This window comes from Macaca fascicularis, chromosome X (genome assembly GCF_037993035.2).
Source record: "Macaca fascicularis isolate 582-1 chromosome X, T2T-MFA8v1.1".
NCBI classification, from domain to species: domain Eukaryota; kingdom Metazoa; phylum Chordata; class Mammalia; order Primates; family Cercopithecidae; genus Macaca; species Macaca fascicularis.
The window spans coordinates 39307550-39379638 of NC_088395.1; the positions used below are offsets into that span (position 1 = coordinate 39307550).

General features: G+C 43.3%; 1 long non-coding RNA gene across 1 annotated transcript; it reads right to left on the bottom strand.

Annotated features, from left to right (window-relative positions):
* Window positions 1-18170: 18170 nt before the first annotated feature.
* Window positions 18171-43117, bottom strand: LOC135969186 (uncharacterized). Its single transcript, XR_010584300.1, has 6 exons — window positions 42957-43117; window positions 29128-29324; window positions 26917-27037; window positions 26542-26745; window positions 18400-18478; window positions 18171-18310 (listed from the first exon to the last, which is right to left on the bottom strand). It is a non-coding gene; the product is annotated as an uncharacterized lncRNA (long non-coding RNA).
* Between the last annotated feature and the right edge of the window lie 28972 nt (window positions 43118-72089).

Consider the following 72089-nt stretch of genomic DNA (forward strand, 5'->3'; position numbering starts at 1 on the left):
CTATCAAAATACCACCATGATTCTTCACAGAATTAGAAAAAAACAACTCTAAAATTCATATGGAACCAAAAAAGAGCCCACATAACCAAAGCAACACTAAGCAAAAAGAACAAATTTGGAGGCATCACACTACCTGATTTCCAACTATACTATAAGGCCATAGTCACCAAAACAGCATGGTACTGGTATAAAAATAGGCACATAGAGCAACGGAACAGAATAGAGAATCCAGAAATAAATCCAAATACTTACAGCCAACTGCTCTTAGACAAAGCAAACAAAAACTCAAAGTGCGGAAAGGGCACCCTTTTCAACAAATGGTGCTGGGATAATTGGCTAGCCACCTGTAGGAGAATGAAACTGGATCCTTATCTCTCAACTTATACAAAAATCAACTCAAGATGGATTAAGGGCTTAAACCTAAGACCTGAAACTACAGAAATTCTAGAAGATACTATTGGAAAAACCCTGCTAGACATTAGCTTAGGCAAGGATTTCATGACGAAGAACCCAAAAGCAAATGCAATAAAAATAAAGATAAGTAACTGGTACCTAATTAAACTAAAGAGCTTTTGCACAGCAAAATGAACAGTCAGCAGAGTAAACCACAACCCACAGAGTGGGAGATAATTTTCACAATCTATACATCTGGTAAAGGACTCATATCCAGAATCTACAACGAACTCAAACAAATCAGTAAGAAAAAAACAAACACTTCCATCAAAAAGTGGGCTAAGGATATGAATAGACAATTCTCTAAAGAAGGTATATAAATGGCCAACAAACATATGAAAAAAATGCTCAACATCACTAACGATCAGGGAAATGCAAATCAAAACCTCAAAACCATAATGTGATACCACCTAACTGCTGCAAGAACGGCCATAATAAAAAACTAAAATAAAATAAACAGTAGATGTTGGTGTGGATTCAGTGAACAGGGAACACTTCTACACTGCTGGTGAGAATGTAAACTAGTACACCCACTATGGAAAACAGTGTGGAGATTCCTTAAAGAATTAAAGTAGAATTACTATTTGATCCAGCAATCCCACTACTGGGTATCTACACAGAGCAAAAGATGTCATTACTCAAAAAAAGATACTTGTATATGCATGTTTGTAGCAGCACAATTCACAATCGCAAAATTGTGGAACCAACCCAAATGCCCATCGATCAACTAGTGGATAAAGAAACTGTGGTATAGACAATGGAATACTACATAGCCATAAAAAGGAATGAATTAACAGCATGTGCAGTAATCTGGATGAGATTGGAGACTATTATTCTAAGTGAGGTAACTCAGGAATGGAAAACCAAACATCGTATGTTCTCACTGATATGTGGGAGCTAAGCTATGAGGACCCAAAGGCATATGAATGATACAATGGACTTCAGGGACTTGGTGGAAAGAGTGAGAGAGGGGCGAGGGATAAAAGACTACAAATATGTTGCAGTGTATACTGCTTGGGTGATAGATGCACCAGAATCTCGAAAATCATCACTAAAGAACTTACTCATGTAACCAAATACACCTGTACCCCAGTAACTTATGGAAAAAATAAAAATAAATAAACATCTAAATATAAACAAAGAACAAAGGAAGAAAAAGAAAGTATCAAGGTCATCATCCCTTCCCTAGGATTTCTGTTAGATCTATGGATTGATCTCATCCTATTCCATTGAGTCAATCATGACATCCAGGAGACTTATCTCTCTTTGTGCAGTATGGGCTTTTGACACAATCAAGTTTATTTTTATTTTTACATGAATATGTTCTTTAGTGGTGATTTCTGAGAGTTCAGTGCACCCATCACCCAAGCAGTATACACTGTACCCAGTGTGTAGTCTTTTATCCCTCACCTGCCTCCCACCCTTTCCCTTGAGTTCCCAAAGTCCATTGTATCATTCTTATGCCTTTGCATCCTCATAGCTCAGCTCCACTTATGAGTGAGAACATACAATGTTTGATTTTCCATTCCTGAGTTACTTCACTTAGAATAATGGTCTCCAGTTCCACCCAAGTTGCTGCAAATGCCATTACTTCATTCCTTTTCATGGCTGAATAGTATTCCATGGTACATATATTCAACATTTTCTTTATACACTCATTGATTGATGGGCATTTGGGCTGATTTCATATGTTTGCAATTGCGAATTGTGCTGCTATAAACATGCATGTGCAAGTATCTTTTTTTTGTATAATGGCTTCTTTTCTTCTGGGTAGATACCCAGGAGTGGGATTGCTGGATCAAATGGTAGATCTACATTTAGTTCTTTAAGGAATCTCCACACTGTTTTCCATGGTGGTTGTACTAGTTCACATTCTCACCAACAATGTAAAAGTGTTTCCTTTTCAACACATCCATGCCAACATCTACTATTTTTTTATTATGGCCATTCTTGCAGCAGTAAGGTGGTATCTCATTGTGGTTTTGATTTGCATTTCCCTAATAAGTAGTGATATTCAGCATGTTTTCATCTGTTTGTTGGCCATTTGTATATCTTCTTTTGAGAATTGTCTATTCATGTCCTTATCCCAATTTTTGCTGGGATTATCTGGTTTTTTCTTTTGATTTGTTTGAGTTCCTTGTGGATTCTGGACACTAGTCCTTTGGTGGAAATATAGATTGCGAAGATTTTCTCCAAGTCTGTGGGTTGTCTATTTACTCTGCTAATTATTTCTTTTGCTGTGCAGAAGCTTGTTAGTTTAATTAAGTCCCATCTGTTTATCTTTGTTGCATTTGCTTTTGCGTTCTTGGTCATGAAGTTGTTGCCTAAGCCAATGTCTGGAAGGGTTTTCCCAGTGTTATCTTCTAGAATTTTTATGGTTTCAGGTTTTGGATTTAAGTCTTTGATCCATCTTGAGTTGATTTTTGTATAAGGTGAGAGATGAGGATCCAGTTTCATTCTTCTACATATGGCTTGCCAATTATCTCAACACCATTTGTTGAAAAGGGTGTCCTTTCCCCACTTTAAGTTTTTGTTTGCTTTGTTGAAGATCTGTTGGGAATAAACATCTGGCTTTATTTTCGTGTTCTTTATTCTGTTCAATTAGTCTATATGCCTATTTTTATACCAGTACCATGCTGTTTTGGTTACTACGGCCTTATAGTATAAAGTTGGGTATTGTGATGCCTCTAGATTTGTTCTTTTTGCTTAGTCTTGCTTTGACTGTGCAGGCTCTTTTTTGTTCCATATGAATTTTAGGATTTTTTTTTTTTAGTTCTGTGAAAAATGATGGTGGTATTTTGATGGGAATTGCATTGAATTTGTAGATTGTTTTTGGCGTTATGGTCATTTTCAACATATTGATTCTACCCATCCATGAGCATGGGATGTGTTTCCATTTGTTTGTGTCATCTATGATTTCTTTCAGCAGTGCTTTGCAGTTCTCTTGTACAGGTCTTTCACCTATTTGGTTAGGTATAATCCTAAGTATTTTATTTTATTTTTTGCACCTGTTATAAAACAGGTCGAGTTCTTGATTTGATTCTGAGCTTGGTCACTGTTGTTTTATAACAGGGCTACTGATTTGTGTACATTAATTTTGTATCCTGAAACTTTGCTGAATTCATTTACCAGTTCTAGGAGCTTTTTGGATGAGTCTTTTGGGTTTTCTAGGTAATGATCATGTATGTCATCAGCAAAGTGATAGTTTGACTTCCTCTTTACCAATTTGGATGCCGTTTATTTCTTTCTCAGGTCTGGTTGCTTTGGCTAGGACTTCCAGTACTATCTTGAATAGAAGTGGGGAAAATGGGCATCCTTATCTTGTTCCAGTTCTCAGGAGGATTGTTTTCAACTTTTCCCCATTCAGTGTAATGTTGGTTGTGGCTTTTATTACCTTAAGGTATGTCCCTTCTATGCCAGTTTTGCTGAGGGTTTTAATCATAAAGTGATGCTGGATTTTGTCAAATGCTTTTTCTCCATCTATTGAGATCATCATGTGATTTTCATTTTTAATTCTGTTGATGTGGTGTATTACATTTTATTGACTTGCCTATGTTAAACCATCCGTACATCCCTTGTATAAAACCCACTCGATCATGGTGCATTATCTTTTTGATATGCTGTCGGATTTGGTTAGCTAGTATTTTGTTGAGAAATTTTGCATCTATGTTCATCAGGAATATTGGTCTGTAGTTTGCTTTTTTTGTTATGTCTTTTCCTAGTTTTGGTATTACAGTGATACTGGCTTCATAGAATGGTTTAGGGGAAATTCCCTATTTCTCCATCTTTTGGAATAGTGTCAATAGGATTGGTACCAATTCTTCTGTGAATGTCTGATAAAATACAGCTGTGAACCCATCTGGTCCTGGACTTTTTTTGTTGGTACCTTTTAAATTACCGTTTCAATCTTGCTGCCTGTTATTGATCTGTTAAGAGTTTCTATTTTTTTCTGGTTTAACCTGGGAAGAAATAGATTGTTGTTTATTAGGTTAAATAGGTTTTATATTTTGAGGAATTTATCCAACTCCTTTAGGTTTTCTAGTTTATTCATGTAAAGGTGTTCATAGTAGACTTGAATGATCTTTTGTATTTCTGTGAATATCTCCAGTTTCAGCTCTAATTGAGCTTATTTGGATCTTTTCTCTTCTTTTCTTGGTTAATCTTGCCAATGGTCTATCAATTTTATTTATCTTTTCAAAGAACCAGCTTTTTGTTTAATTTATCTTTTGTATCTCTTTTGTTTCAATTTCATTTAGTTCTGCACGGAGCTTGGTTGTTTCTTTCTTCTGCTGGGTTTGGATTTGGTTTGTTCTTGTTTCTCTCATTCCTTGAGGTATGACCTTAGATTGTCTATTTGTGCTCTTTTAGATTTTTTGATGTAAGCATTTAATGCTATGAACTTTCCTCCTAGCACTGCTTTTGCTGTATCCCAGAGGTTTTGGTAGGTTGTGTCACTGTTATCGTTCAGTTCAAATATTTTTTAAATTTCCATCTTGATTTCATCGCTGATGCAATGATCATTCATGAGCAGGTTATTTAATTTTCATGTATTTGCATGGTTTTGAGGATTCCTTTTGAAGTTTATTTCCAATTTTATTCCACTATGGTCTGAGAGAGTACTTCGTATAATTTTAATTTTCTTAAATTTGTTGAGGCTTCTTTTGTAGTCTGTCATGTGGTCTATCTTGGAGTATGTTCCATGTGCTGATGAATAGAATATTTATTCTGCAGTTGTTGGGTAGAATGTTCAGTAAATATCTGTTAAGTCCATTTGTTCTACAGTATATTTTAAGTCCATTATTTCTTTGTTGACTTTCTGTCTTGATGACGTGTCTAGTGCTGTTAGTGGCATATTGAAGTCCCCCACTATTATTGTGTTGCTGTGTATCTCATTTCTTAGGTCTAGTAGTAACTGTTTTATAAATTTGGGAGCTCCAGTGCTAGGTGCATATATATTTAGGATTGTGATATTTTCCTGTTGAACTAGTCCTTTTATGATTATATAATACCCATATTTTCCTGTTAGGCTAGTCCTTTTATCATTGTATAATGTCCCTCTTGTTCTTTTTTAACTGCTGTTGGCTTAAAATTTGTGTTGTCTGATATAAGAATAGCTACTCCTGCTTGCTTTTGTTGTCTATTTGCATGGAATATCTCTTTCTGCCCCTTTTCCTTAAGTATGTTGGACACGATCAAGTTTAAATGTGAATCTTGCACCAGCATTCACTTGCCATGTAACCTTGAATAAATTCTCAAGTTATCAACCTCCCAAATTTCTGTGTTCCTATCTGTAGGAAAGGATAATAGAGCCATCTTCACAAGGTGGCTGTGGGAACCAAATGAGACATTAAAAAGAATAGTCATAGTAAGGGCTCAGTAAATAGTAGAGTTGCTGTTTTGTTTTGTGGTGATGAGGGCTCTGCTACCTTTGAACAATCAAAGAACCAAAAAAAAATCAGGAAAGAGAATAAAGGGAAAAATTGTCACACAACTTAAATCACCTGATGTGTTTAATAAAACTAAAAATTGTGTAGCACATCACAGTACAGACACAGATACCATCTCTCGCTCTGTGAAGTAGACTTCATGGGAACTCCTTTCACAGACAAGGAAACTGAGGCATAGGCATGAAAATGGTTTTCACAAGGTCCCACAGCTGATTAGTGATGAAGTTAGGACTACAAACTGGGTCTCGTCTCTCCTAAACCTATGTTCTTCCCACTGTGTTGATGAAGAAAATGCAAAGTAAGGAACTGCCAAAGATTCTAGCACAGTCCAAGAGACAATTGTAAGGTCTAAACCAGGCAGCTGGGGCCAGTGGGGGCAAGAAACATGGACATAATGATTTTCCTGGGAACAAAACTTCAGTACGTTACAAAGGAGAGAGCCAAGGGAAAAGGTAAGTTTTAATTCCCAGGGAGGAAAGAAAATTAAGTGGAGTCTCTGTGTGTGTGTGTGTGTGTGTGTGTGTGTGTGTGTGTGTGTGTGTGTAGAGAAAGAAAGAGAAAGAGAGAAAAAGAGAGAGAGAGAGAGGGAAGGAGAGAAAAAAGCGAGAATATAAATGTGTGTGTCTGTCACCAGCTGGGTTTCCTGGGAAGCAAACTTTGAGGCTGAGGTTAGTGTGCAGGATGTGGATTAAGGAGGGACCTTGGGATCAACATCTGGGAAATGAGAGGAAGGAAGCTGGAATGGCCAGACAGAGCTCACCAGCTGCTGGGAAGCAGGGTAAACCCCATGGGGAGCTGTGGAGCTAGAATGGTCCTTCCAAGACAGGTCAAGATGGCCAAGCCTTTACAGTTTTGTAGAAATCACCCACTGGATATGAGCTTCCCCAAGAAGGTGCAAGGTTCTTTCTGCCACTGAGGCCAGCCTGGAAAGGGCTGACAGCTGAGAGTGTCCACTGATGACACTCCCAGCAGCTGGGAAACAAGTCCTTCCTTGATGGTGCATCTGAATATGTTGTCAGTGTGTTTACCAAAATTCATCCGTGTGAGTGTTTGTGTCTGTGTGAGTGTACTTGTATGGTGTGCGTGTGTGTGATCTCTGCCCTCCCAGTTGAAACTGGGCTTCTGCACTGAGTGCCCATGCAAGCCATTGGCCCTCCAATAATGTTGTCTCTGCCAGTGTGGGCAGGGTCTGGGTGGCAAGGCAACTGTGAGCACCAAGCCTGCCCACGGAAGAACTGCCAGACACAGGCCCAGAGCCACACACTGGCAGCTGGCAGGGCAGGGACCCTGTGTCATGATCTGAGAACAAACTGTGCAGGGAGGCCAAGCATAGACACAGAAACAGGAGAAGATGCTCTGCCAGAGAGCAGCTCAGGGATCATGAAACTCTGAGAGGGCAGAGAGAAGAAAGCGAGAGAGATAGACACATATACACACATACCCACAGAGACAGGGAGAGGCATGCGGAGACATCCACACAGAAAGAGGGAACAAAACCATGTGAGTCAGACAGGATCAAAGAGAGACAGAGAAAAAACAGACAGACAGACAGACAGACACACACACACACACACACACACACACATAGAGAGAGAGAAAACAAACACTAAGAGAAAGAGAAAAAAACAGGCAGAGAGAGACAGACATGACAGAGACAGAGACGGAGCAAGACATATGAAGAACAAATAGAGAAACACAGAGGAGCAAAGACAGACAGACAGACAGAACAGAGAGACAGACATGACAAAGAACGACAGAGAGGGAGACAGGCAGAGACCTAGAAACAGACAAGGAGACAGAAAGAGAGGCTGAGAGAGACAGAGGTTGAACTTGGGAGTCCAGACAGTAAAAGAAGCTCGATAATGGTAAAGAAGAAATGGGTTTCCTTCAGAACCGCTCTTCAAATCCAAACATTTTCTTTAGAAATTACCCTGATTCTTTATCATCGGATCCCAGAAACTATAGTAACTTACTCCAGACAGAACAGTGAAAACAAACTCTCACCTAGGCTCCCAAGGCAAAGAGAGGGAAAGCTTTGGTGGGAAAGAGAGAGCTCCCGGGCCCAGTCTCATTGGAAAATTGGGTTCCATTGAGCCCCACAGGGAGTGGGGCTGAATTCCTTCCCTCCAGCTCCCTTCCCAGAGGCCCCCTCTCATGCACAGTCTCCCCTGGCCCCTTTCACAGAATGCTCACCCGTACGTTGAAACCACTAGCATTAATGTAGGCTGAGCTGCAGAGAGTCTCCAAGTCAGTGAGGGCCAAGACCTGGAGCCAGTCTGGCATTGGCAAGTACAGGGACAAAGCCGAACTGTGGAACCCTCTCAGCGGCACATGATTAGAAAAGGGGACACCTGCTCCAGCAAATGGCTTGAAGAGGCTAACAGGAACATAGCAGGGTAAAGAGGTGGAGAGAGAACACCAGCAGGCCAAAACCAGATATCACCAGCTGGGAGAGAAGCCAGACAAGGAGAAGCCCAAGAAGATGCCTTTGGGCATGGAGGGATGGGGGCAGGAATCTCAAACATAGAAAATCACCAACTATAAATGCAGTGCCACTGTGCTGATGACATGCTGGAGGAACTCCTGCAGCTCCTAAGAAGCAAGGGAGAAAGTTTGGCTGCTCTCTGCAACCAGGCTGGGCTGGATCAAGCCAGACACAATAGTTGGAGATGAATCTGGGGGTGGTGTACCCCCCAGGACATACCTGCTCTCTTCCTGGGAGCAAGGGATTCTGTGTAGCCTCAGCCTACCAGGGAGAGGAGTTGAAGATAGGGGTCTCCTGCCCTGTATCTGAGGACAAACTAGTCCTTGGGGTGTCAGGAGCAGAGGAGAAGAGAGGAGGCTTTGCAATCCAGAAGGATCGGTGTCCTGTCCTTCCCAGAGGCACATGTAGACCCTCTTTACATCTAGGTTTCCAAACTTCCTTAGCACACATTATCTTTATTCTTCTCCTTTTGCTAGTTTATGTCTTCTGTGTCAGATTTAAGCATCCTCTCCCCTAGTGGATGAAAGCTATCTCCCTCTGCCCCGGTATGAATGTAGGTGCAAGATAGGTTCCTGAGAAGTTACACATGGCATCCTAATTTAAATGCCAGACAATCAATGCTTAACAGAACTGAGTGGTGAATTTCTTAAAGCACAGAATTCCTTTCTCATTTATCTTTTATTATAAGCTGGATCTTGATTCACTACTGTAAAATTACTAAAATTGAAGTATACCTGTATGCCTTCGAAACCAGTGCTTCTCAAATTTTAATGTACATGTGAGTCACTTGGGGATCTTGTTAAAATGCAAAGCCTCATTCAGTAGGTCTGCGCAGGGCTTGAGATTCTGAATTTCCAACCAGTTCCCAAGTGATGCTGATGCTGCTGGTCCATAAACCACACTCTGAGTAGCAAGGGCCTAACCCACTACAGTTAATTGTGAAACATGGCCTGAGAGCACCAGGCTTTATTCCCAGATGCCTGTCTCCTTAACATGTTTGCAAATGCAAGGGTCTTCCACAGGCTGGAGCATGCAGTAGATGAGAAGAGCGTGTTTGACATTTGTTTCAAGGAGGCATCATGGTGTAACAGACACAAGGGCCTTTGGATCCAAACAAACTTGATCTCTAATTCCTCCTCCACTGTGTGCAAACTACATAGCTTTGTTTAAAGTCACTTAAATTTCTGGCTTCCAGATGTCTCATTTGTAGAGTGGAGGTATTATATGTTGCCAAAATGTGGGGGAGAATTCAAAGTAAGGAATATGCAGGTGAGTCCAGCTGAGTCCATGACCCTTTCCTAACCCCTCCCATTCTCACCTTCTTCTAAACACCAGTTCTTATAATCTGAAATTTTTGTCAATCAATTATATTTGGACTGCCATGTGCTGCCTTTAAACATTATCGTCTTTTTGTAAATTTTTACTTCTCCTTGTGTTCTCCTCAACTGGAATATGAGCTTGTCTTCAAGTTCTTAAATATAGTGCCTTGAATTTCACTGTTGATCACTAAATACAAGTTAAATGGATGGAAAGATGGATGGATGAATGGATGGATAGATGGATGGATGGATGCATGGATGGATGGATGGATGGATGGATGGATTGATTGATGGATGAATGGAGTAAGTCATACACATGTGATGGTATCTGCTTCAACCACTGCATGAAGCATGAAGCTTGGTGGATGTTGCAATCCCTCCCTCAATCTCCCTGAAGCCATCAGTCCCCGCTACCAAATCAAGAAGAGAGATGCTGAGCAAGTTACAGACAAGTGGCCCATTGGAGAGTGAGAGGACAGTTAACTTTAGAAAGCCCAAGATCTCAACCAAGGGTGGCCACATTATTCAGGGCTTTTTTTTTCTAGAAATGTAGACCAAGATCCAGTTCTTCCATCCTGATGGAAATGAGAGGGTCCCAATTATTCCCAGCTCCTGTGAAGAGCAGGAACTGGGGTTGCTCAGGCCACCTCATGGCAAGTACAAATCATGGGACTGCCACTGTACAGAAGAGGCTAGGGCCTACTTTGCATGTTTGGAAAGCAAAGTATCTAGCTATACTCGTTACAAACTGCTGTGAAAAGACCCACTAGAAAAATTAAGAAACTTACTCTTTATCCCACAAGTACCCTAGGATAATGCCTTTCAGAGGTTCATTACTTCTACTAGAGACCTGCACTTCATTTTTAAAGATTAGGGGCTGAGCTGACTGTGAAATCTGCCCTTGTTAACCACACCAATCCACTCTTCCTAGCAGCAGAAGAGATTCCTTTCAGATCTCTATTCAATGAGTATCCATCCAGACCTACTAAAAAAGAACAAATTTGCTTCAAGAGCCTTAGATAAACGATGCTCTTATTCACTCAAAACACAAGTATGTCCTCAGAATGAGGATTCAAGACAATATTTATCAACTTGCCAAGTACATCTTCTGGCTTTTTTGAAATTACTAATTGTTATGCCATTACATTTGCTTTCTTTGATATGTGTCTGATATCCTTGGCTTTGTAGAAAAGTCCAGACTTACGTGTGACAAAAAGGGTTCTGGAGAATGGTTGACCTCTGGGGGTCCCATCCCATTTCTGTGGACTCCTCTATAGCTGTTTTAGGCTAGATCTTTCCCTGCTCCTCCCCAAGGAGAGGTCCTCAGCTTTTCCTCCATCTCTTAGATGAAGGGAGAGGGCCAAATGATGGCTTGGCTCCCTTCCAGTTCTCTGAGTTCATGCATTAAGAGGCTGTTTTTAATTCAAACACCCAGCAAGTTTATTCTCCTGCATATCTTGAGGCTGCAGTATAAGAAAGATATCCCAGAGTAGGAGCCGACAGGAAATTTGAAAGCAAAGAACAGAGCCACTGGTTTAAGAAGTCATGGCACAAATGAATCAAAATGAACCTTAAAGATCTCTAGGGCCACTGGACTCCTTCATGTTATAAACAAGAAAACTAGAAAGAACTAAAAGTGGTCCCATTTTTTCTTCTTGTTTAAAAGAGATTATTGTACAGCACTTGCTAAAAAAATTCCAATTATACAGTATGTGGTTGTTGTATTTAAAGAAAGTTCATCTTAGTGTTTCATCTCAGTTGTCATCTGTGGCAGGCTGTTACATTTTCCTCGCCTCCTTCCCCAATGAACCATGTCTCGTAGTACTGATTTCTTTATGAAGTCCCCTCTCACAATGACTTTGAGATTGACCCTGTGACTAGTTTTGGCCAATGGGACACTAGCAAGCATGAAGCAAGTCAAGGCTTAATCATCACTTGCACATTAGGGCTTGTCCTCTTGTACACTCAGTTTTTGAGTACTACCTCTCAGAACCCAGCTACCATGCTAGGAGAAGCCCAAGACACATGAGGAGGACACGTGGCAGAGCACTAAGGCTCTCAACCACAACCCTGACAGAGCTTCCAGCAAAAAACCAGCACCAACTTGTCAGCCACATGAGTGAGCCATCTTGAAAGTGGATCCTCCACCCCAGGTTGAGCCACTTCAGTGGATGCCACATGGAGCAGAGATGAGCCTTCTTCAATGCACTTGGCTAATGTATAGGGTGGTAGATAACTAAGACACCTTGTTTATGCTCAGAGGAGTCTGGTCCAACTCCCTGGGTCTGAAAGAATTCCTAAGGGGAGTCTCCATACTGCCTCATGGGGTTTCTTCTGGGGATTCAGTTGAGTGTCTTCAATCCCATTGTGGTGGGCCAGGAGAACTGCTAAATAGCTTTCAAATTCCACCTTTGCAGTAATGCAGTAATAATGGTTAGTTTGGTTCTCTGTATGTGTGTCTTTGTGAATATAAGTTTGTTTTCTTTCCCAAGATAAATATATTTTTGCATAGACAAATAAGTGCTGGTGAGATAGAAAGAGCTGATTTAGGGAAAGATTCTATAGTTTGCTTGCTTATCAGGTGCTTATGAGGTTTGAATGCATCAAGGTCCCAAACCTAAAGGTTAATGTTTTGACACTGAAAATCCATCAGTCAGGGGGTGAGGACGAGAGGACAGTTTGCATTAATTATTAGTCTGGCTCTTAATTTGAATCAATGAAAATGCCAGAATGACAGAGGTGTTTGGACTGAATAATAATTAGCAAGACTGACATGGGCCTAAACAAAGAGTTGCAGAAGAGGACAGTGTCTGCTAGCAGGCCATGGGCTGAGAAGGCAAGGCTGGGGCCTCATTGGAAAGAAAAGTAAGAGTCTTACCCAGAGACCCCTGGCCTTTTCCAGAGTCATCTGGGGAGGCTGAGAGGTGAAGAGGAGGCCTGCAGGACAGGGCAGGGCAGGGCCAAGCTGTTGCTCTGCAAGTCTGGGCTGTGGAAGGTTGCAGTCTCTAGAGCATTCTTAGCATCACTGAGCTTTTGAATCTAACTATTGTTACTCTTTGGGAAATAGGTCAAGTTGTGTATGCTTTCTTGTATATAAACACAGCCTCACTGTGGGACCAGGGATGTCCTCCTGGACCTTAAATATCAGCTGTCCCAAGGAAGCCTTTTAATATGCAAGTGAGTGAAGTGAAGCTGAGAGACTGGGGAGGGCTTGGTCAAAGTCACACGGCTGGGAAAGACAGAAGTAGTAGGACACCCAGGTCTTCTCACTCCCCTAACCCCAGTTGTCCTTTTGCCAGGCCCTAGTGTTTGGTAGCTTTGTATAAATTAATTATCCTGATGTATTTCTATCCTCTGACTGTGGGCAGGACACCAACCAGTTAGATATTTCCCTGGTAGGAAAGAGGAGAGGACAATTTGGGAGAGATAGATGTTGGTTGCTTGGGTGAGACAGGACTTACTAATAGGTGGAAGGAGTAGCTAGCTAATTCCCAGGATTTGCAAGAACCCAGGTGCTTCTGCTCTGAAAACTTGTCTTAAATTCCACTAGGAAATAGTATATTTGGATTAAATATTTCTACCTTTCTATGGTCCTTTAAACTATGTAAATGCCCCTGAAGGAGACAGTATGAAAGTAGTTCATTTACATCTTAGCATGAATTAACACAATCAACCCCTCTACTCCTTTAAGAGACAGATATTGAGCACCTTCTTTTCTCCAGACCCTGGGACTCCAAAGTGAAGTCTGTGCCTTGAAAAGCTCATGATCTCTTAGGGGAGATAGACATATGATGGCCATACCAGAACTGGCCTTTGTTGAGCATCTTCTCTGCTCTGGGCACTGGATTTAAAAAAATAAAAATCAGTTTTAACTAACTCTCCCTCTTCACGGTATTATCTCCAGGTACATAATTCAGTACTGCAATAGACTGAATATCTGTGTCCCCATGAAATTTATATGTTGAAATCTAACCCCCAAGGTGATTGTATTTAAGAGGTGGGGGCTTTAGGAGATGATTGGATCATGAGAACAGAACCCTCATTAATGGAAGTGTGCCCTTATAAAAGAGGTCTAAGAGATCTTCCTCATCCCTTCCACCATGTGAAGACACAGTGAGAAGATACGATCTATGCACCAGGAAGCAAGCCCTCACCAGACACACCTGCCAGTGCCCTGATCTAGGACTTCCCAGATTCTAGAACTCTGGGAAATCAATTTTTGTTGTTTGTAAGCCACCCAGTCTATGGAACTTTATTATAGCAACCCACTGAGACTAAGACAAACATCTTCCCAAAGCCACATAGCTAGTGAGTGGCTAGAATTCAGAGCCAGACCTGTCTGATTCCCAAGCCTGAGTGTTTTCTACCACCTCACACAGTGGCTCAAAGCCTCACTAAGATTTGCACCAGCTGTGTTGGAAGGAGAGCTTCTGGAAAGAGCAAGTCCAGTTGCTTGAACTTCAAAGCCACTGGACAGGTAAGGGTAAGGGGATAGAGTGAGGGCATCTGGCCTCTGGGGAAAGAATATTATAGACAGAGGGGAAAGCCTGGGCAAAGGCATAGAAGGAGGAAAGCATGCTTTATTTTCAGGAAACTACAAGTAGTTCCTCATGACTGAAGCCAAGAGCATAAGGAAAATCTGCCCAGAAAACTAAGCTAGGCAGGCAGGCAGGAACCAGCTCTCCCAGGGTAATACTAACAAAAATCTAGATTTTTGTCCTGAGACTGGGGGAAGTCTTTGGCAAAGTTAAGTGGAAGAGTGCTTAAAAGATATAACTTTAAAGGAAACAACAGATACTGGGGTGTACTTGAGGAGGGAGGATGGGAGGATGGAGAGGAGCAGAAAAGATAATTATTGGGTACTGAGATTAATACCTGGGTGATATAATAATATGTACGACAAACCCCCATCCATGACCTGTGTTTATCTATGTAACGAATCTTCACGTGTACCCCTAAGCCTAAAATAAATTTTTTTTACTAATTCCAAAAATTAAAAATATATATATATATATATATATATATATATATATATACATATATATATATATATATATATAGAGAGAGAGAGAGAGAGAGAGAGAGAGAGAGAGAGAGAGATAGCTTTGAAGTCCAGGACTTCTAGAGCCCAGTGCCTAAGAATGTAGGTCTTGATATCAGATCTGGGGTCTCTCCTGCTTCACAACTATAGAAGGAGTTAGTTGTTCTCTTTCCCACTGGAATCTAAGCTCTCTGAGGTCAGTGACTGATATGGTTTGCATCTGTGTCCCCACCCAAATCTCATGTGCAATTGTAATCCCCAGTGTTGGAAGTGGGGCCTGGTGGGAGGTGATTGGATCATGGGGGCAGTTTCTAAGTTTAGCACCATCCTCCTAGTGCTGTTCTCATGATAGAGTTGTCACAAGATTTCGTTGTTTAAAAGTTTATGGCACCTTCCCATTCTCTCTCTTCCTCCTGCTCCAGCCATGTAAGATGTGCCTGCTTCCCTTTTGCCTTCTGCCATGATTATAAGTTTCCTGAGGCCTTCCCAGCCATGCTTCCTGTACAGCCTGTGGAACCACGAGACAACTAAACCTCTTTTCTTTATAAATTACCCAGTCTCAGGTATTTCTTTATAGCAGTGCAGGAACAGACTAACACAGTGACTATGTCTTATTGATCACTGCTGTAACCATGGGATCTGGAAGTCTCTGGTACATAGTAGATGCTTGTGGAAGACTTTTTGTTGCTCCTTCAAATCCATTCCCCTTTTCCTTCTGGACACACCAACCTCCCACATAGAGATGACATTTTCAGCCTCCTTTGCAGCTAGATGTGGCCATGCAATTAAGCTTTCACCAATAGAGTGAAAGTGGAAGATGTATGTGCAACTTTGCCTCACTTGTTTTAAAAATTACTCGTCCTGAAGTTCCTCTATTACCTTTCCACACCTAGAACACAAGTGAGCCCATGGCCTGCCTTTGACCTTACTGATAACAGCAACACTCTAACAGATAGGAGAGCACAAAACTGAAGGATCTTGGATTCCTGAAGAACCACGTGGAGCTGAGCTGCCCTGAAAACCTGGACCACTAACCTTAGAATTATTATATGAGAGACAAATGGATTTCTCTGTTTTGTAAGCCTCTGCACTAGGGGATCTTTTGTTACAGTGGCTTAGCCTTTATCCTAACTAATACAATGCTCAATAAATATTTGTTAAATGAATGAATGAAGTGTATGTTTCTGCAAATGCTATCAGAATCTCATTTTATCTCTGTGACAAGACTGTACCTTTAGTGCAGGGATCCTATCTTTGTTTACTGTCCCCAAAGCACCCAGATTGGTGACAGGATTGTGTTGAATTGAATTAAATAGAAGAAACTTAATTCTGACTAGATAAGTCTCCCTAAACCAGCCATTTTAGTAGTCTACTTTGCCAGAAGGGGAGAAAGACTGTCTCCCTAGACTGGTAATAGTTAAAGAGTTTAGGAAGTGTTTGAGGGTCTTTGAATGAGAAGGAGTTACTAAGCACAAAGTGGGGACACCAGGACTAAGGTTAAAAACCTCATGGATGACTCGAGAAAAGTTACAGAATTACAAGTGGCAGAGCTCAAGCTTTTGCACAGCACTGAAAAGTCACAGGGGAGAAGGGGAACCCTCTCTATGGAGAGAAGCACGCTGGCAGTGGAAGTGCATCAGATTTAACAACATTGCCACACACACACACAAAATCCTGCACTGCTGAGAACTCGTTAGTTACATCAGATGTGACATATGGGGGGGTAATATAGTCTGGAGCCTAAATTTCTTTAATTAACCAATGGCAATCAGGAGTGAGGGCAATTCCAGGGGAATGGTAATTGTCTGGAAGTTCTGGATGCCTGCAGGCTGAGCCGCAGGCCAGAAACCCAGCCAGCTCTGTCCCCGGGAAGCACGCTGAGCCAAGGTCACAACTGCCATTTTAAACAGGGTCTTTTTTCAAAAACGTTTAGATCACAGCTGATTGTTGTGGGTGAGGATTTCCTCTGTGATATATACAGGCTTGGGAGAGTGTGTGTGCTGTTTGGGGCATCCCAAAGTACCACAGTAGTGAACATACAACCTGCTGGAGCTCTAGGGACCAAATTGTTCAGTCGCTGGGTGATCAGTGACTGCAAGAGGTCAAGTTGATTTAGAATTCTTTCATTTAACAAGTAGCCACTGTATAACTAGTACCATAAGTCCTCACTTAATGTTGTCAATAGGGTCTTGGAAATTGACTTTAAGTGAAAGGACATACAGCAGGTCCTTGAATAAGCTCAATGTTATTTTTAATAACAATAGGAAAAAAATTGGTTTCATTATACATAATTTCACTTATATATATCAGGTTGGAGGCCGGGGCTAGATATTTAGGAAGCATTTTTAAACGTTAGAAAAGAAATGCAAAAAAAAAAAAAAAAAAAGGCCCAATACAGTGGCTCACGCCTGTAATTCCAGCACTTTGGGAGATCAAGGAGGGTAGATGGCTTGAGCCCAAGTGTTTGAGACCTGCCTGGGCAACAAGATGAAACTCTGTCTCTACAAAATAATAATAATAATAAACAGGCAAGGTGAGGTGTTCTTGTAGTCTCAGCTAACTGAGAGGCTGAGGTGAGAAGATCACCTAAGCCCAGGAGGTCGAGGCTGCAGTGAGCTGAGATTGCACCACTGCATTCCAACCTGGCCAGTGGAGTGAGACCTTGTCTCAAAGAAAGAAAGAAAGAAAGAAAGAAAGAAAAAGAAAGGCAGGCAAATTTTTAGTGTGGTGGTAGCATCCACTATGATTGTAAACTCCTTGTGGGTACCTCATGCTCTGCAGGAACTAGGGGTTCAGTGAGCGTCAGATTGAACTTAAGTTCATAGAGTAATGCCAAAAGACCACCAATGGGTTGCTTTAAAAAGTATTTTGATTGCAGGGAGAGGTGGCTCATACCTGTAATCCCAGCACTTTGGGAGGTCAAAGTGGGTGGATCACTTGAGGTCAGGAGTTCAAGACCAGCCTGGCCAACATGGTGACACCCCGTCTCCACTAAAAATTCAAAACTTAGCTGGACATGGTGGTGTGTGCCTGTAGTCCCAGCTACTCAGGAAGCTGAGGCAGGAGAATTGTTTGAACCCAGGAGGCAGAGATTGCAATAAGCCAAGATCGTGCCACTGCACTCCAGCCTGGGTGACGGAGTGAGACTCTGTCTCAAAAAAAAAAAAAAAAAAAAAAATATTTTTATATCAGCTTTAATAAACTGATAAGAATGTCACATGAATTTTGGGACCGTAAACTGGTGCTTCTAAAGTGATAAAAGTTTTCTCTCCTCTCTTTAAAGTTGTTGAGATGGTTCCCTTACAATCTTGCTTACATTCTCCGTTTGCCTGGTGAGCTCCTTTGCCCTGATAATGCAGAAGTAAACAAACACCCAGAGGGCCCCTCTCTGGATCATCACAAATTCCAAATAAGAACAGTCTGAATTAATGAGTTTTTAAAAATGTACTGTTCTAAGTGGAGTTGAAAGATAAACAGCTCTCATTTGTCTGAGCCACAGGACAGTGAGTACGGAACATTCCCAGGCTTCAGTCAGGATACTTAACGTCACTGAGGAGTTAAATCCCTAGAGAGGAAAAATATAATGTGGCTCTGGGTCCCTGAAATTCTAAACAGAGCCTCAAATATTAACTTGAACTTGGAAGGAGGTCGAACCTTTGTTCCTGTTCCAGGCTGTGCCCTCTGGAAGCAGAGATGAAGTTTGTGATACAGAATGGTTGTTAGAGGTCCACACCTGTGAAGGGGAGGGAGAGGAAGTAGGAGTGAGCGGAGGTCAGCAAGGAGTGGGATTCAAGCTGCCCTGCACGCCTGGTTAAGATTTAGCCAACCCAGTGAAGTGCTGTGGACAAAATTCGCGTCTAGAAAGTCTCATGTTGGGCAGAGAAATGGCTAGACCTTTATACTCCCCCACTGCTTAGTGGAGGGACGTGGACCACCCAAGGGAAAGGTATGACCTAGGACCAGACAGCTCCCAGCAGCTTAGATGCTCCCCAGAAGGAACTGACCGCTGAAGGCTGCCTGCTGACCATGCTCCTGGCAGCTGGGCAGGGAGGCCTTCCTTGAAGGGGAAGCTGGGAAGTACATCTGTCTATCACAGGCCCAGGGGCCTAAGTGCTTCTAAGTGCTGCCCAGGGCTTGCTGACTGCTCCGAGCCTCCTATCTGGACACACTCAGGCATCCATTGAGCTCCAGGCAGAACTACATAGAAATTGTTTTTCTTTCCCACTTGGCCTCTTCTTCCTTCCATATTTTATCAGACCCTGTTTCTTTCTCTATCTCTCCTTTAGGAAATAATATTCATTAAAAAAAAAAAACTATGAAACACCAATTCACTGCTCCAGGCATTGAGGCTAAGCAGGGATAAACATGAACTAGTCCCTGCTCTCAAAGAGCTTATAGTCTAGAGGAGAAAATGATATTGAACCCACAAAAATTAATTGCTTAATTGCAGGTTAAATAAGTATATGAAAGAGGCTCATGCAATGCTATAAGTGCACTGTCTACTAACCTGTTAAAGAGACTAATGATGGGTATGACTTATGGGGTGTTTGTTATATGCCAAGCACCGTTCTAAGAAAACTGTCTATGCTAACATCTATTTCTCACAGTAAGCTCAATAGCTTGGTTTTATTACCATCCCCATGTTGAGGCTTAGAGAGAGTGAGTAACTTGCTCACTATTGCTCAGGTAGTAAGTGGTGGAGGAGGCTTTGAACCGACATAGTCTAGCTTCAGAATCCGTTGTCTTAACCTGTATGCTGCACTGTCTCTCCCAATTATTTGATACAGATAACAACCTATTGGGACCACGTGGGATAGACAGCAAGAGGAAAGGTTGGTGAGCTCAGAGAAGTGCTGGGGAAGACCCCAGGGAGGAGAGGGGCTTGGAAAAACAAACAGGTGGGCAGGAGGAGAAAAGGGATACTTCAGGCAAGAAAACATCATGAACAAGGCTTAGAAGAAATATTGGCAAGACCTGTGTCTTAGTTTAGAGGTAGGGATTTGAGTGCAAGTAGTTAATTTGAGAGACAATTCTAAAAGTTATCTCCCAATAATTCTTTTTTCTTTCTTTCTTTTTTTTTTTTTTTTTAGAGTCTTGCTCTGTCTCCAGGCTGGAGTGCGGAGGTGCGATCTCGGCTCACTGCAACCTCTGCCTCCCGGGTTCAAGTGGTTCTCCTGCCTCACCCCCCCTAGTAGCTGGGACTACAGGCACGCGCCACCGTGCCTGGCTAATTTTTGTATTTTTAGTAGAGATGGGGTTTCACCATGTTGGCCAGGATGGTCTCGATCTCCTGACCTCGTGATCTGCCTGCCTTGGCCTCCCAAAGTGCTGGGATTACAGGCATGAGTCACCGTGCCCAGCCCCAATAATTCTTTATGTAGAAGAGTAGGGGAAAAGAGACAGGGCAGGCAGCCAACTAAGGGTGTGTTATCAAGCTAGTTACCACTGTGGGCAACTGGAGAGCAATTCTGGGAAACAGTATGTAGAACACACCTCAGTTATCCAAACCAAGGGCCAAGAGGGTTGGGGTATGTATCCACCAGATCCCATCAGACATTGGTTAAAGACTCCTCCCAGGAGGCCGGGCGCGGTGGCTCACGCCTGTAATCCCAGCACTTTGGGAGGCCGAGGCGGGCGGATCACAAGGTCAGGAGATTGAGACCACGGTGAAACCCCGTCTCTACTAAAAATACAAAAAATTAGCCGGGCACGGTGGCGGGCGCCTGTAGTCCCAGCTACTCAGGAGGCGGAGGCAGGAGAATGGCGTAAACCCAGGAGGCGGAGCTTGCAGTGAGCCGAGATCGCGCCACTGCACTCCAGCCTGGGCGACAGAGCGAGACTCCGTCTCAAAAAACAAACAAACAAAAAAAACAAACAAAAAAAAAAAGACTCCTCCCAGGAAATGGGGAGGGCATGAGGACCTCGATTCCCTGGCACCTCCGTCTTGCACAGGCAGAGCAGGCTCCAGTGACCAAAAGCCCTTAGGCAGAGATGCAGGTGCTGGCAGTTGGAAGTCCAACCCACACACACAAAAATGTTAAGTACTGTAGGAGCATGGTTGGGATACTGACAGCTCACAGTAGGACACTTTCTGGGGATAGTGCAGAAAGTAGCTATGCTAGAGAGGGGAGAATGGACTTTATGATAGGCTGAATAATTACCTCCAAAGATATTGATATTCTAATCCCCAGAACCTGTGAATACATTACATTACAGGGCAAAAGAGACTTTGCAGATGTAATTAATTTAAGGACCTTGGGTTGGAGAGATCATTTTGGATTATCTGGGTAGACTGGATGTAATCACAAGGGTGCTTATAAGAGGAGACAGAAGATCAGAGTCTGTAGCAGGAGGTGTGATGACAGAAGCAAGAGGTTGGAGTGATGTGAGGAAGTTAGAAAAGGCAAGGATATGGGCTCACCCCTCAGAGCCTCCAGAAGGAACCATCCTTCCTGGTACCTTAACTTAAGCCTCGTGAGACTGATTTTAGACATCTGGCCTCCAGAACTGTAAGAGAGCAAATATGTGTTGTTTTAAGTCGCCAAGTTTGTGGTAAGTTGTTACAGCAGCAACAAGAAATGAATACAGGCTTCTTCCGTCAAGTCACTGCATGCTCTGTGGTAAGAAGTTTATCTCTGCCATTGGCATCTTGTGTTTGTGCAGCACTTAAAATTTAGAAAAAAAATTTCCTTGTGGCACAACAACAATGCTTCGGGGTAGGGAAAGCAGGTTTTGCCTCTGTTTTTCTCAGAGAACCAAGGCTCAGAGAAGCCAAAGGGTTTTTCCTGGACTGCTTAGAACCTTGGCGGAGGAAACGACCTCTTTAGCTAGAGCCCTTCTGCCCTGCTCTTGGCAGTGCACGGCCTGCATGCTGTGGACTTTCTAACTCAGAAGCAAGTCTTTAACCTCCTGATGCCACCACTCCAGCTGCAGCTCTGCCTGGGACTGGGAAGATCCTCAAGGGACTGATCATGTACCTGGTGTAGGCAGCCATGCTAGAACCCTTCTCAGGGGCAGTCTTAGACAGAACAGTTCTCTGAGCCCACCTGCCCTTGACCTCCATTTGCTGACCTTCTTAATCCATCAGACTGCAAAAAGAAACTTTTCATAAGTGCACAGTATCCCAGGAAAGGCTTCCCAAGTTTCGATCTCCTTCATCTCTCCCAGAGTACTGGCAGAAGAGGTAGAGCTATTTCTAACTCTGCTACTAGTCAGCTAAGTGATCTTGGGAAAGTCTCATTACCTCTCTGAGGCTCAGTTTCCTGGTGAGATAACCATTTCTAGTTCACCTTGCAAAAAGTGGCAGTTAAGAGTCACTTCTGTAGGGTCAAATAAGCAAAAGCTCACCACAGAGTAATTTACCTGCCGGTTGTTAGAGTGCCTGAATTCCTACTATTAGATATTCAGATTTTTGTAGAGATGATCTTCTATTTTCAAGGGTTCCCTATCAAAATGAAATTACCTTGAGTGGTAGTTAGACCTCAAGTTGTGATAAGCTATCACTTTAATCCACGATTATTGTATTCTTCCTGGCCTCAGTCGCTGCCTGAATTTAGAACATAAAAAGAAAAGTGTCTCTTTGGTAGGAAGATGGGGAGAGGTTCTTTATAAAGACAGGCAAGGAGACACCAAGGAAAGTCTTCATACCGCCTTGCAATTTTGTCCTGAGCTAGTCTTCAGACTAAGCTCTAAACTCAGACTAGTTGGCTCAGTGACTTATATCTCTTGGCCAATGATCTATTCTTAATGAGTGTTCCTTCCTAATGTAGCCTCACTGGAAACTCATCTGTAAATCCAAATGACATTTTACATGAGTGTCTATGCATTTGAGGTGAAGGAAGTTTTGTATAATAAAATCTCTCAGTAAACCTGAGGCCCCCTTCCCCTGCATTTATATACTGGAAAAGTCAAACTATAGAAGTAAGTGAAGTTTGGTTGGTATCATAGCTGGTGTCCTCAAGAAAACAGAGGCTGAGGCCAACTTGCTGATGCTGTATGAGGCAAGTGACAGGACAGTAGGAGTGAAGGGGAAGAAGTGAGTCAGGGAAAAAAGGAAAATGAACACAAGGTGGTACATTTCACAAAATGCACAGCTGACCACTCGATCACCATGGACTTCTTCAAAGAAGTTGAAGTCTCTCTCTCTCTGTGAATTCCCATTGGCTGTCTCTGTATCAGAGTTTCTCACTATCCTAATTCTTTCATATTCACAAGTGTCCCTTCCCAGACCTAACTGGTGGACTCTTGATTGTTTAAGTTTACATTTCTGTTTCCTTACAGATTATTTAACAGCCGCACTGAGCATCTAGTAGACCTTCAAAATGTTTATGTGATTTCTAAGCCCACATGGGTTTCCAATGTTACCACTATTTGTTTTTCATAGTTTTAAAATGTGAGAACTAGAAAAGAACTCAGATCAAGTCCCTCCTTTTACAGATGAGAAAGCTGAGGCTCGGAGAAATTAAATTACTTTCCCACAGCCACATAGCTGGCTGGAAGCACAGCTAGACATACTGGCCAGGTTTCCTGGTTGGGATTCCAGTGCTCCTTCCCCCAGAAGTGAAGCCCTAATCAATCAGTTTCCTAATTGACTGGCAGAGGTTACCTGGCACCAGTGTGATGAGAAGAATTCTGAGGCTCAATCTGGACATAGTAGGAGACAGTTCCGTGATCGATTAGCCAAATCTTCCAGAAGGAAGGAAGTAGATATCACTATCTCTGCCAAATCTGTTTATTGGTTAACCTGTTGGCTTATATTTATGATAAAGATGCATTTTGTTTATTTCACTTTCATCTAGCTCCTGGTTTGAAGTACACTTTGGAAACCTCCAAAGGCTCTGGTTTACTTCTTTCTGTGTGTGTCCAAGATAAGCGATCCCTTCCCCTTGCTGCAAGGCAGCATTTTAAAAACCCTTCTTCTAGTGTTACCTTTCAAGGTGGTGAACACACATAAATGAAACCCCAAACCAAAGAAAGGTTTGAGATCTGAAAAATCAGTGTCACAATCTGGCATTGTACATAGCAGCAATGGGGACATCATACACTGGAGGGACAGGCTGTTGACTTTTCTGCCTTCCCCGAAAAGTTGCATACTCCTTGCCTCAGTCAGTGTCATTCATCCACAGGTTAAGAGGCAGGGACTGAATGCAGCACAATCAGCCTTGAACTACATCTAAGGGAGCTGGTAATCAGGCCTGCTGAGGAGCTATGGGCCTCTGGTGGGGGAAATCTCATGAAAGCAGGATGAAACAGGTGCTATATTTTTATTTCCTTCACCTAAGAGAATTGAAGAATCCTTTCCTAGTGTCCTTTTTTGCATGGATCCTAACTTAATGTCACTTCTTCAGGAAAACCCTCCCCGATGGCCAAGATAGGGTCAGGAGCCCCATTGCTTGTCTTTTGACTTTTGTGGCAGGGATATTTCGTTGAATCTTAGAACCATCAATATAAGACCTCCCAATATTTTATGTATCAATCAGGGGAAAAAATGCCACCATTTAAATTATAACTCAATGCTTTCATGCCACTTAGAATTTTTATTGTATAGTTATTAAAAGAGTACTTTAAAATGTATTTATACAGATTTGTGTGATATAGCACTCTTGTGCAAAGGAAAATATACTTGAAATTAACTGGTTGAGGTAATGAGCCTTAACTTTCTTCACATGTAGAATTCAAATATTTGGAATCACTTTGTGAGTTGGTGTTGCTGAAGCTCGCATGCTGCCACCCAGGCTTGGTCTTTTCACCACTGCCACCACACCATCCATCACCTCTCTTTCTACCCCAAACCACCAGGATATACAAAATGAGTAACACCCTAGTAAGGAGACAGTCCACAAGCAAAAATCAATACAATGCAAGAGCATATCTATGAAAACTATAGTAGAAGTATGCACTGCTCTGGATGAAGAAAGGGAGGAAATTTTTAATTTGAAGATATTTGGAAAGTCTCAAGGGACAGACATGGCATTTGAAGGAGGGGAGAACCTCCAAAGCTTGAGGTGGGGGAGTGGCATTTAATGGGGGAGGGGAGGAATAGCATAAACCAAATGTGGTGCTCTGTAAGTAATATATTCTCACAATAGTGGTTGATTCCCTTTAGTTAAAAAATAAAATGAACAATGTGAGTTTCATTCCATGGGGAAAGGGAAGTCACTGAAAGTTCCCCAGCAAGGGAATGTCTTGCTCAGCAACACCCTTTAGAAGGGTAACTTGTTGGGAGTGAATAGGGCAGCCTGATGTGACCCAAGAAGGGCAGCAAGGAAGCAGTTAGAAAGGGCATTAAGGGGCAGGGTGCAGTGGCTCACGCCTGTAATCCTAACACTTTCGGAAGTCGAGGTGGGAGGATTGCTTAAGCCTAGGAGTTCAAGCCATCAAAATCTCTCACGGAGGCACAACACACTAGAGAGCAGCCACCATCCCCGTGGTGTCCAAATAGATCACTCTTTCTTCTGTGAGCCACTAGAGAAGGTAGTTGGCTTGCACTGTGTGGGCACGTTATATTGAAAAATAATAATAATAAGAAGAAGAAGAAGCTATGTTTAATATTAAAGTCATATGCAGTGGAAGGAGACAGTCACATCAGGATACATAGAAACAGAGGAGCCTAGAGCAACCAAGAGAATCTCTCCCATCCCAGGCAATCAGTGTGGAGTCACCCACCCCACCTAAATTGTTCTCCCTCTCACACTCACTCACATATAGCCATGGTTTAATTTGCTTAAGTAAAACGTGTGCCCTGTCACTCCACGGTCCCCTTTATCATGTGTGGGAGGTTGTAAAACGCACAAGACAATGCAGGCCTTGCCTTTGGGAAACTATCGGTTTAGGTGAGATCAACCTAAGGACCATGCCTAGGAGCAATCCCGGGTCTACTTAGTGCTGAACACAAGATTGCATTTTTCTCGACACATACAAAGGTTTTGAATAATTTTGTAAAGTGTGAAAGACCGTGGTTCTTTGGAGGGAACATGTTAGGAGGAGGTGAATATTGATCTGGTTTTTGAAAGAACAAGAAAATTTTGAGCAACAGAAGGAGTAGAGAGGGTGCTTCAGGTAAAGAGAACAACATGGACAAGGCAAAGAGATTAAAAATGATCCTAGCATGTTAGAGCACAATTAATACATCAGTCAGGATTGTGTTCAGTTGCAATTAAGAAAATATCCAAGTAGCAATAGCTTAAATAGAGGTTAAATTCCTATAGCAAGAAATCTAAAAGTTGGCAGTTGCTGCTGCAGATTTGGTCACTCAAAAATGCCAGAGATGGCATTTCTGACACTTTTGTAGCCTTTCCGTCATGCTGATCCCAAAAGGGCTGCTTAGCTCCAGCCATCACATCTATATTTGCGTGAAGATAGAAGACAGAGAGAAGGTGATGCCAGTTCTTTTAGTTTAAATAGTTTCAAAAGCAGAGCTCCAAACAAAAACTTTGAGTGCACATAGTTTATTTGGTAACTGATCCCTGGATGCACAAGAGGAAGCAAGGAGAATGAGAGAGTAAAGACAAAAATGACAACATAAAGGCATGTTAAAAAGGTTGCTGCCTGGGGCCCCAGAGGCTCGATTGCACCCAGACCTCCCGATAACTGTACATAATGCCTCCCAGGAGTGTACCCCCAAAGGACAGGTAACTGGAGCATCTATCTTCTGGGCCATGTTCTCCATCGACTGAGGGTCGATCCCAAGGGCATGAATCCCACACTTCCAGGTTTTGTTTTTGTGCAGGCACAGTGGGCTTTCATAATGTCAGAGAAGGCCCTGGAGCAGACAGCAGGAAGATGCACAGCACATACTTGAGATTGGATGCTGTCTTGCATGAGGTGAGTTGGAACACACGGAACTGTCCACCACAGCTGTGACTGAAGTCAGAGGTGATTAGACTGTGGGCATGGGACACAGGGCACGCCACAGCCATCTGCCACATCAACAGACCTCCCAGTGTCTTATTGCTGGCAGAAGGAGAGGCTGAGAAATGAACATTTTAGCTCTTCCAGACTCTAGAATAGAAGCAGAGTGGGGAGAAAAGGATTGGAAAGGGCTGTTAACAGAGCAAAAAATATATAAGATTTCAGATTCACTAAGGACATGTTAGATTAGATCATCTACTCTGAATGCATCATTTTATAAATGAGAAAGGAACTGAGTCCTGGGTAGAGTGAGTAACTTGCCTGCCCCAATCCTGTAGTTGGAGTAGAGCTAGGGTTTGAAGCAAGCCTTCCAGGTTTGGAGATCTCTCCACCTTTCCATAATAACCCTCTTAGGCTGCAAAAGAATGTCTTGGCTAAAAATCTGTTTTAAAAAAGAAAATAAAAAAGCTCCTGCATAACTAAGGTGGGCTCTGTTGTCACAAGACCTGGAATAATAAGCCTAGGCATTTGGACTTGGTCTGAGGGACAATGGGGAGCCATTGTCGAATCTTAAACAGGATCATGGCAATTTCAGTTGCTTGTAGGTAGATATTATATAAATATAAGGGGTTATTTCTCTGTTGATTATGGCTGCTGATTCAGCCAAGGGGAAATGGAGTTCTGGACAGGCTTGTACCTCCAGCAGTGACTGCAGGTGCTGTCAAAAGAAGGTGCAGGCTGCTGTCTGACATTCTCAAAAGGCCCCTGCTCTCCTGAGAATGGCTTGATGCTTATTGCTAATAACAAGGCTGGCAGCCGGCTGCAGCTTTCACTCAAAATTCTCCGGCTTTCAGTAATCAAAGCCAGGCCTGGGTTGTTCCTTGGCCCTAGACTGCAAAAGGAATTTCCTTTATTTTTGAACATGGAGAGAATAAAAAGAAGTACAAGTTGTTTTATAAGACAAGTGGGGCAGCAATTTGAAATAGGCATTTAGGCATCTCTTAGGGATTAACATCGGGACTCATTTAAGGGCTTGGAGTGTTAATAAGGATGAGATGTATTTATTTTTCCCTGGGTTCTTTTTTAGGAATCCCTGGGCAGTGTTCTGGAATTGATCTATACTGGCTCAAATTTCACACACACATCCCCCCCCCCGCCGCCATTTTCCATGCGGACTCCCCCACCCCTCCTTTCGACTGAGTTGTGCCTCCTATTAACTTGGAGAAAATGCCCCAACCAGGGTGCACAATTGGGCATAACTGGTACCTGGAAATACTGTTCATTGGGTTGAGGCAGCTCAGAAAACAAAATGGCCTTCTTTTACCTAGGGAATCTGGTTTGAAAATTGTACATTAAGTTACACTTCTAATTGAAATGAATTTGATGGTTTCAGAACAGCCCCCAGTGATCCCAGCCCACATCATAAAAACCACCATAGGCAAATTGGCACCATTCAGCCTTGGCTCAAACAGGCTAGGGAGTAAAAGAAGATGTAAACTGAATTTGTGGTTGTTTTTATCTTCAGATAGACAGGCTGAGGGCTGGGGTTGGGGGAGCTTCCAGAGGGGAATTCTCGGAGTGGATTACATCATTTTCCTGACAGTCTGCGAGGCAGTGGGGTATAGAAGAAAAGCACTAGATTAAGAGTCTACTCTTGTCTCAGACAGTAATTCATGTTTCATTCTTGGGTAAGTCGTTACATTTTTTCATGCCTCAGTTTCCTTGTCTGCAAAATGGGAATACTAAAATCTCCTTGGCTCATGGTTGGTATTGGGCCCAGGCAATGATGGCTGAATGGTTTACCTAATGGACTGAAGAAGCCCTCAGAATCTAGGGCTTCTGATTGCTTGGCTCGTGTTCACCCCACCAGCTGACATCCAAAGGACAAGATGCTTGTCTGTCTTCCCAGGAAACTTGGCTGTGAGGTTCAATGAGCTCAAAGCAAAGGACAATGACAAGACAAGGAAGGTACTAAAGGGTGGACACTGACTTGTCACCAAGGCACTCTGAGATACCTCATTATTCACATCAGTTCCTTATTCATCTCAGGCACATCTACCTAAGCAACAACACACATGTATTTTGTACCAACTATGAAAGATGCCAGGTCTGTAATGCACATTCATGCCAGGCACTCTGCTAGGAGATTCAAACTTTCCTCTCTGCAGCCATGTCAGGTAGATTTTAATACTCCCATTTTATAAATAAGAAAAGTGAGGCACAGGAAGATCACACAGCTTAGTCAAGGTCACACAGCAGTATGTTATTGATTGGAAATGTCATATGCTACGACTTGTCTTCCCACTCCACTGTGTTTTCAATCACTATTCTAAGGGGAAAAGATAAAAATGAAGAAGACCCAATCCACACTTTCAAGAAATTCATAGTCTAGTCATATACCTGCACAGAAATATGTGTGCACAAGCAGAATAAAGGTCTGAGGGAGAGGAAAGAGACGTTATTAGTCAGCTATTGCTGCTGTAACAAAGAACCCCACACCTCAATGATTAGAAAACAACAATTCTTGCTTACTTATGTTCAGGTTGACCATGGGTTGGTTTATGTGGCATGGGCCCCACTGAGCAACTTTGGTTTTGGCTGCAGATCTGCTGGGCTTGGGTCTGCACTGTGGAATGGGCTCAGGTCAGCTAGTCATGGACCCACAAGTACGAGTGGCCATTTCCAGGGGAGAACAGTCCCCAGTGATCCCAGCCCATAATCTCATGGTGCTGGCAGAGACACAAGAGGTAAAACACAGCCACATAAGCACATGGCAAGGTGCTGCTTGGTTCATTTCTACTAACATCCCATTGGCTGAAGCATGTCATATGGCCATGCTCCAAAGTTAAGGGACAGAGCAAAGGGTAGAGAGGGATACAGAAGGGGTGAAGAATTGTGTCCAATAATCTAATCTACACCAGAAGGCTTCAGTTTTTACGGTAAAGTATCTGCATATTAATTTGAAATGATAAGCATGTATTATTTTTAAATTTAAAATTCCAATTTAAAAATACCATCAGCCTTCTCTATCCACGAGTTTCTCATCCATGTATTCAACCAACCAGGGATTGTAAATGTTTAAAAATGAATTAAAAGTAACAATAGAACAACACAAATATTACAAATTAGAAAAATAATACAGTATAACGGCCATTTACAGCTGTCCCTTTGTAACCACAGGGATTGGTTCCAGGATCCCTGTGGATACCAAAAATCTCGATGCTCAAGTGCCTTATACAAAATGGTGTAGTATTTGCATACAACCTGCACACATCCTCCCAGAGACTTTAAATCATCTCTAGTTACTTATAATCCCTAAGACAATGTAAATGTTGTGTAAATAGTTATTATAATGTATTGTTTTATAATTTGTATTATTTTTCATTATGATATTGTTATTTTTTACTGTTTCTTACAAATTTTTTTAAATATATTTTTGATCCATAGATTTAACTGTGGATACGGAGTGTTGACAGTACATAGCATTTACATTGTATTAGGTATTATACATAATCTAGGGATAATTTAAAGTATATGGAGGATAAGCATAGGTTATATGCAAATACTGTACCATTTTATATAAGAGACTTGAGCATCCAAGGATTTTCGTATTTGAAGGGGACCTGCAATACATTGTAAAAACCATCTCAGGGAGGTTAGAATGAACATACCCCAAGGTAATATTTCCTAACCCATCTCTTATATTGCCAATAAAAAAATTTACACACATACACACAGTACTACAATATAATGGTTGCTGTAACATAAGTGTGTTCCCAGTGCTATGGGAACCTATATGAGAGTCATTTTTCATTCATTCATTTATTCATTCAACAAATATCTACTTCATATTACTATGTGCATAGGCATTGGAAATGAAGAGAAAAACAAAATAGGACAGATCACTGTCATCGTGTAACTCAAAAGTCGAAAATAGGCTCTAAACATATATAACTGGAATGAATTAAAGGAGGGGTGGATGAAGCTATGGGAACAAATAAGATAAATAACTCATTTACATGAGGATTATTACAAAGGCTCCTAGGGGTTGTGTTCCAATATCCTTTCCTTAATTATTAGTCAGAATACTAAATTTTAGCTGAACAATGGCTACCTCAGATAATGACAACAGTTTCCAACTTTCCTTGCTGCTGGCTATGGCCATTAAGTTTTGGGCAATAGCTATAAGTAGAAATGGTGTATGCAATTTCCGGAAAGTGCCCTTCTTTCCCCCTTATCTTTCCTGTTGGCCAGAATATGAATGTGATAACTGGAATCAGGGTAGCTGTCTTGGATCACAAGTGACTTTGGGAATGGAGACCATAAGGGATGAAACAAGATAAAAGGAGCCTGGGTCACTGAAGACTTTTTGGAGCAAAATAGCCAAACCCACTCTGTACTGCCTACCTCTGGGCATTTGTGTGAGCAAGAAACACACCTCTAACTTGTTTAAATCATTGTTATATTAAGCTTCTGTTACTTGCAGGTAAACTTATCCTAATAGATAAAGGAGTTCAGGGGCAGACCTCCCTACAAACGTGAGAATAAGCTGATACCTGAATGGTGAGTGGACAAAGAGTGCAGGTTAATCTCTTCCAAGAAGAAAGAACAGCACATGCAAAGGCCCAGAGGTGGGAGAACATAGAAATTTAGGGCAGATACAAAGGGGAAAGAGGTAAAGGATGGCCATTATGAGCTTAGATCCCATTCAGTTACCCACATATTTGTTCCCTGCACCTCTCCTTTCCCCCTTTCCCCTTCCTCTCTTTCTTCTTCCCTCTCTCCCTTTATTTCTTTCCCCATCACTCCATCCCTTCTCCTTTCCCTCTCTGCCTTCATCCCTCCTTCCCTCCCTATCTACCTTTTTCACTTTTTTTAGACAAATATTTATTGAGTACCCACTGTGTGCCAGGCACTGTATTAGGCACTGGATGCACACCCTCATAGAACTGGCAGTCTACTGGAGGGACAGATATCAATGGGAGAGGTGGGAGTAAGAGAAAGAGATGTGTGGACTTCCTATGGCACATATGAGGAAGCACTGTCCAGATCCCCTTTCAGGGAAAGATTTGCTGCCCAACTACGAGAATTGCAGTTAGCTGACAGCCTGCAGCTGTTGGCTTCAGCAGGGTCAGCCTCAGCTTTTAAGCTGAGGTCACATCCCTCTCAGAGCGGCCCTGGGCCAGCAGCTGAGCAAGGAGGTGGTACTCTCGGCTGGCCATTTCTGCCCAACAAAGGGCTGCTCTCATGGGCACCCTTTGCTCAGAGCTGCCACTAGGCTGACAGGAACTTTTCAAATCTGCATTGCCATCTTTCTGGATAATCCAGCCTTCCATAGGCCTCAAGGCAGGTGAGAGCTCATCACAATCACTGGAGGAACCAAAGGAAGACCTAGCTTGTCTGGAGCACAGAGAGGGAAGGGAGAATTCTGGCAATGAGACGTGAACTACAACACCATGCGTGACTTAGGAGGAACTGGAGTTTTATCCTAAGTGCATTGAAATAACGCTGAGAGGTTTTTAAAATTCACTCTAACTGCTGCATGGATTGGAGAGGCCAGAATATCAGTTATGAGAAACTGCAGTCAATCAAGGGAATAGCTGGAGTGGGCTGCTTCTAGCTTGGTGGCTTCGGGAATGGAAAGCAGTGGAAGAGATGTCCTGGGAGTTTGTGGAGGGAGAATGAGCAGTACTTAGTAGCGACTGATTAGATCTTGGAGGAAGGAGGGTGACGGGAAGTAAGGTATCAAAGGTGAGCAACAGAGTAGAGGGATTTGCCCTTTTCTGAGATGATAACAGTTGCGGGTAAAGTAACAAATTCGGTGGTGAAAATCAAGAGCCTAATTGTGGCTATGGCAGCTTTGAGACTATTGGATATGCAAACCTGGAGTTGAAGATTGGTCTGGCCAGGAGATAACAGGGAAGTTATCAACATGCCCAGGGTACTAGACGCCCCGGGAGCATATTAGGAAGCTTAAGGAAATACCCCCTTCCCTCCAGGCTATCTTCTATTTCTTCTTACTTCTATGCGCCCAAAAGCATCTTCTTCTTCTTCTTTTTTGTTTTGTTTTGTTTTCCTTTGTTTCTTTTCCTTTTTTTTCTGTTTTTGTTTTGTTTTGTTTTTTTCTTTTTTAGACAGAGTCTCTCTCTGTTGCCGAGACTGGAGGGCAGTAGTGCAATCATGGCTCACTACTGCCTTAAATTCCTGGACTCAGTTGGTCCTCCTTCCTCAGCTGAGAAGCTGGAACTACAGGCTCATGGCACCACTCCCAGTTCATTTTTAATTTTTTTGTAGAGATGCGGTCTCGTTCTGTTGTCCAGGCTGATCTTGAACTTCTGGCCTCAAGTAATCCTCCTGCCTCAACCTCCTAAAGTGCTAGTATTACAGGGAGGAGCCACCACACCCAGCCCCCAAAGCTTCTGAAGCTTTATTTCATTCCAGGGAATCTTCTCAGGTAGAGAGGAGACAGAGCGTGCTGAGAGAGGTCTGTGTGCTCCCTACTCCCATCCTTAGCTTTGCCCTTAAACCAAAATACACTTTTGTATGACGAGCCGTTTGAGTAATTGGTGCACTCTACCAATTGGTGCAGTCTTATAGATAAGACTCTCTCTGTCCTTAGGATCGACTGCTTCTGAGGAGGAAGGTGTGCTTGCTCCAAGACAGCCCAGGGACTTGGGAAGGTTGTCCTTCTGCCTGCCTAACCCTAAAATGCTCCCCATAAAACACTCTGCCTGCTAATATCTAGACTGCACATCACAGATATGCAGTAAACGTGTGTTGAATGTATAAGGTCATTTTATCATTTGGTTGCCCGATCAGTGTGTCTGTCATAAAGCCCATCTCTTCGATTTTGCCTTTCAGCATAGATGAAAACAAGCTGGCCATTATTTTCCAGGCAAGCCCTTGTCAAATAAACGTTCCTCATAGAGATGTAGCTTGCTGCAGAGTGAAAAGCGTGGGAAGAGAGCCCCATCTTTCTCATCTGTATAAAACAGGATGACAATCCCCACACCACACACTTTACAACTGAGTTGGTGTGAAGAGCTAACAAAAGTCCTCAGCCTAACAGTGCTTTGGGCTTTACAGAGAGACAGTGGGGTGACACACCATTAAGCTCTACTCCAACCCAAATCTGATTTGTTGAGTGGAATAATCCCAGTTCCCTTCATTTTTCCTTAGATATGACATTTTGCAGCAAAAAATTTGATGCCTGCAGGCTTTGGGAACTGGCAGTGATTCACAGACAACACGCAGGATGCTGGACATTGGTCAAACTTTGGCCCTGCACACCTTCTCCCACTACCAGTTATGCTGGTGAGGAATTTCCTCTTTCCCATTGTGTTATGTGGGTGGGTGGGATGGTACCCAAGGGGCCTCACCACTCCCCATGGAAGCCAAAGAGGGCTCTCCTTCACTAGCCTCATCCAGCAAAGGGCAGCTATGTGACCTCATCTTCTGGGAGGACCTTGAGCAGTGAGCAGAGTGACACACAGTCAGAAGATGGTTTGCAGGACACTCCTTTGCCCCAAGAGCATTGTCCTGCACCAGCCCCTATAGTGCCTGCCACACAGCTGGGCTCCCACCCGGTGTTCCTGCCTCCCTGTCATTTATCTAAGCTCCCAATACCATCCTTTAACAGCCCCTTTTGCCCAAGGTAGCCAAGAGGCAGTTTCTGTCACTTTTGCCCCCCAAATTTCAAACAGATACAGGCAATTTCTGAAAGGGGTACTATGTTATCATTAATATCCAGCATCGTTGAAGAGGAGGATTAATTAGTGACAACCCTCTTACTTCACCTATCACTGGGGCAGTCCGCAGAGGATTTATCCCTGAACCACTAATGAATTTTCCAACTGTCACAAAACAATGCAAATAAGTAAGATCCACATCTGCTGAACACCATCATGAGGTCAAACCATGGGTAAATAAATACTTGCTTCAAGGAGAGGGTAAATCCTAAGGTGAGGAGTGACAGGGCTTTGTTTGCATAAACCCAGCAAGGTATTATGGGTAGGATATTAATTAAATCATGCTCCTGGGCCTCACGGATCCCCAGCTCCACGGCTCCAGCTTGTTGACAAACTGAACACAGGGCCCCCAGAGAGACCACTAACATTTTGATAAACAGGGTTTGTTGGGGGTGATATTTCCTAACTAGCATTTTAATATAATTTTTGACGCTTCATCTGAGCAACCTGGAAAGAATATTCAGATAAAAAAAAGGGACACACGTCAAATTTCCAAGAGAAGAAACTACCATCTAATGTTAATCCACTGGAATTACTTCCTGGGAATAATTTCTTGCTACCTTCACCCCACCCCAGGCCTTCCTGAGACCCCCTTTTTTACCCCTCTCCCTAAAGCACACCCACCTGGGAGAACATCTCTGAATTACATCGAGGCTGCCTCAGGTTCAAATGAAGTTTTAATGATTTTGATAATCTTCCCAAGACTCTGTAAGTCTTTCCTTTTTGTTCTTCTTCCTTTTTGAAGAAATTAACCTGATGGCAGGTACTGTCTTCAGGGAAAGGGCTTTTATTTTCAGGTTAAAATAAAAGATCTCATCTCAGCTGGAATAGAAGATTGGTCATGAAAAGACCCTCTGTGGCCAGCAGAAGTACCTGCTGTCTGAGAGATGCTGACCAAGAACGTTCAAGCTCCTTGTAATTGGTCTACCATTCCAACCATTCCCATCTTCATTTGCACTACACGGTTCAAAATTTCATGCTTCGTTTGAAGATTATAAAGCCTCTTTTATCTGAGAATATGCAGACAAATATGAACTAATTAATGTTCCTACCAGCCCCCTGGGAGTGTGCAATTGTCCTATGACCCACTAGCTTCCTGGGCATTCCCTGACATTGCACTGCTGCCCAGTATCAGGCATCTTTGCTACTCCTCCCTCCCCTCACCACCCCCAATCAGCAACTGTCAACCCCGTTTCCTCCAAAATGCTATTAGAATCTGCCCACTTCACACCATCTCTGCCATTTCCAGCTGGTTGCTTGCATTGACTATGGAAACAGACCTCTCACTTCTTCTCTTGTCCCTTCCAATCTAATTACCCAATTCTCTACCCAACAGGCAGAGGGAAATTACTAAGACATAAATCTGAAGAAATCACTTTTTACCTGCAATGAGTCTCTCACCTAAACCCCCTCCCTACTATTCCCATCCTCCCCTGCCTGACTTTTGGTTTCTCAAACACACCAAGATCTCTCCTGCCTCAAAGCCTTTGCACATACAGTTCCCTTTTCTAACACTTGGACAGGAAGGTAACCAATTATGGATGATGTTCTCCATGAGCTAAAGTCTGAAGAGTTGTTTTAAGTCTCTGAGTTTTAAGGTAGTTTCTTATGCATCTTCATTGTGGCAACAATAGCATCAACCACTCCTTCTAATAAGAGCACATGGATTTTATTTTAGAGATCTACCTCCTCCACCCTTCATCCTCATGATTCTGGTGAGGATGACTCCACTCCTGGGGTGTGGGGTTGGGGGCTCATCCTCCAGACATAGCCAATCAGAGCATTCTATCCCTCTAGCCAGAGGAGCTGGGTCAGACTCTATGTGTGACCCAAGCTAGGTCAACAAGATATATAATCCCGGAAATTTCCCTAGAAACAATTAGAGAGAAGAAAAAGTCTTTCTAACAGAGTTTCTGTGCTCCTAGGTGAGAAGACTACAGCTGCCACCAGGAAGAAAGAGCCTGTCTAAATATCAGAGGGCAACGAAACTGAAAGGAAAGACACAGAAGTCTGATGGCATCAACTGAGTGCCTGGGCCCAGCTATTCCTGATGATTTACCCCTGGACTTTCCAACTTTATACACCGACACATTCTCTTTTTTCTTAAGTTTTTTAGACGCAGTTTTCAAGTCACTCGTGACTTCAAAACTCCTGAGTTTTGAACTCTAGTTCAGCCCCTACATTGTACTCCTGTCTTCAACTGTGTGTACCCTAAGTCCTTGCCTTAATTTTCTACCTATTTCTCTTGTACTTCCGAGTCTGTAGCCTTATCTTTAGGGCCAGCCAATCCCTTCCCTCTTTCTAGAAATCAAATAGGAGGCAACAGTACCTTTCAGAAAACAAGAATGGAATCTCAAAGTCCCAGCATTTTTATACTTTTCCCATGATCAGTCTGCAACATTATGACAAGGGAAAGTTTGAGCAAGGCAAATAGCATGATCTGGATGTGGCAGGAAAAAAATGGGACAGACTCTGCGTTCTAGTGCTTTGGAAATCTGTTGGTTGTAAGATCTGGAGAAAGAACTCAAGTTCCAAGAAATGTCACTGAACAAATTGTACAATGTATGGAGCTGCCTAATGTTTCATATGTTTGGATGAAATGGTTGTCTTTAAATAAGCTTGGTGCAAAGTTTCTAATAAGCACTGTTTTTCAGCATGTCTCAGAGCTCATGTTGTTAATGAAGCAAGGTTAGCTTATTTTTATTGAGTAAAGATGTGTTAATAAAAAGAATGGTTTTGCATTTTAAGAAAAATGGATGGATGAATGAATGAATTCTAAGTAAATAAATAAAACCTTTAAGTGACTGTTTCTCTTTCAGAGAAGTCATTGATGGGAGCTATATACTGATTATGATGATGCTGCCATTACTCTCAACATTCCTTCAATTCCTACTTTGAAAGGCAACCCTCTTTAGGTTGTACAAATTCTAGTTTGGTGGCTAATTAAGCCATGATACTAGTTTGAGATTTTTAAAAATCTTCCTTCTCATCTCTCCCTCTCCAAGTGTTTGAGGACTGATCATGCCTGATCTTAGTAATAGAGTAATTCATGTTGGCAGGTGTCACTTAAGCCCCTGTAGATTGCTTGTAACTTCCTGACACAATCTGAAGTTAGCCCATTCTGTCATTCTCCTGCTGGATATCATCTACATTCTTAAATCTTAATGATGTAAAATTATTCTACGTTTCTAATGATCCGTTTCTCAAGTCACAATCTGACTTGATATAAAAGTTGTTTCCTCCAAACCATCAGCAATACAAGAGGTATATAGGAATTTGACTTATTTACAACTCTGTACTATTCTTTCTAAACAGCTTCCAAGGAATACAAATGCACTACATATTGGTTACTAAAAAATGTTTGGGAATTGGATTCTTTAAATATTATGAAGAAACAGCTGATTTCAGGACTGGGGCTAGGAAAGCACAACATGAGCCTAGAACTTTTTGCTGCACCACAAGGATGCACTGAAAGAATGACAGGGAGATGTCAAAAGGACACAGGAGCCAGTCTGACCAGGATCTTTCTGGACATACTTAGGACAATTTGAACATCAAAACAAGTAATAACAGGAGGGAATTATTATTAAATTGAATTAAAATTGAATTCAAAAATTCATGAGTCCATACTGACATAGACAAACAAAGCAAAATAAAAAACAGGGGAGAAGGAAAAGTTCTTCCTCACATGGAATATCAGCCAATAAATTTACAAGAAATTATAGCTTAAAAAAAATCACCATTTTGCAATCATCAGATGAATGATTGATTCATGTGAGAATCCTCAATGGATAATAAAAACTACTGGGTGAAAGTTTGCTGGGAAACCTGATAGTTACACAATTTTGACATATATCTTCATCATTACTAATTAATTATAAAAGTTAAAATGATACTATTACAATGAAGAAATCTGGCAGACATCTCCTTAACAAGGGATCAAAGTTAACACTTTTAATACTGGGACAAACTGATATAATGTGCCTCCTGACAGGATGCACTGAGAACACAACACTCCTTCTGGGATGCTTCTGCCAAATAGCCACAACGTGAACTAATCATGAGGAAGTATTCTACAAACTTGCATTGCGAGACATTCTACAAAATTACTATCCAGAATTCTTATTTGTCATGAAAGACAACAAAAGGCTAAAGCACTGTTTCAGATTAAATGAAATTAAAAAGATGTAGTTAAATGCAATGTGTGCACATGGACTGGTTCTTGGATTAGGAACCAAAAAAAAAAAAAAAATACGTACAGAAGGCATTACGCAACAAGTGGCAAATTTTGAATATGGATTGTAGATTAAATAATAAGATTGTATCAAGGTTAGATTTTCTGAATTTGATTATTATACTGTGGCTTTAGAAGAAAATGCCCTTGTTCCTAGGAGATACACACTAAAGTTCTTAGGATAAAGAGTCCTGATATGTGCGATTTACGGTCATCAAAATAATAATGATAATAACACATATATGTATGTGTAATGTATATATGTATATGTTTATGTGTATAGAGAAAGAATTACGGAAATATGGCCAAATGTTGGCCATAGGTGAATCTAGGTGAAGAATACATGGAAATTCATTCTACTACTCTTGCAAATTATCTGCAAGTTTGATTTTTTTCTCAAAATGAAAGCATATGCACACACACACAGAGGTGCAAAAGCTCCCCATCAGACAGACGCAAGGCACCACTCCATTAAGGCAGGCAGTGACCTGCTAATGATCTATATCAGCCCTCACCTATATGGTACCTACTAGCCACATTTGTGACTATCTAAATTTAAGCTTACATGAATTAAAATTGAATACAATTTAAAATTCACATTTTCAGCCTCACTAGGCACATTTCAAGTGTTCAATAGCCACATGTGATGAGTGGCTACTATCCTGGACAGCACAGACATCAAACGTTTCCATCATCTCAGAAAGTTCTATTAGATAAGACTGAGAGGGAAAGAACACAATCTGCCTTTGTCATTTAGTAAATGACTTGGGCAAGTTTCTTCACCTCTCTGAGCTCCCTTTTCCTTAGCTGTGTGACGAGGATAATCATAGCTGCCTCACAACAGTTTTGTGTGAGAGAGAATTTAGGGAGCCCTTGTGTGTAGAAATGCCGAAAACAGGCCAGTGCTCTACTCCTTGCTTCCTGGGCTCCCCAAAAGGAAGCTGACTCCTCATCCCTCAACCTGGAGAACTGGTTCAGCTCCTCTTTTCACCAGAATCCTTTCCCTGCTTCCGACCCATCGTCTTTTTCTCAAAGCTGTTGTAACTGTGTTGTTCTCACCTGTCTTGCCCAGGACAGATTCCCCAGTCCTCCCCATTAGTGTTTGGCATTTGTTCTGGGCATTCTATTAGCAATGCCCAGCCCCAGTCCTGGACTTCCTGCTGTTTCTATTGCATCTCCCTAACTCTTACATCCACCCCAACTCAGTGTTGTTGGCTTTCCTCAGCAACCAGGAATCTAAATCACCCTCCACCCCACTGCAACCTATGGATGACTGAGCCTTGGTTCTTGATGGTGCTGCAGACACCTTGAGGTGTGGCCATGACATTCACTCAGCCCTTGGCCTGGTAGCAGCAACTTTCCCTGATAAGGTCCCCAGATTGACTCTCAGTTGTCCCCATTAGGGCCTGTGGAATTTATGACTTCCATACACAGCACCAGGAAGTTGAGGATGGCTCCACGTGCTAACTCAGTCTCTTTGCCCTCTCTCTGCCTGTGGCAGATTGCATTTTCCAAAAACGACTGCACCAAAATATCCCACCCCAGGTGATCTTTTTCTTAAATGTGAAGTTCACACTAATTCTTCAATAAATGGGGACTCTGTTTTCACCTGCTGGATCTTGGCAGGCTTGTAATTATGATGGTTATGATTTTAGTGATACTGTATGACTTCTGAGACCATAAAAAGACAATACAGCTTCCAACTGGTCCTATTGAAAAAGTTATTCTTGGAACCAAGCCACCGTGTTGTGAGAAAACCCAGTCCACATGGGAAGGTCACATATAGGGGTAACGGTCCCCACTGAGCCCCAGCCAGTAGCCGGCATCAACTGCAAGACATGTAAGTAAGTGAACCCTCAGATGATTCCAGCCCCCAGCCTTTGAGTTGCCCCAACTGATGCTTTGTGGAACAGAGAAAAGTTTTCCCCACTGAGCTCTGCCCAGATTTCACATTTATGGTCAAAATCAATATGGTCCTTACTTTAAGTCACTAAATTTGGGGATGCTTTCTTTACATAACAGTAGGTAGTTAGAACACTGCCTGATCAAACTGCACTGACACTTTTACTTGGCTGCTAGGTATACGGCTATAGCCGGGCATCATGGGGCCATCGTGTCTGGCAGTTCTCACATCTGAGTTCCAAATGCAGAGCACAAAAGTCCCACTGTCACTGATCTTCCCTTCCACTTCCAACATCTCAGTCTAGTGTGGGGAAGCAAGAGTTGAACCATGTGCTTCCCCTGTCGGGGCAGATGGTTCTCTTCCTGTGGAAGGAATTCCCTCTACATAAAAGCCTCTTTCAGCCAGATGCGGTGGCTCATGTCTGTAATCCCAGCACTTTGAGAGGCGAGGTGGGCAGATCACCTGAAGTCAGGAGTTTGAGACCAGCCTGGCCAACATGGTGAAACCCCGTTTCTACTAAAAATACAAAAATCAGCTGGGTATGGTGGTGGGCGCCTGTAATTCCAGCTACTCGGGAGGCTGAGGCAGGAGAATCACTTGAACTTAGGAGGTGGAGGTTGCCGTGAGCTGAGATCACGCCACTGCACTCCAGCCTGGGTGACAGACTGGGACTCCGTCTCAAAAAAAAAAAAAAAAAAGCCATTTTCTTCCCAAGAAAGCACACACCTTTCCCCCTTCATTGGGACCTTAATGGCAGATGGGACTCTGGGAGAGATACTGACATATGCATAAAAGTAGGTCCAAAAATACTTAACCTCTACACAAGAATTCAAATAAGCTATTGACCTTATGAGAGAATCACAATGATGGACACCTTCAAAGGAAGGAGAGGCGCCATGGAAGGCAGAGGAGAAAGACCATACCTGTTTGACTTGGTGTGAGAGGCATTCTAGATGTTATTGACATCGTATAATAGACAGATGACAAGCACAGAAGCTCAGAGTCCCAAAATGCCTTAATCTTATTGCCTGGCTAAGATCTATTTATAATATTTTCTCCACATGCAGAAAGAACACTTTCTTCACCTTTCATTCCATTTCCATATGTTTAATTTTCCTCACCTGCAGGAAGCCCAGATCTGTGGAAGCTCCTCCCTTGAAATAAATTTGCAATAATTTTATCATTCCTCACAACAAGTCCATCCTCACAGTGAGCTGTCCTTTGACATTTATAAGGATGTGGATTTAACCATAAGCAATCCTATTTACATAGTCTCACTCATGTTCTTTGTCATTATAATTGCTAATAACACTATGTTTTAGAATTGGCAGACTGCTTCAATATCAGCGTAGCAGATGCTTATTGGTGTGTCTGCCCAGTTCCTATTCTTTAAAAATTGTCCATGTCATGCATAGGGTTTTGCTTCCACCATACATAATACCCATGTTTTTGCCATATGTCTCTACTTTCCTGACCATAGATGACTTGCCCAGGGGCAAACACATGATAAAAACTGAGTGAGATTCTCTCTCTTCAAAATATGTATGGAGATATCCAAAAACTGTAAGTTAATTGTTGAGTTGCATTAATAGCAGCATTTTGGTGGGAAGTTTTATTGTAGATGAGACAGTGAGCTCTGATGTCCAGGCCATCGTTGGGGAACCAAGCTGTGGTCCTGAATGACTACCCAAAGTGTTGGTGTAGTCTCCTTTCCCATGATGCATACTAATAATAGAGATGACCACAGGTTGGCACATGACCTGTTTGAGTTTGGGTTCCCCCAAAAGCAGATCCTGAGACAGGAATTTGAATGCAAATAGTTTATTTAGGAAAAACCAATAAGGAAATGAGGAAGTATATTAATCAAGGTTCTTCAGAGAAACAGAATAGGATGTTTGTATGTAAAGCTAGAGATACAGAGAGAGACAGAGATAGAGATAGAGAGAGATTTATTTTAAGGAATTAGTTTACATGATTGTGGGTCCTGGCAAGTATAAAATCTTCTGGGCAGGCTGACAGGCTGGAGACCCAGGGAAGTGCTGATGTTGCTGTCTGGACTTGCCATAATGCAAGTTGGAAGGCAATCTGGACACACATTCCTTCTTCCTCTGGTGACCTCAGGATTTTTAAAACCATCATCTGGTTGGATGAGGCTCATCCAAATAACGGGTTTCCCATTATGAAGGGTAATCTGCCTTACTCACAGTCTACTGATTTAAATCAAATCAAAAAAAAAAAAAAAAAAAAAAAAAACCTTCACAAAACCGTCCAGAGTAGTGTTTGTCCAAAAACAAGGTACTATAGAATAGCCAAATTGACATATAAAAGTAACCATCACAGGAAGTGAGGCAAGGAAGGAAAGACCACCAATAAAGGGTACATTATCAAGCAAGTTATCACTACAGGCAAGTGGAACATAATCACACTAGGGAACTCTGGGAGACAATGTAGAAAATACATCTTAGAGTCATTCTACCTGAAGGGAAAGAGACCTGGGATATTTATCCACCCACTCCTGATGGTCATTGGTCGAGGGTTGCTCTGGGGAACGGGTATCAGTCCTGCAAGCCTCCAGTCCTACTGCAGGCGTAGTGGGCTACAGCAGCCAGAGAAAGCCCACAGACTATGAGACACAGCTGCCTGCAGTCAGAAATCAGGCTGGCATGCACAGGGCTGGTAAATGCTAAGGGGAATGTGGGTGGGGTACTCACAGCATCAGCTACATTGTTACAATCCAGAGAAAGATGATCTTTGTGATGTTAGATAATAATTAAAGAGACAAGGACCCCTCTGCATCATTTAATTGAAAATGTGTTACTCTGTACTCACTCTCTTTGTTCTCAAGATCTCACAGACCTGTTGGCAAGTATACTCCAGGAGAGCAGGAGGAGACAGCCTAAGAGAAGAGAAGCAGTTGAGGCCTTTGGTTCTCACAGGTATCTCCTTGCCTCACACTCAATGACTTTTTCCAAGCTCATTCAACATGTAAATTGAGAGACGGAATAGAATTGTGCCCAATACTGCCTACCCACTACCCACTATTGATTTGCTCCTTCTCACACTAACAGAACCCCCATTACGTCTGGTGTGATGATGTACTTAGTTAAACTACTTCTTCTCAAACTCTCCTGCGTTTATACACAAGCACGTGACCCAATTTTGCTCAAAGAGACGTAGGTGAAATTGCTGAGTAGTACTCCCAGGAAAGGTTTTTGGTTTTGTTTTGTTAAAGGGAAAGACCTGGCAGAAGTGGACCCTTTCTTTTCCTTAACTCTTATCCTATTATTTTTCCTGGGACACGGTCACAATGTCGAGAGGTGGAGTAGCCACTATCCGGCCATGTGAGGTTGGCAGAACCAGAAGTGAAAATCAGTCTATATTCCCGAATTCCCTGAGCAAATGCATCAGGACTAGGCTGCCTATTTCAAAACTTCTTATTTATAGAAGAAAAAGTCTTTTGTACTTAAGCTCTTGGAGTCTGGTTTTGTTCTATGCAGCCAAATGTAATCCAGACTGATGGAAAGTAATTGGAAGAATGCACAGCTAATTAATTGCAATTATTATTTATATTATTTCTCTATAACCCCTGCTAGATTATAAGCTTCATGAAGGTAATCACTGTGTTTCTTTACTACTATATCACTAATATTGGGCACTGTAGACATTCAGTAAATTCTTGTTGAATGAATGAATAAATGAACAAAGAACGGTACTCATCTTTGACTGCTTAAGGTACATTGTTTAGTTTCCCCAGTGAGATTATTCATCAGATGCTGAGACCCAGTCTTCTTTGGCATCTTTCAAAGCACACATCACAATGGCAAAACATACCTGAATGAAAGAATGATCGATGGTCTTGAGCTTGAATCCCAGCTCAGTCACTTATCAGCTGCATCACCTTGGGAAAGTCACTTACTCTTTCTGAGCTTATTTCCTCTTCTTTAAAGTGGGAAGAACACTTACTTCACAGAGTTGTTGTGGGGATAGGAGCAATACATATGTCTCAGATTGGGTACCCTAAAAAGCAGAGGACTTGGTTGTGGGTAGTTTCCTTGGGGGTAACCTCAAGGAGCTAAGAGAGAGAAACAGAGGACAGAAGAGAAGTCATAATACAAATGGATTACTGAAGTCTTTGATATAGGCAATGGGGGCTTGATGTGACTCTGAATTCACACAAATGGGTCCATCTCCACTGCGGTGGATATCAAAGTTTCTCCAAGATGCAACTTGGGGCCCCAAAGCATCTGCTATTGTGTGTAAAGTGCCTGACCCCTTATAGCCATCAAAATGGCCAAAACTAAAACTAAAAAGGTGAACATGCCAAGTGTTGATGAAGATGTGGGAGGGGAGTACTTGTGCATGGCTGTGAGGTGTGTAACGAGTGCAGGCTTTTTAAAAAGCAATCTGGCTTGTCTCAGTGAAATTTAGTTGGTACCTACCCTATGATCTAGTGACCTCCCACATCCCAGGCATAGAGCTTAGAGGAACTAACTCATGCACAGGTTTATAAGGACATCTTTATGCGGATGTTCACTGAGCTTGTTGGTGATGACCTGAAGGAAAGTTGGATACAACCTGAGTGTCCATCCTTAAAGGAATGGATAAGGAAAGTAAGGTGGATGTACCTTATGAAATACCATGCAGCAGCAAAAAGCAACACACAAAATGGATATACAACAATGGCAATAGTTCTTCATGATAATGCATTGAGTGAAAAAAAAGGTAAGAAAAGGAATGAGATTTGTAACATTATGCCAGTTATGGAAACTAAAATCCCACTCACAAAAAGGCTTTGCCTATTTGACACGGATGCGTGCATATATCAGGACATATACCAAGGACACAGAGGGGATGCTTGTATGGTGGGGGGTGAGCAGGAAGGTGAGGATTGGGGATGATGGAGGTAGGGTGGGGGTAGGAGAGGAAATAAAACACAAGCAGTGCCTTACATAGACCAGGGTTTATTATGTGCTATGAACTGAGGGGTATGATTAATCACCTCCTTATGCCAGAAAGCCTAAATAGGTTTTTTTAAAGTAAATAAAGTGCCTGGAACACAGTAGGTGTTCAATAAATGGTTGCTAAAAATGTGACTGAAGGGACAATTGTGCAATTTCCCACAAAGACCTGCCATGTTCCCTAGAAATTAGAAGACTGCAAAAGAATGACTTTCTCCACCTCATGCCTCATATCTGGGTGGGAGTTAATATTGGGTGAGTGGACTCTGTCAATTTGGATGGGGGAAAATCATATTTATTTGCACTAACCTCTGACTGCAATTTAGCATGTCCACAGTTGCATTAGTGGTATCTATGAGTTTATCACAAAGAGAAATCATAAATATTTTTACATCACATTACAGTTGTTGCAGGTATCTTGAAATATGCTCAGCACTATATGGAAATTATAGTAGTTATTAGACTTGCCAGCAGATCATATTTAATGCATTAGTAAATATGCATTTATCACATATCTGGCTTTTATTTTTTTATTACTGTATTTCAACATCGTTAGTTTCCTTTGTGATTCTCTGTATTTTATTTCATGTGCTTAAGACTATTATTCTGAGAAAAGGTCTATAGGCTTTACCAGATGCCAAAGGGGTTCAATGGCATGGCAAATGTTAAGACTCACCCCTAACTAAGTTTTATCAGTACTTCTTTAAGTCACAAGGATTGGTGAGAAAATGCACTATTAGACTTTCCATTGCACCATCCTCACTGGCCAAGAAGGAGTTAAATAGTGTCCCCAGCACTGTGCTGTCATCTAGCTGGTGCTGGTGCCACAGCGACTAGTGCCTGTCCTTCCTGTGGGGACAGGGGAGGAGAGGAGCAAAGGAAAGGAAAGAAAGGGGAGGGAAAAGGAGAAAAGAAATGAAAAGATAATTTCTCCTGCTTTTTCACATCACTGAATTGAACTTTGCTTGTAATAAAAGCATTATTAAATAGAAATGGCATCCTCATTATTTTGCATTTAGGTGATATTTGGAAACATGGTCCCAGTAATTATTTGTGCTGGGCAGGGCCATCACATTCTCTTTTCCTGAGTACAGTTGAACCAGCATGTCTTCTTCCAGGGCAGCCTTTCCCCAGGCTATGGGGAGATGTAAACAGTCTCTACTATTTCTCCCTGCTTATCTCCATGAAACCAATAAGCACCCTTAATCAGGCCCAGAGTTCACACACTGGGCATGTGGTACCTGACACTTGATATAGAGAAATATTTCACCTCCATAATTTATAATGTTTTCATCAGAAGGCATCCCAGAGATAAAGGCTCTCTTCTTTATACATACCACAGCTAATAAGACCAGTGCTTAGTTTTGGTTCACCCTGAGGCACACCCCTACACAGCATTCAAGTGCAGCTAGTTTATTTGGGAAATGCAGGAAATACCTGGAAGGACATGGAGCCATGAGACAGGGAAGGGAGGGCAGACAATGACAGGTGCATTATCAATCCAGGTACCACAGTGGGTGACTGGGTCTCGATCTCCTGGGGAAGCTCTGGGAAAGGGCATAGAGCATGTGCCTCAGAGTTATCCCATCTAAGGGGTGAGGGAGCTGGGGTATTTATACACCAACCCCCATAGTCACTTCTTGTGAGCTGCTTCCAGGGGATATTACTTCCTCAGTGCTTCCAGCTTTCACAGGGAAAGCCACTTTTCACAGTTTTGAAAATATTCTTGGGCACAGATCTGCAGACACTGGCTGTTGAGGGTTAGAGGGAGCCAACTGAATTGGGGAAGAGGGAGGGGCGCTGGTGAGGGGCTGATGGTATCTGCTACAGACCTAATGTTGGTAAGCCATCTGCTGCTCTCCAGTGTAGCAACCTCTTCACCTCTCCCCATCTCAGTTTCTCCATCTCTGCAAAAGGCCAGGGCTCTTCAAAAGTTGTAAACCAAAGCCCTGAGGACCAAATGAGGTACTTGGGTGGGTTTTGTTTGTCCTTCATGGCTTTTAAAAATTTTTTTAATTGAATCAACTTCTCAAAATCATGAACTTTTGCATGAAAACATGACTATTTATGTTCTCTAGAAAAATATTTGGCAACACTAGACCCCAAACTAGATGATCCCCAATACCATATGGTTCTGAGAATCTAGACGTTCCTCTTTTCTGCCAAAGTAAAATGGTTTAAGGGAAACCTTTCATGGCTTATGGGCAGATTCTCTCCCATCCCTGTTTTCTGAAAGGTTTTTGGTTCAGAGTGTTTTTGTTTGTTTATTTTGTGCATGGTTTGGGGGTTTTGTGGTTGCAATTTTTGTAGAAGAGAATGCAATTTTCTGCCTTTTCACATAGCTGGGAAGTGGGGAATTTGGTCTTAAAAAGTCCAGGTAGCCTCAGCCTGCCCTGCCAGGGTTTTAGAGCCAGTATGTTGTAGCATCAGCTGGCAAGCCGGCTGCTTGCAGGGAAGGCCCAGCCATCTGTTCCCGGAGACCGTGAGAGAGCCATCTTCCTTCCTCCACACCTGCCCCGAAACACAGGCCCAGAGACATTTTGTAACCCAGGAACAGCTCTCGTCTGTGCCAATTACAGGACCTCAAATTCCTCTGCTCTTTCCTGTATTCTCCATCGGCTCCTTGTTGGTTATCTCCAGCTCAAAGAATCTCTCCAGCTACTGGGTTCCAGCCAGAGGCCACCAACTGTGCCTATCAACAGAAGTGGGAGTCAAGGGCTCTCAGCCCCGTTGCTGAGCTGCCCTGGGAGTCGACAGCTGATGACACGGGCTGTCCCCTGATTGCCAATCTAGATGGCGCTTTGAAACATCCCATCCCCGGTGATCCCCTCAAAGGCAGCTGTGATTAGTTTAGTCTCCAAAGTCTTCGAGAAAAACCTCAGTGACTTTGAATAATAATAAGAAAGCCCATCTAAAAGCATAGAAAGTCTGAATCCAAGGGTCTTTTTGAACAAAATGGAGTTTTATTCATTTCACATGCATGAAATAAGGGCTAACAGGATGGTCAGGGAGCAACTTTGACTTAATGAATGGATAAGAATCATTGATTGGGTTACTTTTTTTTTTTTTTTTTAACAACAGAAAATGGGTACTGTTAAAATGATTTTCAGGTCCGTAGAAAAAATTTGAATTCTTGACCGAGCTGGGAGTTGCCTTTCAAAGCGTGATTGAGAATATGGCTCTGGCATCAATCAGACTGCTGAGGTTTTGAATCCAGGCTCTCCCGTTCATTAGCTGTGTGACCTTGGGCAGGCCTTGACCTCTCTGTGCCTCAAAGTAATCACCTCCAAAATGGAGAGAATAATAAGACCTTCCTCACAGAGTTGCTTTGAAGATTAAATGAGACATCCACGAAGAGCACTCCAGACAGTACCTCGTTCAGAGTCAGAACTCAGTAAATGTTATATATTATTGTTGTGTTATTATGAATGATTTTTTTTTCAAGGATAGTGCCAAGATTCACATCAGTTCTAGTTCTCCGTGACAAAAAAAAATAAATCCAAATTTCTGAATAGTGGGGTCTGAATTGATGAGCTCTTACCAGCATCTTGCTTTTCTCCCGGTCCTTGTCGCAGTAAATCTGATAAGAAATGCAGGGGGTGTGCTCTCAGCAGACAAAAGCCCGCGGTGGGGCTGCTCTGCATTGGCTGCTGGCCTGAGGTTGAGAGGAGGGCAAGCTTGCCCCGGTACAGCCGGCCTCCGTACAGTGCCCATGGGCCCAAGGAATTTGTGTATTCAGCTGTCCTCTCAGCACCTCCCTGCTCATTCGCAGGTGGAGGTGAAACATCAGAATTCAATTTTTTGTCATTTTGTGAAATTATGAGACTCCATTCCAGTTGCGTTTGTATCATCAGAGCACAACCGACACCTGGGGTAATTGCTGTTGCTGGGTTACTCCTTGTAAGTTCAAACAGTTTCACATGCTGAATGACAATATATTTGCCGTGACCTGGGTAAATTAAAACAATGCTTCCTGCCTAGGTAGACTTTGACGTGATTCAGTCCATCTGCTTCCGATGAAGGTAATACTTCAGTAAAGCAAGTGATCCAAACACACAGTGCTACCTCGACGTTTGGGTTTCCTTCCTGTCTTCCTTCCCTCCCTCCCTCCTTCTTTCCTCTCTCCTTTTCTTCCTCCTTCTCCCCTCCCTCTTTTCCTCCTCTTCTTCCTTTTTCCCCTTCCCTGTACCTTCCTTCATTTCCTCTATTCTTCCTTCCCTCCCTTCTTCCTCCCTCCTCCTTCCCTCCCTTCTTCTTTCCTTCCTTTCTTCCATCTTGTACTCCTTCCCCATTTTCTCCCTCCTTCTCCCTCTTCCTTATTTCCCTCCCTCCCTCTTTACCTGTCTCCCTCTTTCCCTTCCCTTCTTCCTTCCATTCCTCTCTCCTGCATTTTTTCCTTCTTTCCTTTCTTCCTTTTCTCCCTTCCTTCTTCTTTTACTTTTCCTCCCTTCCTTTTCCTTCCTTTCTTCTCTCCATCTCTTCCTCTTCCTCCTTCTTTTCCTCTTCCTTTCCTTCCCTACCCCTTCCTTCCCTCCCTCCCTCTTTTTTACCTTCTCTCTCTTCTTTTCTTCTCTCCTATTTTTCTTTCTTTCCCTGTCATTTTTTTTTTCCTAAGAGGAGAAACACCAGCTCTCAGCCACTCTGTGTTCTCGGCGCCAGACGCTGTTCTCCATGTGTACACAAGTCTGAGTCCTGTGTCCAAACATAAGACAGAAACGTGATCAGGGCTGGGGAGAGAATGGGGGGTGGGGAGAGGACAGGACTTGACAGGTCTTCTGCATCCCAAGTCTCCAAGATGCAAAGGTAAAGTCAGGCTCTTTCCTTAAAGGTTACATTTCACATTTTAATTGCCTCACGTGGAGGTTGCTCCAAGCTGGGGCTCCCCTAGCCTGCTTGGCAGCCCTCCCAGCTAGCTGAGGCTTAGGTTTCCTGCGGAATGCCTTGCCCCTCCCTCCAGCGCCATGAGAATTGGGGCAAGAACACAACAAATACCAATGAGTCGAGCACTAAGTGAGGCTACCGTGCTAGAGGGATCTCATTCTAGCCCTTCATGCTTATACCGACTAGAGTAGATGCTTCTGCCAGTTACTGTTGCTATTTAACAAACCACCCTAAGACTTAGAGACTTAAAACAATGTTACTGTCTCTTAGGTTCTGTGAATTGAGTGGATTCAGCCAGGTGTTTTTCACTTGGGGTCTCTCCAGCCATCATAGCCAGGTGGTGGCTGGAGCTGGAGTCTTCTGGAGGTTCAACAAGGCTGGATGTCCATGATTTTTTCTTGCTTTTGTTTTCATTTTAGTCAGAAAAACATTTATCTTGGTATCATGTCTTTTTCAAAAGTAGGAGGATGCAATTCTAGACCAGTAGCTGGCTGCTGACTGGGAGCTGAGCTGGGGCTGTCCATTAGAGTGCCTAAGCATGACAACTCCATAGGGCTCAGGCTTCTCTCAACATAGATACTGGGTTCTGAGACTGTCCTGAGGATCATGAGAGGCTGAACACTCCAAGAACAAGCATTCAAGAAACGTTCCAGGGGAATCAGGTCAGAGGCTTTTGTGACCCAGCCTAGAAGTCACATGGTATCAGTTTCTCCATAATCAATTGTTCAAAGCAGTCACAAGCCCACCCAGATTCGAGAGGAGAGGGCATAATAGATGCCACGGTGCAATGGGAAGAGTGCCAAAGAATATGGGGGATATATTTAAACATGGCTACAGTGTTTAAAAAAGAAAAACACTTTGCTTATTTTACTTAATTTAAAAGTCCTGATTATACCAACATCTGAAACACCAACCTGTTTCTGCTACTATGTCTGGGGGGGGTGGGGGGGAAGTGGAGAATTTGAGAAGAGGAATAGCTGTCACATTTTTAATATTTCAGTTGTCCTTTTAGGGCTCATGTGACAAACCAGAATTCCCCAATATAAATGGCGCCTGGCATGGGCTTTACAAAGAACTGGTTCAATACTTTAAAAGTTGGAGATTTCATATAAAACTGAATTTTCAGTATCTCTTACAAAATCAGATCTGGCAATATAGGCTCTGCATTCACTCAAGGCAACAGCAGCCTGGTGCCAAATGGTGACTTCCCCCTTTAGATAGGGTTGATGTGTACCAATCAGCCACAGTCTCCACCCATCCCTATTGCCCTTAACATTCAGATTAAATATTAGTAGTCCTTTATCCACATGGCTATATTGGGTTTTTTCTTGCTTTTGTTTTTGTATCTTGCTACCATGTGTTTATCAAAAGTGAGAGAGTATAACACTAGACCTTGAGGGCCACATAGTCAACACAAATGGGAAAAGGCAATTTTTATGGGCATAAAAAACTTCCTATATTGTTTTTAATACGCACCAAAGATGATCTGTGCTGATTTTTCTCATACTCCTTCCTTTCTGCCTCTTTCACCCTCGCTCCTTCCTCCATTCTCTCTTCTCATCCCTCTCTTCCTTTCTCCCTTCCCCTACTTTCCCCTTCTCCTTCTCTTTCTCTCTCCCTCTTTTTTTCTCTTTTTGCAGAAGATCTAATAGATTCTTGTTAATAACCCTGAATTGATTTCATTTTTAGTCTTAGGCTATTACTTGAGTTAAAACAGTTTTTCTCTCTCCTGATGTTTGGTTTTTGTACTACAACCAACAACATAAAGAAAGATTGGGGACCTCAGAACACTATCTTCAGTATAACAGACACATCAAAAGGCCTCCTGGATGAGCCCAAAGTAGTCTCCCAAATGGTGTGGGTGGTCTGCTCTCCCCAGGGAAAGACCCCTCGCCAGTCCAGCTCTGGGCCTTTTTCGTGGTGTTTATATACATTCCAGGCCAGAAGAGGCAGCTACTCCAGAACCACCACTCCAGCTGGTTGTTCAAAGTGCAGTTTACTAGACAATAGGTAAGCAGTTTCTTTTGACTGACAACTTTATCGTGTTCACATTTGGTGCTCAGTGCTTGGCTACAGAGTCTAGACCCTTGGCCTGAGAGAGATCTGTCACCTGTTCACACTTGGCTTGGGGATTTCTGTTCCATCCATCCACCATTTCCAGACTTCCCTTGATTGATTCCAGAAGTCAGTCTCTCTCTCTCTCTCACTCTCTCTCTTTCTCTCTCACTCTCTCTCTTTCTCTTCTCTTCTCTTTCTCTTTCTCTCTCTCTTCTTTCTTCCCTGGAAGCGTGGGTTCAGCCCTCTTTTCCTCTGTTTACAGTTCTCCTTGACTGTCATTTGGACTTGGTTCATTCACTGCAGATGACCATTTATAAATATCTGCATTCCTTTAGCATAGACCACAGTCTTCAGAACTTCCCTCCTGGATTCATTTAAGGAGGTGCTTCTTTGAGAGGCAGTCTCAGCACATTCAATTCCTAAGTAGTCCTAAGAACAGGAGAAGGAATGAACTATAACAGGGATCAAATAACCATGCTCAGTAAGGATACACATTGGTCCAGGTCTTTCTCTGCAGGGTGGCCGCCCAGTCTGGCTCATGATGGAGCCCTGTGAGAGGGCACCCATCCAGCCAGGGCCTGGAGCCATGCAGCTGCACGCATCAAGCACTATGAGGTAGAAGAACCAAGGGCACAGATGGATGAGGGGGCTGCTTCACTTGTCTCCATGTCAAGAAAACAAATATTTTGGCATAAAATTTCCCTTCTGATTTGTTCTGATTTGGGAAGGAAACATTTTTCTGAATCATTTCCTCAGGGGAAACTCAGCTACCTCAGGAAGGAAAATATTCCTTCTGAGCTTACTACGCCACCTTGACTCATAGAGGAGGTACGTCTACAAGGTCATGAAACTGATTTGTAGATTGCTACAAAAAGCAGCTTGCATGCATGCATGTATGCTTATGCATGGATGTGCATTCCTGGGTGTGGGTGCACATGTGTGTGTGCCTGTCTTTGGGGTGTGCCTGTATGCACATGTGTCTGCATGCATATGTGTGTGCATGTATACGGGCATGTGGGTCTGCATTTGCATGTGTGCATGTGTGTGCATGCCAGTTTGTAGGCACTTATGTATGCATGTGTTTGTGCTCATATGCATGCACATGTACATGTGTGTTCATGTATTCGTGGCTATACATGCATGTGCCTGTGTTGGCATTTGTGTGCATATGTGTGTGTGTGCACATCTGTGGATCATAACAGATCACAGAGGCAATGTGGGAAGGCAAAGGCTGCTCTCTCTGGAGCCTGCTAAGGTGGGTGGGAGAGTGGGTAGCTTTCAGGCATGCTGTGAATTCTACACAGCGCCCTCCCTGCCGTGCCTCTCCCACAACTGACTGCCCACTGGCATCAGTCACCATGAAATTAAGAGGTGAAATCATTCTATGTGTCCACATGCGCATCCCCAGCTGAGGCTAAGTTATCAGGGTGGCAATTAGACTGTCTCCAACCTTACAGCCCCCCTGCCACAGGAGGGGCCCACCACCTGGTGTCCCTTCTCAGGTGTCCTGCTCAGAGCCTCACTAGACTTTGCACTGACATCGTAAGTGTGGTCATTTCCTATTTTATGACATAAAAAATCCTAAATTTATGGAGTTAACCGATAAGGACGTGATTGAATTTAAAGATTTGGGGCAAGTACCCTAAATTCTCTAAGCTTCAGTGTCCTCATTTGTGAAATGAGGATAATAGTATCCTGTTCCTCAAAGGACTAATTGTATATGTGGCTGGTCAGTAGATGCATGTAAAACTAGCCTGTTACATGGACTGAAGTTGATGGGATAGTAATAGGAAACAGACTGTTGCTCCAACATCTGCATTCGCACTTGTCACTACCAGCTCCCTCTTTCCTATCCCTTGACATCTTACTCAGCACCCATACCTTCCAGGAACCTCTGAGGATTCAATTGCCCAGTCTGATCCCCTCAGACTCGGCCTAAGGTTTGGCAATGGGAAGGACAATCTGTTGCCTCCTCCATCTCTCATTCCTCAGTCCCTCTTCTTGGCTGTTTCTTGGTCTTCCTGTTTTCTCTGATACATTGGAGTCTGAGCAGAGAGGTGGGAGAAAAGAGTACAGTCATACTTCCCTGTCCACCCTGTAATAATCCCATCATTGGCTGTCTCTAGGAAGGCTCCCAAATGATGCCCCCTCCTGAGGCATTTCCACAGGTGTTTGGGAGGCCTCGAAACATCCTTAGCACTGCACTGTCTCTGTTGCGGACCTAACAGGAGCTTTCGTATAGGATTGTTGTGAGGTTTACATGAGTTACTATAAGACTGTACCGTAACAAGGCACCCTCTCAACTCCTGCCCAGTCTGGTTCACCCTCACAACCTCCCTCTGCTGGGACCCCTCACTCCAGGAGGCAGCTCTCTTGGGTAGGGACTCTTTGAAAGAGTGCCAGCCCAGTTACCTTCTACAGAAGTCACTTAGTCTCCGGAAGCTCACTCGCCCTTGCCATTCCAACTTCTAGGAGTGCAGTTTTGCTGCCCTTTTCTGCCCTCTTTCCCTCACCTGCCATCACAGGTGATTCCAGCCCCCCTTCCTCCTTCCAGATTCTCCACGCAGGAGGCAGTTGCTGGTCTCTGCTGGAGAATGCTCCCAGTCTCCTAGGGACAGCTCAGGCTATCCCTAGAATTCCAGTGCACAGGTTGAGCAGGTCCATAGGTTTCTGCAGCACAGAATCAGGCCTCTGAAGAGGGTCACCAGGTGCCCCTTCTGGCGGGCTCTATTGCACAGATAAGAGCACTTCTCCTGAAGACCCTATTTGGTTGGTGGCAGGGGTGTGGTGGGAAGTAGAATCTAGGAGGAGAAAAAACACTATGTTTCCCTCCAGATGACTTCCCACCCCCACACACATCTGTATAACTCCCTCACATTTCTAAGCAGCTTTCTTATATAGGCTGATGGGGGCTAGTGGGAGATGCTTATGGGCCAATTTTTCACTTGCATGCCTCTCTAGAGAGACAAAATTTTGAAAAAAGATGAGTATGTCGGTTGAGAGTGGAGGCTTGGGGACAGAGTGTGCTCAGTCCCAGAATTCTCAGCTGTGTGCCCTCGGCAAGTTACTACACCTCTCTGTGCCTCAGTTTCCACAGTTGTGAATGCGGACATAACAGGACTTTCTCTACAGGATTATCGAAAGGGTTAAATGAGTTACTATAGGACTGGGGCTTCATAGTGCCAGGTACATATTGGGTGCTCAATATACGATAGTAATGTGTGAGTCTTTCCATCCAGTTGGCAGGCACCTTTAGTCATAAGGAAGAGATGGTACATTTGGGGACTGAAAGTATCCATTGCACAACCCAGCTTCAGTAAACATTTCAGACTCCCAGTCAAGGAGATTTGACTCTGTCATTCTCCTTCTTTTAAGCTTTCAGTGACTCCCTTTATATTAAGCCTGAAGTCAAACTTCCCTCTGGTCCACTGAACTACCTGCGATTCTCCCAAGCTTGCCACACTCACTCTTTTTTTCTTTTTCTCGCTTTAATGAGATATAATTGACAAATAAAAATTGTATGTGCTTAATGTGTACAATGTGATGTTTTGATACATGTATACATTATGAAATGATTACCACAATCAAACTAATTAACATATCCATCATCTCACACAGTTGCCTTTTTTGGGTGAGAATAATTAAGTTCTATTCTCTTAGCAAATTTCAGGTATACAATGCAATATTGCTAACTGTAGTCCCTATGCTGTACATTAGGTCTCCAGAACTTATTCCTACTGTCTAACTGAAACTTTGTACGCTTTGACCAGCATCTCCCCATTTCCCCAATCCCACAGCCCCCAGTAACCACCATTATACTCTTTGCTTCTATGGGTTTAACTTTTTTAGATTCCACATACAAGTGAGATCATGCAATCTTTCTGTGACTGACTTATTTCACTTAGCATAATGTCCTCCAGTTTCATCCATGTTGTCACAAATGACAAGATTCCTTTCTTTTTTAAGGCTGGATAGCATTCCATTGTGTATGTATACCATATTTCTTTTATCCATTCATCTGTTGATGGACACTAAGGTTGATTCCATATGTGGCTATTGTGAATAGCACTGCAATAAACACGGAAGTTCAGACATCTCTTTGATATGCTGATATCATTTCATTTGGATATATACCCAGCAGTGGGATTGCCAGATCCTATGGTAGTTCTATTTTTTTTTTTTTTTTTTTTGAGGAAACTCCATACTGTTTTCCATATTGGCTGTACTAATTTACATTCCCCCCAGCAGTGTAAGATGGTTCCCTTTTCTCCACAACCTCTGCAACATTTGTTATATTTGGGTATTCTGATAGTAGCCATTCTAACAAGTGTAAGATTATATCTCACTGCGATTTTGATTTTCATTTCTCTGATGATTAGTGGTGTTGAACATTTTATCATCTACCTGTTGGTCATTTGTGTATCTTCTTTTAATAAATGTCTATACAGGTGTTTTGCGCTTTGTTTTTTTTTTTTTTTTTAGACGGAGTCTCATTCTGTCGCCCAGGCTGGAGTGCAGTGGCACGATCTCAGCTCATTGCAACCTCCGCCTCTCACGTTCAAGCAATTCTCCTCCCTCAGCCTCCCGAGTAGCTGGGATTACAGGCATGTACCACCACGCCCGGCTAATTTTTGTACTATTAGTAGAGACGGGGTTTCACCATGTTGGTCAGGCTGGTCTTGACCTCCTGACCTCAAATGATCCACCCGCCTCAGCCTCCCAAAGTGCTGGGATTACAGACGTGAGCCACCGTACCCAACAGTTTTGTCCATTTTTAATAGAGTTATTCATTTTCATGCTATTAAGTTGTTTGCATTTTTATGTATTTTGAATATTAACTCCTTATTAGATCATGGTTTGTAAATGTTTTTTCCCTTCACCCTGTTAATTGTTTCCTTTGCTGTGCAGAGGCTTTTGAGTTTGATGCAACGTCAATTGTCTATTTTTGCTTTTGTTACCTGTGCTTTTGGGGTTATACTGAAAAAACCTTTGCCCAAACCAATGTCATGAAGCTTTTCCCTTATGTTTTCTTCGAGTAGTTTTATAGTTTCAGGTTTTACATTGAAACCTTTCATCCATCCATTTTGCGTTAATTTTTGTGTATGGTATGAGATAAGGGTCTAATTTCACTCTTCTGCATGTGGATATCCAGTCTTCACAGCATCACTTATTTAAAAAATTGTCCTTTCCCCATTGTGTGTTCTTTTGTCATGCTCACTCTTGCCATCAGGCCTTTGCTCATGCTATTCGTTCCTGCTGGAAACATTTTTCTCCATCTTCTCCACCAGGGTAAGCTTCATTTAGCGTGGCAGCCATGGGAGGGCACTGGCCAGACCTCCTTTGAGTGGAAAATGCCTTGGGAGTAATGTAATCGTCTGACAGCCTCTGAGTGCCACACCTTCAGGATCCACTGCAGAATTCCTACCGGGGGCAACCCTCTCTCCAGGCTGTTCCCACCCATGACAAAGCACAGGGAGGAGAGGTGGTCAGGACTAGCCCTGGGTCATTCTTGCCTTACATGGGACCTTTCTGATGAGCAGTCTGTGCTCTGGGGATTCCCATCAGCCTGGCTGAGACTTTCTCAGAGCTGTGCTGCTGGCTGAGGCTCTCCCAAACCACCTCTTCTTCCTTCCCTTCTCTTTCCACAGGGTTACACCTGCCTCCCTGTCTGAAGGTCCTCCTCACCTCCTCTTGCTTCCTTCATGTATCCTTCACAGGTGTCTAATTCCATCTAGGTGTCTGCTTCCCATACTGACATTCTGAAGAACTGACATACTTAGCCATCAAACCTCAGCTCAAGCTTCACTTCTTGGAGGTGTTTCCTACCTTCCCCCAGCTCTACTCAGATAAGTGAAGTACCTGCCATGTCCCATGCCCCTTCTCTGTGCTTCCAGAAAACCTTGTAACCACCTCCACCAGAGCATTTTATTCTGCTATACTCAGCAATTTCCTGTCTGCTTCCCGTAATAACTGAGTACCCTGAAGAAATTTTCCTACTAATCTCTGAATTCACAGCACATAATACAATACCAGGTGCTTAGTAGGTAATGAGGGTTTGTTGAATGAATAAATGGTTGATTGAATGATTGAACGAATGGAATAGGAAGCCAAGGTACAGACCTTATGAATTTGGAGTTACCAGAATGTAAGCATGTAGAAATTCTTCAGAACCAAGAAAGGAAAAGGAAAATAAAAGAGATTTAAAGGAGAATTTCCACATTGTTCTTGGGTTTCCAAAGCCTGAATTCTATGGCCTGACCAAAATTTTAAAGTTGTGTGAACCATAACATGTGAAACTTTATCTATTAAAAAACCCTTTTCTTCTTTTGATGAAAACATATATTTTAGGATGAAAGTTGCTAAGAAAATAGAACTGCTTTAGAGCAGTCTGGTTTGTAACTCTACTGGAATTTAGAGGACTACACCACTTAATCAGAGAATGCTTGACTTCAGAAAATAAAAGACCCAGAGCTAGCTAAAGGAAAGAGGCTTTAGGTAAAGAAGCTGAGGCTAGTCACAGGCCTCAAGGGCATGCAGCACAAGCAGATCTCAGAAGAAATGGCAGCCAAGAGCTGGAAGGGTAAGAGCTGAGGTCAGGGCCTCTTCACCTACCAGGCTACAGGCTCCAGGCTTCTGCACACACTCCTGCATAAGACTAGTAGTTTATTGCTGCCCGGAGCAAGCATCCGACTAAGGAGACCAACTAAACTCATTGTGTCCCAATGCCAAAGTGTTAGAAGGAACTTAGCTTGGCTGACTGTCCATGTCTCCTGGCCCTCAGCTGTGGCCACAGAATGTGATCTCAGAACTACAGAGCAGGGCTTGTGGAGTAAACTGGAAGAGGAGTGCGTCCTCGCCCCATCCCCACCTCAAAGTCATGGAGAAGCCACGGAATTAGACCTGGCATTGAAAACCTTGGACCACCGTGACAGGTAGAAAGCCCCCTAACTTCTCTGCACTTCATTTCCTCATATCCAAGATGTAGTGAGTACAGGGTGCCCGGTTTGAAGATTTATTTCTTCCAGAGTCCATACAATTCCATCGCTACATCCTGCTGTCTCCCTAGACTTTTGAAATCCTCAATAGCAATTTCTCTCTCATGGTTAGCAAAGCCATGCACTGAAAAAAAAAATGCTACACTAAACATTTTAAGGCAAATTTTTTAAAATTTCCTTAAATAATAACAAAAATCATTCAAAGCCACTTTACTGTCAGAAAAGAAATATCTATGCATACACTTAGATCATTTAAGCCAAATGCCTTTTTAACAACATTTCTCAATTAAGTATTCAGCAGAGATAATATTAAGTCTGAAGCATTTCATCCAGTTAAAAATATTAGAGATGAAAGAATTCAAAATGTGGAATATAAGAAATTAGAATGAAAGTACCACAGCATCAGACGCTTGTCCAAAAGGGCAGAACCACAGGTCAAAGCCACATCTCTCTGGATTTGCTGGCATTTAACTAGATGCAAAATGTCAGCACAGAAAATGGCTTGTTCAATGCAAATATTAACAAGAGAGGAGTGTGTCAGTGTGTAAATGCGGCTTCAGCGGAAGGGGGCCTTTCTGACCTACCTCCCACAGTCACCTGGAGGCAACAAGCGAACTTTCTTTTTGCTTATTTCCACCCTCTTTGAGGGTGGTAAAGTTACAGCACATTTGTTTCATGGAAGAAAGAGAAGACTGAAGCAGGAATCACGAAGCAGCAAGATGGTATTGTTTGCCTGTATCATGAACTCAGTTTGTTATTCTATTCTATTCTATTCTATTCTATTCTATTCTATTCTATTCTATTCTACTCTACTCTTACTCTATTCTATTCTAATGTTTCTTCTGCATATGTTCAGACAAGACTGACACTTAGCAATGTTAATTTGATCAAGGCCAGGAAGAACGCAGAAAAGCAAGAAAAGATCTGCTTTTTTTTCTCTCTTCCCCACACTGAGGTTTTAGTAGCACCTCAAAGCTGCACATTTGGCTTTCTGTGCTTATTCTCCTCTGGACAGAGTATCCACAGATTTTCCCACTGGCCCTTTACCTAGCTCTCTGCACTTGTTGTGTTGCTCTGAAAAGGGAACCTCACCTGTGAGTGGCTCTGATTCAGTGATGGTGGGGGAATCTTGGTGCTGCTCTTTCAAATACAAAGGGCCATGATTCTGAGGAATGCAAGAAAGTGATGTCTGGGAAGAATCTGATGGTCAGCAGGTTGAAACCTGCTCATTCTCCTCTGAGGTGGCGTTTTGGTGAATCCACCGTGGGTGGCAGTCAGATCTTCAGCCGGGCAGCCTCGGAAACTGGATGCTCTCAGCACCCCAAGAATGGATCAACTCACTCATCCAGCCCAACAGAGACTTAAATATGCAAGCCATGATGACTAATCAGACTAATGCAGAGTGATGCCAGACCTTCTCACCAGCCTGATTTCACATTCTCTGCCTATGAACAAGTGATATGGGTGGCCATATTTGCTGATGGCAGCCTGGGTTTTAGAACAAAGTCTGACTTAATTGGAGCATTGAAGGAATTGTTGAAGCAATATTAGGTGATTTGCGAAGTTGCTGATAAAACTGCTGAACAAGCCTTGAAAAGCAGGTAGAGGTCAGAGAGCAGCTGGGGAGGCAGACCCAAGCCAATGAGAACACTAGCTTGTACTGCCAACAGCTGACAGACATGACTCCTTTGTTCACTGGTGCCTGCTGGGATCTGGATGTTATAGCCACCATGGCTACTGCCAGAAAGGATTTCCCACTGTTCCTAGCTGCCGATTGCAATCTATGGCAGGTATATCTGACTGGCTGAGTCTACGTCACACATGCATGACCTGACCACCAGGAAGATTGAGAAGGCAAGTGTCTTAGTTTGGGTTTCTCCTGGTAAAAACTCTGAGATAAGGATAATTTACTTGGGAATTATTCCATGAAGTGCCAGTAGGAAGTGGGGTATTGAGATAGGAAAAGAGACAAGCTGATAAAGGACAGGTCATGAAACTGTAGGCATGTCAACGCTGTGGGCAACTGGGGCTCATTCTTGTTGGGGACCTCTAGGAGATAGTATAGATTGTCTTGGAGTTATCCTACCTGAGAGGCAGGGAAACTGGCGTTTTGATTGACCAGTTCCCACCCATCATTGGTTGAGGGTGGCATTAACTCCCGAGCGAAGTCAACTTCCCTGCCCATCTAACCTTGTCTGTATTGAGAGTTACACGTGCTTACATTGGCATATACAGGAGTGGTGAGTGCCAAGCACTTATTCGTGGGCACAACAGTGTCTGCTACAGCAAGTGCCATGCATTTTTAGCTGCTCAAGTGACAGGTGGGCTCTACCTCCCACCTAGATTCAGATAGAAGGTGTTCAGATGCCAGGCAACCAAAAATCTGACAACAATCTCCACTAGTGGGCCCTTTTCTCTTTATCGGCCAAACTCTTATTTTTTTTTCTTCGTCTGTTAACTGCCAAAACATGGTATTTCCCTTGGGAGTGAGTACTTTTTAACATGGTCACTGGGGTCTGTTAATTGGTTCAGGATGACCCCTGACCCAAGATGGGCCAATCACAAGTCTTCTCTGGAGTTTTCTAAACTTGAAATGAGTCAGTGTTTCTCAAGTGGTCTGGAATTTAAGGTGCAGAATTGGGAAGATCTGAGCAGGCACATATTTCACCATGTAGTAGAAGCGGTCTACAGGTGAGAGAGAGTAACATGCACATACAGAAAGAGTCATAGTGGAAAGGAGACCAACGGTTTCCCTGCTCTCCCCAGCTTTCAACTTTCCAGGGATTCTGTAATCTGATGCATTGGTTTTTTGCCTAAGTTTACAACCAAAAGAATCCTGATTAATATGGTGAGCACAGAAATACAAGGAAGGGGTGGAATGATTATCGCAGGCTGTGCTCCCCTGTGAGTGGACTCCCCAGGTGAGTTACCACGTGACATGCAAGAAGTTTATGGAAGAGAGCCTGCAGGGGAGCGAGGGAAGCAAAGCAGAGGAGAGAAGGACCTTGGGCTACAATCCCTCCACCGAGAGGCCTCAGCTGACACCCTGGGGGCTTTGGAGCTGAGATGACCCTTCAGAGTAGTCCCAAGTTGGGGCAAGAGGTCAGGGCCTTTATACCCATACATGGCCAGTCATTGGATGTAGGTTGCCCCAGGAAGTGAGTGGACCTTGAACAAAGTAGCTCTCTTCAGTTGAGGCAATTCCCGAAGGAGGTAGACTGCTGAGGCTTTTATGCCAAGTGGCTCTCTCAGCAGCTGGAGGAAGCAGTCCTGTGGTCCTGAAGGGAAACCCGGGTGGCACATTACAGCCTCCACTACAATGACGTTAAGAGACATCTCTCAGATAATGCTGAATAAAGACTCTCCCCTCGTGGAGAGGATATCTTTCCAAGCCAATAATAACTATTTACTGGAGGCTGCATGTTTAGTACTCTGCAAGCATCATCCTCCTGTATCCCCTTGTGAGATTGAAACTGCATCCCTATTTCACAGAAGGGGAAGTTGGAGCTGAGAGAGTTAAGGAACTGGCTCAAAATTACAGAAATAATAAGTGGCAGAGGCTAGATTCAAAACACACCTTCCACTCATGGACCTGCTGCTTTGAGCCTCTTTGCCAAGGCTAGGGCTCAAGTGAGGCAGTGAGACCGCCAGGGCACGAAACTTAAGAAAGCACTCACTCTCGAGTGCTAACACTGAACTTCTACAACCCTGACTGTGAGTGCCTCCTCAACATGCTGTGTCCTGGTTACCTTGCTCAAGTCACCCAAGTCCCAGAGCCCTGATCTTACCTAAGGGACCAAGGAAACTAACATACTCAAGGATCCTGAGCCAAGGCACTCTTTCCCCTGGAGTTATTCAGTGGGTCCCTCCGGCCTCTGCCTCAAGGTCTCACTTTTCCGGAGGCCTACATGGCTGATTAGCCTCTTTCTTTTCATAGTCTCTTTCCAAACAGAGCACGAGACAAGGGATTTGATTTGTTAACTTAGCATTTCCTAATTTCCTATCTCATTCCAGGGCTGCCTCTCAGGGCACACCCCTATTCAGCTGAAGCTGGCATTTTGGAGCTCATTCACTCTTCTGTCAGCCAATCACCATCACAGGGTGAAGCTTCACCCCATATATAACGAATCAGTCCCATTCTATGCACATTGTACCACTTTATCTGTGAGGGTAGCCCTGTAGCCACTATTTGTTAGGGTGGAGGGGGGCTTCACAATTACCTTCATATACGGATGGCCCCTGATAGGTACTTTTCTGCCTACAAAGAACCTTCAGACTTAGACACTCCTTCAGCACATTGCAGTGTAGTTGTCATTGGCCTGCCTCTCTCCCCTCTGGGCTGGGATTGTACCCACTCCCTGCAGACATGGTGTATTCCAGCTTCTCCATGGCCTAGGGTACTCAAGGTGTATTTCTTGAATGAAGATTAACCGACCCTCTCTGGAGCTTAGCTCAGGTGAATCCACTGTCCCAGCTGGAATGAAAATCATGCCAGGCCTCCATCTGTTTTTAAAAGACAGAAGGGCATTCCTACTCTTTGGGGAGAAACTGCAAGGATTTAATGAAATGTTTCTTCAGTGGAGGCTACAGATGATCTGTAGACATGGTCTAAAGGGTTGTAGGTTGTTTAATGTCTTTCTGTACCATCAATTCTGCACTTTGTACCAACTCAGCAAGTTGGTATGAATTTAGGCTACTGACAAGGACCTTGGAAAATAATGTAGCTTCTGCAGGTTTAAGGAAAGAAAGAACTCAAAAGCAGTGCTAAGAATCTGAGATGAGAACCTCTGTGATGCAGTGCTTCCAAGGATTTGGCCTGGGAGGGACCACAGCAGCACATGTTTCCTGCCTCTGGTGCACCTGCCCGAGGGCTCCCGACCTGCCTCAGAGTGCCAGCCTGGAGACTCCATGAACATCACCTACCCCATCCCCTGTATTTCTTGTTGCATTTTTAAAAATCCCCAAAATCACACTGTCTCAGGGCAACTTTTTCAACCTTGGGAGGCAGATGTTACTCATGTCTGTTAGCTTGATGCAGTGAGAAAAGCAGGCCTTCGAAATTTGGCTTTAGAAGCCTTGAGTGCAACTCTGGATTGGCCATTTACTGACTTCAACTCAGCATTTTCCAAAGAGGATTCCATTGAGTGCTATAATTCTATGGCATATTAAATAGGACTGGTATATTTGTGTATCAGCATCATTGATAATGATGCTGTGTAACAAACAATCCCAAACCTCAGTGGCATACAATGATCAGCATTCATTCTTCACTTGTGCATCTGCAGGTTGTCTGGGGTAGCTATGTTCCATGTGTCTCATTCCAGGGATCAGGATGGTGAGGCAGCAGCCCCCTGGGGTGTGCTTTTCTCATTGAGCACAGAAAGTCAAAAAAGGGCAAATGGAAACATGTGATATTTTTTGAAGCCTAGGCTTGAAACTGGCACAAGATCACCCCCACCTTCATCCCATTGGGCAAAGCCAGTCACATGGCCAAGCCTTTCATTAATGAGACAAGGAAGTTTACTCTTCCCATGAAAATTTAGAGAGACGGAGTGAATTTTTGTTGTATGGTAATTTAATCTCCAAGCTACATGGAGAAAATGTTCTATGGTCAAATAAGTTAGAGAAATGCTGTGCTTTTAAAATAAGATGAAAAAGAGTTGGAATGTTAGAGGTGGTCAGGGGATGTCAATTCATCTTTTTAAAAATGTGAGACAGGTCTCAGAGCCTTTAATGAGTATGTCCATTTTGAATCCAGTTGGGAGGCATAGTATGTGAAATGATGTTTTCTGACTCTTTTTTCACCATGCTATTAGTGTTCCACTGAACCCACTTTGAGAAAGGTTGCTATAGCTCATGACCAAGTGCCCTAACATCTCTCAGCCCCAGGTATCCAGGTTATTTGGACAGGAACAATGGTATCTGTCTCCGAGGATGGTTAGGGGGCCTGACATGAGATAAAGTGCACATAGATGCCTATTCACTTATGAGTTCAGTTCATCTGGAACCTCAATTAGAAAGAAGACTCCCGTAGCATGGGACAGGTTGGATCTGGGCCACAGGAGATTCACACACTGAATTGGGCAGGCTCTGGGCAGTAGAACACCTACGAAAAGGAGTAGAAAGTCTCTCTGAATTCTGAAAGTGGCAACAGACAGCAGAGGCCTTGAAAATGGGGGAGTGTGAAGGGATAACAGGGTCGGGGTGGGAAGAGGTTTTTGTTGGTAGCAAGTTTTGAGGGACTCTAGGCTAAACTGATGTGGCTACAGATTGGGAGAGGCATTTCAGGGCAGGATCAAGTGATATGTTGGCCTCGACTGATCCCTGGCCCTGAGGAAAAGGCAGGCAGTCAGGTCAGAGATTGGCAGCCCCATTTAGTAAGGGAGCAGAGGGCTACAGGGGCAGAAGCCATGGATGTCATCAGAGCTCCTATCACTGGAGCAGGGCCTGTATTCAGTTCAGAGTCCTGCCTCTTCCCTGCACCCACCAGGAGCTTGTGTCCTTTTGCTTGTCTCACCCCTGCCTAAACCTGGTCCATCTTTCCAAAGCATGAACAGTTCCTTCCTGTGGCCTCTGCAAACAATGAAACACCAGTGTCATTAGCATAAGGACACAGAGGCAGGAAAAAAGTTCACAGAATATTCCAATTCCACCCAGGTATGAATAGGAAATTCTCTGTGGAATGGTCTGCTTCCCCTTAGTTACACATGTGGTTTTTATTTCTTGGGGAAAAAAGGCTCCAGGTGTTGTTCTCCAAAATGTCACCCCCCCACTCCCGGCCTTGGCAGGCTCCCAACTGCCTAGGTCTATAGAAGTGCCAGTGCTGGAGCCGACAGCTTCCAGCACCTTCCACAGCTGCCACAGGTAACACAAGAGACCTGTTCTACACATTGGCTTTTCTCCCATCAAAAACACTTCAATATTTGTCCTCTCCACCCCTCGGGGTGGTGTCTCCTTTCTTCACCTGTGGCATCTCCAGGGTGAACAATATTTTTAGGTTTCTCCCCTCTTGTGGTTTAAGAACCCTCACCTTAAAATCTCAGAAAATGTATCTCAGAGGCCTGAGGGGATGCACCCTGGGTCCTGATGTCTGTGAGCTGATGGCACAACATCCACTAGTTGGGTTTTTTTTGTTATTTTCCTGGTGTTTTGTTTGTAGACTTAAAAAAAAAAAAAAAGAGGAAACAGATACCACATCTTTTTCCTTTGGAAAAGTATATTGGGAGGAAAGTGAAATGCTGGGAATATGTGGGTGCATCCTTACAATGAGAACATCTCATTGTAAAAAATTTATAATAGTATCTATTTGAAAGAAATACTGTATGAGTAAAAAAGCAAGATATCGGCTGGGCGCAGTGGTTTACACCTATAATCCCAGCACTTTAGGAGGCTGAGGTGGGTGGATCATTTGAGGTCAGGAGTTTAAGACCAGCCTAGCCAACATGGTGAAAACTCGTCTCTACTAAAAACACAAAAATTAGCCAGGCATGGTGGTGTGCGCCTATAATCCCAGCTACTCGGGAGGTTGAGCCTTGAGCCTGGGAGGTGGAGGTTATGGTGAGCCGAGATCATGCCACTACACTCCAGCCTGGGTGACAGAGTAAGACCCTGTCTCAAAAAAAAAAAAAAAAAAAAAAAAAGAGAGCAAGATATCTGGGCAATTGAGATCATCCAATGATGGCAGAGCAATAATCTGCTCTTTTATAGTTACATAAAAATTCTTACGAGCACAGCCTCAGCAGCGAGGTGGCAGGGATTGGGATCCCAGCACTGCTACATAACAGCCATGTGACCTTGAACAAATTACTTAATCTCTCTGTGCCTCAGTTTCCTTCTCTATAATCTGTGGATACTAATAAACTCCCCTCTTGGGGTTAACATGAGAATGAAACGAGTTAAGTTTCATACAGCCGTTGCTACAGTGCCTGGGTATATAGTATGCACCCAGTGTTTGTTAAAGAAAACTTCAGGAAGAGGGTCACTCTCATAACATCACGTGAGCCGACAGCCAGGGCATGCTGGAAACACAAGAAGTGCTCACCATTCTTGTTGTTTTGTCTTCACTGACCTTGCCCCATCTCCATTTTCTTCATGCTTTTCCTTCCACAATAATGACCTCTCATGAGGCCCTTTATGTATTCTACCTCCTTATTTTAAAAGGAAAAAATGGGAGTAAAAAGTAAAAGAAATAAAATACAATTCCTGGAAAGCTAGCAGGAGGATTTGCATTTTAATGGCAGAGAAAATGTAAAGTCAAAGGAATTAATCTCGAATTGTAGAATTTGTGGTTGCTGGTGAGGGGACTACTTGGTGAGACAGAGGTGGCAGGACTGGGCAAGATAGGAGAGAAGGAGGGAAGATCAACCTGAAATCCCTCCACACAGGCAGTTGCCTACTGGACCAGAAATGCCAGCCCCATCTATGTACAAGAAAATATGCTTCCCGTGAGGTCACACCCACTCTGAATTGAAACCCACGCGTGCCCTGGACTGGTTCTTCCAATTATGGAAAAGGCCCCCAAACATCCCCTGATTGGCATACCACAAAAGCTGAATCTCTGCAATAATGATGATGATAATGGCATCAGTAATAGCCGCGATGCAGCTGTTACTCAGCCGCGTGCATCTTCAGAGTCTCCTGGGGATTGACGGTGTGCTAAGAATAGTCCTAGTACCGGCATTCAAGAATAATCGGCTGACCAAAGTGAACCCTACAGGGTGGGATCCTGCTTGCCAAATGGGCTGCCAGGTGTGGGGGCACAGAGTCTGCAATGCTCTACTCTCCTGGGTGGGCTGAGAATGAGCGAGGAGACTTGGCTGTGTGTTCAGGCTGGGGAAATCCTGGAACAAGGGCCAGAGTGAGACTTTTCAAAACTGAGGCACTTGGATTAACCTTGCTGTCAAATTCCACCTGTGTCATAGCTCCTGGGACCTACTCCCTTGTGGACTTTACTGCTCAGAGAGAGGAGTCAGCTGCATGACTGGTGACTGGCGTGGAGAAGATGTAGTGCTGTCAAGACAGGATTAGCTAAAAGTGATAGAAAATGCCAAAGAAGACTGGCTGAAGTTACTTTCTCTCATAATAAATAAGGTTCAGAGGTGGACGGTTGAGGGCTAAAAAGGTGGCATGACAAAGTCAAAAGGACTAGGCCATTATTATTATCAATATCATTGTCATTACTATTGTATAATTTGCATGCAGTGAAATACACAGATCCTGATGAATTTTGACAAATGTTTGCACCATGTAATTAACTGCCCAACCAAAAGAGAACATTTGTATCAGCTCAGAAGTTTCTTTGTGCCCCTCTCCAGGTGATTTGACATTTATCACCAGGAAATGGATTTGCCTGTTCTAGAATTCCATATAAATGGAGTCATACAGTAGCTATTCCTTTGTTTCTGGCTTCTTTCACTCAATATAATGCTTTTGGAATTCACTGATGTTGCTGTATCCATAGTTCTTTTTTATTGCTTATTAGTCTTCCATAGTATGAATACACTATAATTTATTTATTCATCTGTTGATGGATATTTAGGTTGTTTCCAGCTTGGGATTATTATGAAAAAAAATTTGTTACCAATATTTGTGTGCAAATCTGTATGTGGAGATGTGGAGATAGGTTTTCATTTCTCTTGGGTAATGAGTGGGAATAGAATTGCTGAGTATAGTATAGGTACATGTTTAATTTTGTAGAAGATTGCCGGTTTTCCAAAGTGATTCTACAATTGAAGGCTCTATCTTGCTCTTCTACCATTAGCCATTCATGACATCTACCTCATGGTAAAATATGGCTGCTTGAATTCCAGCCATCATACCCACATTCCAACCCACAAGGAGGAAGATGGAGGAAATGGTATGCTTCTCTCGCTTTAATAACACTTCCTGGAAATGTCACACGATACTTCTGCTTACATCCCATTAGTTAGAACTTAGTCCCATGATTGCACCTTGCTGAAAGGGAGGCTGGGACATGTATTTTTTGTTATGGGAACCCACATGCTTAGCTAAAAATTGGGGATTTTATTATTGAGAAAGAAAGTGATATTGGATGTTGGGGGGCAAGAAGCAGCTCTGCTACAGATGAGTGGTCAGAAATTAGTCAGGGATCATTCCTGTCTTGCTTAAGGATGTTTCTCCAGAACCTATCTTGGACCTTGGCTCATGATGTGTGCTCTGTAAAGGTTTGTGACAGGTGGAAGGAGGGAGAGAAGAAGGAAGAGAGAAGTAGCCATGGCAGCCAGCCTCATGACTCAGGAAAGTTTTCTTGAGGTCACTATGCTCTTCTGACAAGAGTGTTGTTCTTAAAGGACTTTCACCATTCTTCAACTTCTGACATTGTTTCAAAACATCTCTTGGATGCAATTAAACATCGTTGTGTGAATTGTCAAGAGAGTCTTTTAGTGACCTGATAGGTAAGGGACTTTTTGACTTTGTTATCTGATAGAGATAGTTTGGGAATTTTGTTTTTCAGTGTGGAGTAGAGTGTGTGTGGGTGGGTGTGTGTGTCTGCACAGGAAACCTTCTGAAGACTTTTTCCTGTCAAGAGTCTCACAGTTTGTGTGGTGATAAACGTGTTGTCATCAAGGGCTTGTGCCTTGGAAATTCGAAATGAGGGCCGAGATGCCTGAGGGGAGGGGAAGAAAAGAGAACTGGGAGCAAGGTTGTTTCGAAGCCGACTTGTGGCCGTGACAGGCAGCGGGAACTTTTGTGAGAGGCCTCCGTGTTTCCAGCCGGGTGCCCCTTCAGCAAATGAGGGGGTCATCGGGTTATGTTATTTTATGGTACAAAAGCAGATACGGTCCGCTGCCTCCGCTCTACCCTGATAATTTTGTTTTCCTGGCGAGTTTGCCATCAAGGATCTGACATGCCATTAGGTTTTTATCTCTGTTGCCCAAGGAGGGGCAACGGTGAGCCAAGGGTCTGCTTTTCATTAAAGTGAGCCTGGTTGCACGAGCACTTCTTTGAACAAAACAACCAAGGTTCACGACAAGGTTAGGGGAAGGCGGGGCGGAGGGAAGGTTATTAGTTATTACCTCTGCTTCCTTAGCGGGAGTGGGGGCTTCTCTCTAGCGGGGTTTGGCTCCCTCCCTGGGGGGCTGAGAGCTAATTCCACACTCAAGCCATGATCCCCAGGCCCGCCTAAGAAGCGGCGCCTTCTAATCATGCCAAATCATCAGGCTGATTCTGCGACATCAACTGTTACCCATTAGGGAACAGGCTGACACCAAGAAATACATTTCACTTCCAGTCTTGGCCCTCCCCGGACTAGCAGTCTAGGGAAGCTCCAGTGATCCTGCCCGGGACACAGGCCGCCTGCCAGCTCTTAAGGGCTTCTGCCAGGGTTTCTCTCCCCAAAGGAAAAAGCGCCTGGGGAGGGCCTGTGAGGAAGGGGAAAGGGTGAAGGACACCGACTGGGAGTCAGTCCAAATTGGCTCTGCCCCGTGTGAAAGAGCCTGATACATTCAAGGTCATTGATCTGAATTTGTCCCCGTGAAGCAGAACAAAATGAGCAGAGACACACACTCAGTAGCAAGTCTAAGGGGAAAAAAAATATCCTGTAAATCTGTCCATTTTGTTTTCTTTTAAGATGCAGTAGCTAATGTTGGTGTCAGAAAGGGGCCTAGCTGTTTATGGTGCTTACCTAAACAGCCTGCCTGACTTTAGAGTCATTTCCGGCTGCTTCTGCCAGCCCAAGTACTCCAGGCCACCTTTTTGTGTCATTCCCATCAGAAAAATCACACCGGTCTGATGCTCACTCTGGCGTGCTGGCCTCCAGTGAAATGCTGTGATCGAGGGTCTCCAGTGGGACTCAGAGCCTCCACTCTTCTGCCCCTCCCCCACCATCCTCCTCCACACCCTCTACCCACCCACTGCTGGGTGAGATTTATAAGCAGGGAAATCCCCTTAATCCCACAAATATGTGGTTCACTTCACCCAAGAATTCGGAGAGCTACGTCCTTTCTCTCGAAAAGTGAATTATTGCGCCAGCATAGACTATCGATTCCAGACATGTGGAATTTTAATCCCCAAGTTCCCACGAAATGCTTCTGTCCATGGCAAATTGGCCCACCATTTCAGCATGTCCGAACAGGTAGGACAGATGAACCCCTCTGGCCACCACCTCTCAGTCACTGGGGGCAAGGTCAGGGGCTTGCGGGGAAATCTCAGAGCCTTCATCTCACTCTTGTGACTTTGTGTCTGCTCTCAGGTGCTGTGTGCAATTCTGTTTTGTATTTCTTGGAACCTGACATCAATTGGGCATTTTTAAATCCTCCTGCTGCCAGCAAAGCCAAAGCCAGGCAGCCGTCTTCAAAATGTCACCAGCCATTAACTGTGAGCAGGGATGAATTATGCTCACCACCACCATCAGGTGCATTGAGAAGAACAACTCGCGGAGGCAGCCTGCCATGTACTGGGGGGAGTTCCAGCTCCAAGCCCTGCCCTGTGCTGTCCCAGGACTGCCAACCCATGTTTCCAGATTCCTTGTGGTTTTATCTGCAAATAGGTTAGGTTTTAATGGGTAGTAAGCCCCCATGATATCCCAAGCCCTGTTCCCAGCACCACTTCCACAATAACTCCCCTCACTTCCTCATTACAAGTGGGAATTAAAAGGCTCAGAGCTCAGAGCTGTTGAGTACATTGCTCAAGGTCACACAGAGAGAAGAAACATGCCTGCTACCAAGATCTATTCTCTATTACATCACACCCAAAGAA